Raw genomic sequence first — 68,231 nt, 5'->3', positions numbered from 1 at the left:
GGTGCCAGCCCTGCCTGGCAGGGGGACCAGCACACGCATCACACAAACTCCAACAGTGACTCCCTTCTTCCAGCTGCCCCGAAGATCTACATCCCAAGACAACCAGCCGTGGCTGACACCGAGACCTCCCTGCTGTGCCACGTGGGGGGGTTCTTCCCTGAGGACGTGGATGTGACATGGCTGAAAGACAAGAAGGCCCAGGAGGGCTACACCCGCTCCAGCCCCCAGAGGAACCCGGACGGGACCTTCAACCTCACCCTGACCTACACCTTCACCCCTGCCCTCAGCGATGCCGACAGTGTCTTCTCCTGCCGTGTCCGCCATGCGGCTCTGGGGCAGCCACTGCAGGAGGACGTCTTCCTGGACATCCGAGGTGAGAGCCCACACTGGGACCTGCCCGCTGCCCTGACTCTGGAAGTTTCCTTGCCCCTCCCCGAGGTAGCACAGGGCTGGTCCAGGCCAGCGTGCAGGCAGTGCTGGGTTGCAGACCATCATGGTCTGGGGTTGCATTAGCTAGTGGGACTGCTTCTTCCCTCCTGGAGGAGCTGGAGCACCAGGGAGCAGAGGGACACAGGCCTTAAGTGTCCTCCTGGGCTGCTGTGTCCAGGCCCATATGTTCCCAGTCAATGGGTGGACAGCAGGGACCTCCAGCATCCCAGAGCAAACCCTGACCCATGGCTGTGAGGGCAGCAGCTGGGGCACAAAGGATGCCAGGCCATGCACCAGAGGTAGCTGCAGGGGAGACGAGGCCCTGCCTGTGCCCTGCCCCTGCAGCTGGAGGGAGGAGGTGTTTCCAGGTGAGGGCTGGCCCAGAGGTCTCAGGCAAGACCCTGCTCCCTTCAAAACAATGCTACAAGCTTAGGTCTGACTTCTTCTCTCCTCTCACTACTGAGTGCAGCACCGGATCAGACTGGTACCGTGGTTGGAGCCGTCCTGGGGACCCTGCTCGGAGCAGGAGCTGCAGCTGCTGCAGCCATTTACTTCTGGAGAAACAGAAGAAAAGGTAGAGGGGGAAGATGCTGTTGGGCTGCAGGGTCACAGAGGGAGGGGATGAGCCAGGGAGTGGGAGGACACCCATGATGCAGGGGTGGAGAGGCCTGGCCCCAGGCAGGGTTCAACCCTGTGAATCCCAGCCCTGAGCTCAGACCTCAGAGTGGACATGTCTCCCAGACAACCCCAGGCTGACCCGTGTCCTGCATGTTGGTTGCTTGGCCTCCAGGGTGGGCAGTCTCCTACAATGTCGCAGAGGTGCAGGGGCCGGAGCGGTGCCTGCTGGGCCAGGAGGTGACCCTGCGCTGCTTCATGGAGGGGATGTTCCCCGAGGACGTGGACGTGACATGGGCGAGGATCCACAGTGAGGACAGGACGGTGCCTGAGAGCGCTGGGGACCCAGAGAGCCCCAGGGACCCAGAGAGCCCCGAGCACCAGCCGCTGTTGCCCGCCCTTCCCCCGGGCTGGAGAGTGACCGAGGAGAGAGCTGGGACCCGCCTCACGTCCTCCCTGACCTTCACCCCCACGCTGCAGGACGACGGGGTGCGGGTCCGGTGCGTCTTCCTCCACGAGGCCAAACGGATCAGAGAGGAGCGAGTGTCCCTAGAGATCCGAGTGTGGGGTGAGTGCCCAGCGCCCTACTTTCGGGTGTGGCCAGGGCCTGCTGCTGTGAGGAAGGGATGTATCCAAGGGTAGGCAGTTACTTCAGGATCTGTGCGGGAGGGAGGGTGGGCTGATGCTGGAAGGCAGCCCCACATTCTTCACAGTGCGGGTCTGCACTATGCTGTGCCTGACTTGGCAGTGGTGGCGCTGGGAGAGGGGACCATGGAGGGGCTATGGAGAATTTTTGTGTGCCTGCATCCTCCCACGTAGTCCTGCTCCCAGCACCACCACCATCCGGCCTGAGTGCAGTGGGAGCCAGCCCAGCTGGCATGTGGATCCTGGGGCACATGCCCCCTATGCCCTCCTGGGGTGTGTCCCCCACCCCATGGCTCTGTCCCATGCCCTGGTTGTGCAGGGCCTACCCCTACCCCAGCCCCACTCCCTCTCTCACCACCATTGTGGGGGGGACAGATCAAGGCCCCAGCAGTGAGGGAGGAAGTGGGAAGTGGGGCTAGGGCTGAGGCCTCAATCTGCCCTGCTCCCCACCCACAGCCCTTTCCCCACGCCCTGCCCCTTCCCCTGCAGACTTACATGCATGCCCCCAAAGAATTTTTTTCTCCTTCTGCCTTGATTGCCCCCCCTTCCCACCCCACAGACTTATCTGGGGTGGGGGGTTGGTGCATGGTTGGTCTTGGGTTGCTTTTAAATGCCAAAGGTGCTGTCCTACTTAAAAAGGGTGGAGAGCACTGATCTACAACATTCATTCATTTGATTTCAACAAATATTTTTGTCTCGATTTACATGCATTTGTGCAGTGCACACAGAGGTGATTGCACAATAGCTTCAAATGAAGTCTTACTCTTGAATATTGTGGGGGGTAGGGGGCATGGGGTATAAGTATGTGGGGGGCTGTGTGTGAGGGGAGGGTAGCAGGTGTGCGTGGGGGGGGTGGGTATGGGGTTCTGTGTGTACGGCAGTGCGAGGGGGTGTGGGTGCATGCACATGGTGGGGTGTTTGTGTGGGACTCACGCTGTGAACCCTCATTCACCCTGTCCCTCCACCCAGCCCCAACACACACACACATACCCCCGCAGCAACAGCTGGGCAGGAACTGGGGGCCCAAAGTGTGGTGGCAGGAGCACGGGGTCCAGGCTGACAGGGCTCTGTGGAGGAGGGGTGAGCCATAGAGCCCTGCTGGCCTGTGCACCACTCTTCTGCTGCTCCACTTTGGGTCCCACCAGCGCTGGCCCTAGGGACACCGGTGCGGGCCTCACGCTCCAGCCCAGCTGTCACTGCACTCCCGCTCGCCCTTGCCTGTAGCTGCTATTTCCCTGCTTTCCTGCCTGCTGCTGCGTCTGCTCCAGCACAACGTAATTCCTGGTTGCATGGCTGTGACAGCAGGAACTGGCCTGGCCTGGTCCGGAGGACTGGGACAAGCACCTGCAGACCTCCCCTGCCTCCCTCTCCCCTACACATTATCTGAATTTCCCTCTGGCACAGGGAGCTGGAAACAGCTCCAGGGTCCCAGGCCAGAAGTCTCTGCAAGGCACAGGCTGCCGGGTGGGGACTAGAGGGAGTGGGGAGAAAAGGAGGGGGTGTGCTGGGGGGCAGGGCCCATGGTCCTTGCAGGCTCCTTGGTCCTGCCACTGGCTCTGTCTTACTGCCCTTGGCTCCTGTCATTTTTGACAGGCAGGAAGAGGCAGACAGATACTAATTTTCTATATTATTTAGAGGCCCCACATGCCGGATAGAATGGCCTGGTGTGAATCCAGCCCGTGGCCCATATTTTGCCTTCCCCAATGTAGCTGGAGACAGGACAGCTACTGGGGTGACCAGGCCTCACACAACTCTCACTGCATTACCCCAGCCCCACCCAGCTCCCTGGGGGTCCCAACCATCCATCTCCCCCAAGCAGGATCCCAGCAGTCCCTCGCACTAACCCTCCCAACTGTCTCCCCCAGCCCGGCCGCAGGTGTCTGAGATCCAGGTGTTGCCAGAGTGGGACCCCCGCGACAAGGTGCCGTTTGCTGTCCAGCTCCACAACTTCTACCCCAGGGAGGTGCCCCCGATCCAGTGGGGCTGGGACGGAGCCGGGAGCTGGAGGGAAGACCCCGCACAGATAGACAAGAACACGGACGGCACGTTCACCGCGACGAGCGTCTGGAGAGTGCCCAGCCGGAGCCTGACCCGGCCGGAGCTGCGAGTGCGAGTGTGCGTCCAGCACGGCCCCGGAGAGCCCGCGAGCGAGAGAGAGCTCAGCCTGAGGGCCGCGGGTGAGGAGGGGCCGTGTCCTGGGGTCCCAGCCCCGCTGCAGGGGTGTGGGGTCTGTGTGGTGTGCGAGGGCCCGGGGAGCAGCCCCTGCCAGGCCGTGGCTCCCCTGACGGGGCCTGTCCCTGCCTCTGCCTGTTCCCTTCCCCAGGTCTCCTGCGGCCCCCGGACGTGTCCGACATCTTCCGGCCCGAGTCTGTGACCACGGGGAAGGAAGTCATCCTAAGCTGCCGCATCGCGGGGCATTTCCTGGGGGAGCTGAGCGTGACCTGGCTGCGGAGGGGCAAGGGGGAGGACACTGCTGTGATCCTGCGGGACTCAGCTGAGTGCAGGGTGGAGCCCGGCACGGCCGTCCTGGCACGGGACGGGAAGAGCTTCCAGCAGGAGACCAGACTCATCCTCTTGTCACCAGAGTACCTGGCAGAAAAATTCATCTCCAAGTTTAAGGAAAAAGGGGCAGAGTACATCTGCCGTGTGGGACACCTCGCCCTGGAGACCCCCATCGAGAGGAGCACTGGTAAGCGGTGGGGACAGGACAGGCTCGGCAGCCGTTCTGGGATAAGAGGCCTTGTCATGGGCCCCGCTCTGGTCCTGGTCGTGGGGGGTCCATAGGGGAGCAGACCCGCCTGTCGCCCGGCCCAGCCCAGAGGGGCTGTGACCCCCTGGCCCTGCCTGACCCCTCACTCCAGGCCCTCCAACAGGAAGCACCAGGGGCTGAACTGCCTGGGTATGGGATGGGAGCCCATGGCAGAGGCTGCCAGGAGCTGGGCTCAGACCCCCGGGGCATTGGTGGGCATGTGTCTGGTGCCCGGGGACAGGGGCATCTCGCTGACACGCCGCTCCCACCTGTTGCAGCCTGCCGTCCGCGCCCTCCGCACCTGGGGGAGGTCTCCCACCCGCAGGCCCTGGTCCCGGGGCAGCCGGAGACCCTGCGGTGCCTCATCTCGGGGTTTTACCCCGGGCAGCTGGCGGTGACGTGGCTGCGAAAGGGAGCGGGAGAGAAGGCGCCCAGGCCCCTGGAGAGCTCAGACCCCCACAGGATGCACACCCCCGCCCCCAGCCCCGCGCCGGACGGGAAGTCCTACAGCGTGGAGTCCGAGCTGCGCCTCCCCCCCGCGGGGCCCGAGGACGACGGGGTGGAGTACCTGTGCCGCGTGCAGCACGAGGCCCTGAAGGAGCCCGAGTCCAGGTCCAGCGGGCGGCTGCGGGTCCAGGTAGGAGCGTGTGGGCCGGGCAGCGCGGGGTAAGTCCGCGATGGTGACACCCGGGGGCTGCTGCGCTCTGCACCGGGGTCATGGCCCCGTCTGAACAGACACCCCTTTGGACTGAGCTTCCTGCCTCTGGTTCTCAAGCGCAGGGGGCAATTTCTGGGTGGTTTGGGGTACATCCCCTCCGGTCACTGCAGGAAAATGGGGGAAAGCACCGAGCACTATCAGCCTGAAGGAGAACATGGCCTCCTGTCACGGCCCAGAGTCACAAGCGGCGAGGCTGTGTGAGACAGGATGTACCCGGGGCTGGGCTGGGTGGGTGCGGGGAGCCCATGGGAGAGGCGTCTGCATCGCTGGGCGCAGGCTGGTTGGGGCGGTGGGTGGGTATGTGTTGGGTGTCACAGACAGGACACCTCTCCCTCCTGTAGCTGCCATAGACACCCCCTTGGGCTGAGCTTCCGGTCACTGGTTCTCAGCCTCAGCGGCGATTGCTGGGCCATTGGGAACGTCCACTCAGGCATCCCGGGCAGGCAGGGGAGGCAGCGAGTGCTCTCAGCCCCGGTGGCTGTGGGGAACATGGGCTCCCGTCAAGGCCGAGTTCCTAGCAATGATGCGTGTCAGGGGATGTTCCTGACCCCGGACTGGCTCCCCCTGCTCCGATCCAGCTCCTGTCTGGAGACCGCACATCCCAAGGAGCATCCTTGTGCCTGGCTCCTGCGCTCCCCCGTGCCCCAGCAGGCAGGTGCAGCCTTGGCCCTGCCTGACTCAGGGGAAACCCAGAGGCTCGGTCTCTGCCAGTTGAACAGACCCCTGGGCCCAGGTGACAAGTCACAGGCTCGCTCCACTTCTTTCCTAGGCCAGAGAGCATTCTCCAGAGCCTCGAACAGCTGAGGAGGGAGGAGGCAGCTGAAGACAGAGACAGTGTCACCAGCACCACATCTCGTGTGCTCACCCAGGCGATGGCAGAGATGGTGCTGGTAGCTGGACTGTACTTGCTGGGCTGGGCTGGGGGATCAACCTGGGGCTGGGGTGCAGGACCCAGGGACTGCATCGTGCCTCGGTCATCCTGGGTCTATGTTGGTAGGGGCTGCTCTAGCCGTCTCCCACACACGTGGTCAGGCGCGGTGAGGAACCTAGGGCTGGGGGTGTCTCTACCTCTTGGTCCATATGGAGCCCAGCTCCATGTAGCCCCTGGGCTGCTGCAATAAAGATGACAGTGCTGATGCTCACCTGCTCCAGTCTCCCTCCTGCCCAGGCCTGGCCACCTACACAGGGGCTGCAGCTTGGGGCTCTGCTCCCCCCTGTGCTGGATGCTGCACGTTGTGGGGAAGGGTGGGGGGGGGAGGGCCTCTGGCCTGCACCCTCCTTCCTTGGCAGCCCTCTCCAAGGCCTCCTAGGGCAGGTGGGCATTGCCAGGTGATGGTGCTATGCCTCATAGAAGAGATAAGCTATGGCACAGCCACCATCCAGGAGCCAACGGCTGTGAGGAAAGTGATTGAAACAACCGGGTGTTGGACATGGGAACGGGGAGGCTGCGGGCCCTGCCAGGATGCTTGCAGCCCCCCTGGGGTGAAGGAAGCTGGGCCAGCTGAATCCCAGCCCGCAGTTCCTGCTGCTTCCCCAAACCCTTGGCTCAGGGACCAGTGCGTGGCTGAGAGAATGAAGCTTGAGACAGGAGTTTCCCCTCCACTGATGTTGGGTCCCTCGGCAGCAGCACACGCTGATACAGGGACAGGCATTACTCACCTTGCACGCAGGTCTTGTCCCCTGTCCTGGGGATCAGGCAGTTCAGGGTCTCGCTGGGGCCGTGTTCAGTAGTCCAGCTCTTCAGTTGTGCAGCGAGCCTTTGTTCCCAGACTGGTTTATACCTCTTGTTCCCTGCGCGTTATTTTTACTATTGCTCTGACTCCTTCCTGTGGGCTGTTCGCAAACTACTTCTGTAGTGGATTTCCTACCCTGGGTGGTTCCCTAACCCTCCTGCACACACACCCCATCCCAGAACCAGCCCCTGTGCACCTCTCTTATCACTGACCCTTCCCATCGTGCAGCCTTTCCCTCCATTCCTCTCCCGGGACCACTGACCGTGCCGGCACCTGACACCATGCAGAGCTGCTTGCTCAGCATCGGACAGGCTCAGCAAGTGGGCAGACGAGAATCTGATGGTGTTCAACGCCGATAAATGCAAGGTTCTCCACCTTGGGAAGAAAAACCCGTAGCATCCTTATAGGCTCGGCAGTGCTATGTTGGCTAGCACTATGGAAGAAAGAGACTTGGGGTTCATCATTGACCACAAGATGAACATGAGCCTGCAGTGCGATGCTGCGGCTAGTAAAGCGACCAAAACGCTGGCTTGCATCCATAGATACTTCTCAAGCAAATCCCGGGACGTCATTCTCCCCCTGTACTCGGCCTTAGTGAGGCCGCAGCTGGAGTACTGTGTCCAGTTTTGGGGTCCACAATTCAAAAAGGATGTGGAGAAGCTTGACAGAGTGCAGAGAAGAGCCACGCGCATGATCAGAGGTCAGGGAAGCAGACCCTACGATGACAGGCTGAGAGCCCTGGGGCTCTTTAGCCTGGAAAAGCGCAGGCTCAGGGCTGATCTGATGGCCACCTACAAGTTTATCAGGGGTGACCACCAGTATCTGGGGGAACATCTGTTCACCAGAGCGCCCCAAGGGATGACGAGGTCGAATGGTCATAAACTACTACAAGACCGTTTCAGGCTGGACATAAGGAAGAACTTCTTTACTGTCCGAGCCCCCAAGGTCTGGAACAGCCTGCCACCGGAGGTGATTCAAGCACCTACATTGATCACCTTCAAGAGCAAACTGGATGCTTATCTTGCTGGGATCCTATGACCCCAGCTGACTTCCTGCCCTTTAGGCAGGGGGCTGGACTCGATGATCTTCCGAGGTCCCTTCCAGCCCTAATGTCTATGAAATCTATGAAATTGGAGACAGTGACCTCCTTGCCCGCTCCATCACCCTGCAGCACCTCGCAGGAGTGGGCACTGCATGGGCTGGTTACAGGGTGGAGGGTAATGGGGGCTTCGGGTGAGCAGGATCTAGTGGATGCTGTTTGGATGCAAGTGGCTGCCTGGGCCGGAGGTGAATGAGTGAGGGTCTGAGAGCGTTGGACACAGAGAGGAGGTCCCAGGGCAAACAGGGAGAAGGCCTTCTTCCACTTCAAGGAGGTCTTGCTAGACCTGGGCTGCATGGCTCCTGGGGAGATCCAGGCATTGCAGGTCTCCACAGCTTCAGCTGCCCGCCCAGGTCTTCCAGGTCCCCCAGGTGACACCTACAGCCGTGAGGAGGCTGGTACCGGAGCCTCAGATGTGAAAGGCAGTGTCCCCTGCCCTGTGTATTGTCTGGAGCCCAGCAGGACTGGGGCCTGTGGGCATCTCCTGATGGCCATGTCCCAGGTGCAGCAAAGGCTGCCAGGTGTGCCAGGCTTCCCAATACTGAGCTGCACAGCGCAACACAGACACAGGGATGTGGAGCACATGGGGCCAGAGAGTTTTCTGGTCCTGACAGGGGCTCATGGAGGTGCTGGGCACTGGGGAGGGCAGTGCCCAGCTCAAATACAGCCTGGCCTGACAGGGACATGACATACAGGTGGTTTGCTCCATAGTAATGAAAGTGTGAGCACCAAGGGTGCAGCATTGTCAACACCACAGTGTCAAAAATCATAAAACAAACTCTCAAAAATCAAGAGATTTGGAAAGTAAATCATGAGATGCTATTTTTTGAAGTATGTGTGTGGGGGGGTAATTGGTGAAGGTGTGGGGGGCTGTGGGTTTGTGTGGGGTTTGAAGCTGGGGGAGAGGGGCGCATGCCTTGGCAGGATGTGGGGTACTGTGGGTCAGGAGTGAGGGGCAGCAGCAGGGCTGCGGGGAGTGTGGCTTGGGAGTAAGGAGCAGACACACACACACACCCTGCCCACCGCTCTGTTGCATGACTCCCCCCGGCCCCAGGACCCCATTCAACCCAACCTCTGCCCCACTCCCTCCCTCACCGTGGCTTCCTTGATCCGCCCCCTCCCACCACTTCCCTCTCCCTCTGCCCCTTCCCTTCCACCGACAGACCAGCTTGCTGCTCTTTACATACAGCAGAAGAAAAAAATCCCGAGATTTGACTTCTCTATCAGGAGATCATGAGTCAGAGTTAATTTAATTTGGAAATCAGGAGTTTCATGATTTTTTCATGAGAGTTGGCATTCCTAGGTCTGTGCAGAAGGGCTGGGCGGGGAGCCCAGGGCTGGGGGCTGTCTTTCACCCTCTGTCCTTAGGGCCCAGCCCTGTACAGCCCCCTCGCTACAGGAATAAAGATGACCGTGCTGATGCTCAGCCACTCCAGTCTCCCTCCTGCCCAGGCTGGCCCTGGCCACTCACACCGCAGCTGCAGCTCAGGCCTGTGCTTCCCGCTGCACCAGGCAAGGGGAGCAGGGCTCTGGGCTGCACCCTGCCTGCCAGCCTGCTCTGCTCTCCCCAGGAGAGCAGGGCTGGCCCCAGCCTGGTTCCTGCAGGCTGTGGGGTGCGGCAGGAGCAGCTCCAGCTTCACCCTGGACCTTGGCCCCTGCTCCCAGCCCCTCCCTGTGACACGGGGAAGGGGAAAGTACAAAGGCACGGCCCAGGGAACCACGCTGCCTCGCAGGAGAGGAGATGCTGACTGTGACAAGATAGACAGATGCCTGGGCTCTGTAGCATACCAGGCAGGAGCTCGAAGATCCCTGAGCCTGGCTGGACACCCTGAGCCACATGCAAGGCTTCTTGCCTCTGCTTTCAGCACTGTCTGGGAACGGGGGCTGGAAACCCCTGACTGCAGCCCCCACAGGCGAGGCTCGCTGGGCCCTGTGCAGACACGTGTGTTGTAGTCTGGGGAACTCTGAACCTGCAGTTTGGGCTGCCTCTGCCGGGCACTCACCCAGGCCACTGCCTGCATGGGGCCATTGAACCAGGCCATGGGGGGAGACTTTCCCTGGCCTGGGGAGCAGAACAACTGGGGCCCTGAGTGGGTTCAACTGGCAACCTCCCAGTTCCAGCCCCCCACAGTGGCAGAGACATCACAGACGTCTCAGCCGCCCACCCCCTGACAGCACTGCGGGTGCTGCACGAAGACCTCCCCTGGGTCCAGGCTGTGAGGATCCTGGGCAAGGGGTGGCAGCTTTGCCCCTCAAGCCTGCCCGGACCAGGGGAGGGCAGGAGGGGCAGATAGACACAGCGTGTCCATGCACCAGGCTGAGCAGCAGCGGAAGTGGCAGCAACATTGCCAGGGGCAAGGACAGTGAATGGACTGAGACTGTAAATGCCCAATCACGGCCTGGACTAAGGAGCTGCGATCGGGTTAGGGAAGGGCAGTGGGTGGGTGCGCGTGGTGCAGGGGAGTGGGTGCATTTATTATAACGGGTGCACACTTTCTTAATGTGGTTGAAGGTATGAGATGGAAAGTTTATACTAGATAATTCTAATATAGTAAAGGGCTTCATCTGTCTGTCTGTCTGTCCTAACGCCTTTGCTCAAGTGCGCATGCGCCACCTAGATAGGGTTACCATATGTCTGGGTGTCCCCAGATCTGTCCCTGCTGTTTTTAAGCCCTCTAATCACTGTCCAGGAGGGTTGTTTTTAAACTTCCCAAATGTCTGGGATTTCCCTTTGTTTGGGGATGGGAGCAGAGGGAGGGCAATGGGAGGCAGCGGGGAGCACACACGGACCTGCCTGCAGCTACAGAGGCGCAGACCCGCGCAATGCTTCCTGCTGCCTCCAATTGCCTCCCCCTCTCCCACTCCCGGAGCACAGCAAAATCCCAGACATTATGTCGGGGAGGGGGGCTACGGCTGGGACAAGGCAGTGGGGAGGGGAGGGTTGCCTGTTCTCCAGTGGGGTAAAGAGGCGGTGAGCATGGGGTGAGCCAGTGTCCATGCTCGGAGGGCTGAGAAACTGCTGCCCCAGGAGAGAGGGAAGGAGGGGGAGGGAGGGCTATGGCCAGGCAGCCCTCAGGGCACTGCAGCCCTATCGCAGGGTGGGGAGGCCACAAGCCTCCCCTCTTGTCCCCTCAGCCTGCGCTGGGGCCAGACACACTCCATAGCCACCTGCATGAGTCGGAGCCACCGCACTCCAGTCTGGGCAGGATGGGCACAGCTGGGGCCTCTGGGAAGGCTGGGTGTCAGGGGTCTGAGGGGCACCAGGGTGGGGACAGGGGACTATGTGTTGGGAATGTGGGGGGCACTAGCCAGGGGGCTGTGGGTCAGGAGTGAGGGGCACCATCAGGGCCTGGGGCGGGGGGGTGGGGGGGCACTGCAGTTTGGAGAGTGAGGGGCACTGGCAGGGCTGGAGGGGCTGAGGCTTGGGAGTGTGGGGCACCGGGGTAGGGACAGGGGATTGTGGGTTGGGTGTGCGGGGGGCACTGGCAGTGTCAGGAGGCTGTGGGTTAGGCATGAGGGGCACCATCAAGGACACCAGCACGGCCCGGGGGTCAGGGTACTGCAGTTTGGTGAGTGAGGGGCACTAGCAGGGCTAGGTCAGTGGGTTGGGAGTGAGGGGCAGGGGCAGGGCCGCCCTTCGGGGTTGGCCATGTAAACACTCCTTTGAAATTTATCATTCATGCTGGGCAATTGGCTAGTATTAGATTTTTTTTTTTTTAAATGACACATGAAACTGGGCAAAGGAGTCTCAGGAGACAGCGAGGAGGGCAGCACCAGGCTGAGCAGCAGTGGAAGTGACAGCGACATCGGAGGGACAAGGACAGCGAATGGACTGAGAATGTAAACCCCAATCCAGGTGTGTGAAGAAAAGCTTGTGCTGGATGCTGTCTAGATACAGTGATATATGTACTAGCTAACTGCCCATCAAAAATGAGGGATTTCAGGGAGTGATGACATGCCCCCTCCATCCTCACCCCCCGCCCCCACAGCCTTCGGGGCCGGCCATGCAAAGACGCCCTCCACCTGCCTCTGCCTCCCAGCTGCAGCGGAGCTTCCTCCACCTCCTCTCCCCACTCCTCTCCCCCTACCCTCCCTCCCTGCCAGCTAGTGTCAGGGTGAGGGGGGCGGCGCTGCCCCCGTGACCCCCCCTCCCCTTCCCTTCCCATTTCCACCCCTTCCATCCTTCCCTGCAGCCCAGTACTGTCAACATCCACCACCATGACCCTCCCCTTCACCTCCCCTTGCCCAGCACCTGCCTGGGCCCACGGAGCCTTCCTCCCTTCCCACCACCTCCTCCTCCCTGCCAGCTGTTATTGGGGCCCCCTTCCCACTCCCCTCCCTCCCTCCCTGCTTCCTGGCCCCAACAACAGCTGCCACCATGATCCCCCACTTCACCTCCCTCTGCCCCACTCCCCTCCCTCCCTGCCGCGGCTCCGGCTCCCTGCTGGCTGTTCTGGGAGGCATCAGGGACAGGCGCCGGGGGAGGGGTCAGGAGGCGGTGCCACCACCCTGACCCCCCTTTGCCCTCAGGCATGGAGGTGGGGGGCGGGGGAAGGCCTGCTGCTCTGGCAGCCGCACATGTCTGCTGCTTCCACAAACTTCCCCAGCAGCTGCATAAAGTTGGGCCTAAGTTCATCTTGCTGGGTCCTGTGACCCCAGGTGACTTCCTGCCCCCGGGGTAGGGGCTGGACTCGATGATCTCCCCAGGTCCCCTCCAGCCCTGATGTCTCTGAAATCTAGCCCTTGCCTGCACAGCTAATTGGTGCCCACCCTCTTGGTGGCACATGCACAGATGGCCAAAAGCATTATGGAAAAATGGACACACACACAGACAGACAGGCAAAGCCCTTTATTGTATTAGAATAGGAATATATTTTTCAAACAAACAAACAAGCAAAAAAACCAGGCAAAGCAGTCCCAGGTCACCCCCCAGGGACACGGCTCTGGGCTGGGGTGGTCCTGGGCTCCAGAGTGACTCCCACCCCAGCCTGGCTCCAGCCTGGCCAGGCCTGGCCAAGGGAGATGGGATGAGCTGAAGGGCACATGTCTCTGGGCTGGACACAGGCCCCAGGCCTCCTGGGCAGGGATTATCATATTCTCAGGTCCAAAAAAGAGGACACCTGTCACATGGGAGAGGGGGGGTGGGGGAGTATGACTGGGGGGTAGTAACATGCCAGGGCCCTGTCCCTGCCCATGCTGCTGCCCTTCACTCCCAACCCACTGACCCCAGCCCTGCCAGTGCCCCTCACCAAACTGCAGTACCTTGCCTCGCTGGGGCATGATGGTGCCCCTCACTCCCAACCCACAACCCCCCCAGTCCCTGCTGGTGCCCCCTCACTCCAGACCTGCAGCCCCCTGGCACTGCATTCCCAACCCACAGTCCCCCAGGCTCCAACCCCCTGTGCCCCACACTCAAAGCACAGCCCCCGAGCCCTGCCAGTGCCCTGTGACAAGCTACCCTAACAATCACCCCACACCCAGATCTCCAGGGACTCTCGCTCTTCTCTGATCCATTTGGCTTAGTGGACGAAGATGCACCGGACCCGCACCCCATCATCCTGAACCATGGGGGTGAAGGTCAGGTAGGACACAAGGCAGGTCCCAGCTCTCTCCTCTGTCACTCTCCACCCTCTCGACCATGGCACCAGTCTGATCTGCTGCTGCATTCAGGGAGGCTGGGGCATGGTCTTGGGGAAGCTGCTTCCTGCAATGTGTCTTTGGTGTGGGGGCTATGAGTGGGAAAGCAGGAGGTTGCAGGTTGCAGGAGCACCTGCTATAGACCTGCCACAGAAGGGCGGGATCCCGGTGCTGGGCTCTGTGGCACGGGCAGTGACTTCTCCCTATCTCCTTAGAGCTGCTGTGTGCACAGTACCCAAAGCCCAGGACATCTCGGTTGCAGCCCCTGTTCTGATGCACAGCAACATCCTACCCCTCTGCTCTGCTGTGGGTGAAGCAGAAAGGCTGGTGTTGCACCTGGGACAGTGCAGGGAGGCAGGAACAAGCTGAGCCCAAGACCCATCAGGTAGGATAAGGAAGGAGATGCTGCAGGGCCCCAGGGGAAGCTCTGTACAGAGGATCTGGAGGCTTCAGCCCTTCCCACCTGGCTCCTAAATCCACTTGGGGAAGCAGGTGAATGTCAGCACTCTCATCTTTATTCTGGCAGCCTGGGGGCCACATCAGCCTGGGCCCCCCATGGACAGAGAGTGAGAGACAGCCCCCAGCCCTGGGCTCCCTGTCCAGCCCCACCGCACAGGTCACATGAGGAGGGCAGGGAGGCAGGAGCAGCTTCCAACAGCAAAGGCCTGGGTTTGATGTAACCACGACCCAGTCTCCAGCCAGACCCTGGCCCCTGCATCCCAGCCCAGCCCAGCTGTGGACAGTGTCCCTGGAGTCCCGTGGGTCATGGCAGAGATGCAGTGCTGGTAACTGCTTCTGTCTTTGACTGCCTCCTCAGCTCTTTGAGGCTTTGGTGGTCACTGTATGACCTAGAAAACAAGTGCAATGAGCCTGTGACTTGCCATCCAGGGTGCACAGGTCCATTTCTTGGCACAATCAGAGCCTGTGGGCTGCCCCTTCCACTGGGGCATGGGGGAGTGCAGGTGCCAGACTCAAGCCTCCACCTTAGGATGAGGAGGTCTCCGGCTGTGGGGTCACTGGCTGGAAGATGGCATCAGAACTGGGGGAGACAATCTTTGGCCAGGAGCATCGCCTGACACACACCTTTCCCTGTCACTCTGAGACACGACAGGAGGTCGCGTTCCCCTTCAGGCTAAGAGCACTCAGTGCCTTCCCCTGACTACCTGGGGTGACTAGAATCAGAGCGGGGCCCACGACAAGGCCCCTTATCCTGGAATAGCCACTGGGACTGTGCCATCCCCCACCACTTACCGCTGCTCCTCTCGATGGGGGTCTCCAGGGTGAGGTGTCCCACACGGCAGATGTACTCTGCCCCCTTGTCCTGGGATGTCCAGCGGGTGAGTCTGGTCTCCTGCTGGAAGCTCTTCCCGTCCCGTGCCAGGACGGCCGTGCCGGGCTCCACCCTGCACTCAGCCGAGTCCCGCAGGATCACAGCAGTGGCCTCCCCCTTGCCCCTCCGCAGCCAGGTCACGCTCAGCTCCCCCGGGAAATGCCCCGCGATGCGGCAGCTCAGGGTGACTCCCTTCCCCGTGGGCATGGACTCAGGCTGGGAGATTTCGGACACGTCCGGGGGCCGCAGGAGACCTGGGGAAGGGAACAGGCAGAGGCAGGGACAGGCCCCGTCAGGGGAGCCGCGGCCTGGCAGGGGCTGCTCACCGGCCCCTCACACACCACACAGACCCCACACCCCTGCAGCGGGGCTGGGACCCCAGGACACGGCCCCTCCTCACCCGCGGCCCTCAGGCTGAGCTCTCTCTCGCTCGCGGGCTCTCCGGGGCCGTGCTGGACGCACACTCGCACTCGCAGCTCCGGCTGGGTCAGGCTCCGGCTGGGCACTCTCCAGACGCTCGTCGCGGTGAACGTGCCGTCCGCGTTCTTGTCTATCTGCGCGGGGTCTTCCCTCCAGCTCCCGGCCCCGTCCCAGCCCCACTGGATTGGGGGCACCTCCATGGGGTAGAAGTTGTGGAGCTGGACAGCAAACGGCACCTTGTCGTGGGGGTCCCACTCTGGCAACACCTGGATCTCGGACACCTGCGGCCGGGCTGGGGGAGACAGCAGGGGTGTTAATGTGAGGGACTGCCAGGACCCTGCTTGGGGGTGTGGATAGTTGGGCCGGGGAGCTGCATGGGAGTTGGATGAGGCCTGCACACTTGCAAGAGCTGACCAGTTCCCAGCTCCACCCTGTCCTGACAGAAGCAGGCCATGACCGCACCCGGAGGTGGTATCGTGGTGCTGGGCACTCACCCCACACCTGGATCTCTGGGGACACTCGCTCCTCTCTGATCCGTTTGGCCTTGTGGAGGAAGATGCACCGGATCTGCACCCCATCGTCCTGCAGCGTGGGGGTGAAGGTCAGGGAGGACGTGAGGCGGGTCCCAGCTCTCTCCTCGGTCACTCTCCAGCCCGGGGGGAGGGCGGGGAACAGCGGCTGGTGCTTGGGGCTCTCCTGGTCCCCAGCGCTCTCAGGCACCGTCCTGTCCTTGCTGTGGATCCTCTCCCATGTCACGTCCACGTCCTTGGGGAACGTCCCCTCCATGGAGCAGCGCAGGGTCACCTCCTGGCCCAGCAGGCACTGCTCCGGCCCCTCCACCTTTGAGACATTGTAGGAGACCACCCAGCCTGGGGGCCAAGCACATGAAACACAGGACACGGGTCAGCCTGGGATCATCTGGGAGATGTGACCAGTCTGAGGCCTCCACACCCTGCCCTGCCCCAGTATCTCTGCTGCATTAAGGTCGCACTCCCCCTCTGACCTGCCCCTCCCTCTGTAACCCTGCAGCCCAACAACATCTTCCCACTCTACCTTTTTTTCTGTTCCTACAGCAGTAAATGCCTAGAGCTACTGCAACTCCAATCAGGATCCCCAGGACTCCCAGGGCTGCTCCAACTGTGATGCACATCCGGTACTCTTCTGTGCTCGGAAGAGGGAGGAGAGAACAAGGCAGAGCTCAGCTCACAGCATTGCTCTGAAGTGAGCAGGGTCTTGCCCGAGACCCCCAAGACCACCGAGCCATCCGTCACCTGGAATCCCCTCCACCCTCCAGCTGCAGGGGCAGTGCACATGTAGGGCCCCATCTGCCCTGCAGCCACCTCGGGCACATGGCTGGGCATGCTCTCTGTCCCAGCTGCTGCCCATGCAGTCATGGGCCAGGATTTGCTCTGGGATGCTGAGGACCCAGCCATGCACCAGAACAAAGGGGCCTGCATACAGCAGCCCAGGAGGCCCCTCCTGGCCTGCACCCCTCTGCTCCTGGGTGCTCCAGCTCCTCCCGGAGGGAAGAAGTGTTCCCACCGGCTAAAGCAGCCCCAGACCATGCTGGTCTGCAGCTCAGTGCCACTCGCACACTGGCCTGGAGCAGCTCTGTGCTACCTCGGGGAGGGGGAAGGGATCTACCCCCACGTTGGGAGTCAGGGCAGCAGGCAGGTCCCGACACAGGCTCTCACCTAGGATGATCAGGAGGACGTCCTCCTCCTGCAGCGTCTGCCCCAGAGCCACATGGTGGATGCGGCAGGAGAAGACACTGCTGGTGTCGCTGTGGGCGGGGGAAAAGGTGTAGGTCAGGGTGAGGTTGAAGGTCTCGTCCTGGTTCCTCTGGGGGCTGGAGCGGGTGGAGCCCTTCAGGACCTGCCCGTCTCTCAGCCACGCCACGTCCATGTCCTTGGGGAGGAACCCTCCCACGTGGCACAGGAGGGACATCTCAGCATTGGCCACGGCTGCTTGTTTCTGGATGGAGATCGTCGGGGCACCTGGAAGGAGAGAGTAAGTGTGCTCTGCGGGAATGGGAGTGTGGGTGTGTGAGTCCCGTGGTTAGGTTGGACTGAGACTTGCGTGCTGGCTGTACAAGGCTTTACCATCATGGCACTGCACAACCAGGGTAGGTCAGACAAAGGGGTGGAGAGCACTCAAGGCCAGAGAGCTTTCTGTTCCCTACAGGAGTCCCTGGAGAGGTGTTGGGGGCTGAGGGGGGCAGTGCCCAGCTGAGATGCAGCCTGGCCTCACAGCACGACAGCCAGCCACTCCCACTGACACTAATGCAGCTGTGATGTCCAGTGCAGGAGAAGGGGCTTGAACTTCCCTGGTTCCCTGGCTGCAGAGACCCAGCGAAGTTCAGGTTTAAAGGCAGCGAGAGCAGTGACAGCAGGGCTGGTGGGGGAGGCTGGATTGTAGCTGGTAGTGCCGGGGGGTGCTTTGTGGGCTCTGCATAGGCAGGCTGCTCTGTCAATGATGCTGCTCAATAGCGCCAAAGAAGCACATCTCCATGCCCTTCTCACCCTGGGGCAGAGGGCAGCTTGGGCCTGGGCATGGGGTGCAGGGGCTGCCCCTCATGGGTTCTCCATGACTTTATGATTCATTGTAAGGGGTAGGTGTTGTCCCCAGGTGAAGACTAGAGTTTGCGACTGTTTTGTTGAAAGTGGGCTGACTGGTCACGAGGAGAATGAGACAGGCTCTGAGGGAGCTGCAGAGTCCTGCTCTGGGTCGGCTACCCGTGGGTCGGCTACCCGCGGGTGTCTGCAGGTGACCTGCAAAGTGGGTCGGGTTCAGGTCAGAAAAACATATTTTCAAGTTAGGCTCAGGTCAGATGCTGGGGATCCCTGCAGCTGGACATGCCCCGGGGATGCAGGGGCCAGGGTGCAGCAACCCAGGTGGCCCCCCCAGGCCTGTGTCCCCCTGCTTTGTGGTGCTCCAGCTCCTCCAGGAGGGAAGAAGTGTTCCCACAGACTAATGCATCCCCAGACCATGATGCTCTGCAGTCAGTGATGCCTGCATGCTCTGTACTACCTCGGGGGAGGGCGCAAGGGAACTGCCTCTGTGTCCAGGGTGAGGGCAGCAGGCAGGTCCCTGTGCAGGCTCTCACCTAGGATGTGCAGGGAGATGTCCTTCTGCAATGGATGACCCAGAGCCGCATGGTGGACACGGCATGAGAAGTTGCTGCCGGCATCGCTGCGGGTGGGGGTGAAGGTGTAGGTCAGGGTGAGGTTGAAGGTCCCGTCCGGGTTCCTCTGGGGGCTGGAGCGGGTGGAGCCCTTCAGGACCTGCCCGTCTCTCAGCCACGCCACGTCCACGTGCTTGGGGAAGAACCCCCCGACGTGGCACAGGAGGGAGGTCTCGACATGGGCTATGGCTGATTCTTTTGGGATGGAGATCTTCGGGTCAGCTGGAAAGTAGAGAGTCACTGAGCACGTTTGGATTTAGGATTTCAGACTTGGGACTTGTGCCATCCCCCACCCTGGGTCTGTGTGCCACTGAGGCCACATGGGGCCTGGGCCCTGTCTCAGCCCAGATGCTCAACTGACAGACCCCACAGGCAAGTGTCACCATGGCTGTGTGGATCTCAGGGCCTGGGAGAAGTCAGCACTGCTCAAGTGTCTGGCAGCAGGAGATTCTGCCTCCCCAAGCTGGCAGTGAATGCCAGGGCATCTGCCCTCTGTATTAGGCTTCCCACTGCTCCTGGGGTGAGACCGTTGGCCCTGCCTGTGGCTGGGCTTGGACATGGCTACAGCAAACAGCCCATCAGGCTCTGCAGAGCATTGCTTATTCACCACCTCAGTTGCATGTGGCGCAGGTCTGCGTTCTTGTGTGCCTCACCCACCCATGGCCAGCCCCAGCACAGCCCCCGCCACGCTGTGGGCCCCTTTCCGGTCCTCACCGAGCAGGTGCAGAGTGGTATTCCCCTCGTGATGCTGTGCCCTGTACCCCACAACACACCGGTACAAGCCCCCGTCAGGCACGGTCACCATGGCAAGCGACAGGGAGGCATTTCCACTCTCCAGCTCCTTCTCCAATGGCAGGCTGGCTCTGGGTTGGTCCTGACCCCTGCTTCGGTTGTACCAAGCCACCATCCGCCCCAAGAAATACCAGGTCACCTGCAGGGAGTCCAGGGCCACGGGCTCCCCGACATCGAACTGGCACTGCAGCAGGGTCCCCAAGCCCACGCGAGCCGTGGAGGAGGGCGCTGTGGTCACCTGTAGCTGGGAACCTGCCCCGGGGAGAGGAAGCAGCCATGAGACCCCGCAGGGCTGGGCCGGCGCAGGGGAGAGGCTGCCCAGGACGGCACAGCCCTCTGCGGGGACCTGGTGCAGGGAGATGGGGGCTGGGGGACAGGGGCCTGCTGCACTCGGGGTGACGGGACTTCACCCCCACACACTGAACTGCCCCCTCTCCCTCAGCCGCACGGTCCTCCCACGGGGTTTGGCCAGGCTGCCCCCACAGCTGCACATTGGCCCCAGACCTACACTGCCCCCACACCCGCCCCAGGGGAGCAGTGAGACGGGGACTTACCGTGTGGGGCAGGGAAGAGTGGAGAAAGGAGCAGGGCCACGGGAAGGAGCTGGGTGCCCAGGCACTGCACCCAGGGCTGCATCTTTCCTTCTGGCTTCACAGATTCCTTGAATCCTGCAGCTAAAATGGATTCCCAGGAACTTCTCTCTGGCTTTCGCTTTTACTTGGGAAGGGGCCAGGCCCCACCCTGGAGTCAACAGGAAAAGGCTCCATCCTGTTCCATAAGCTGAAATGGGTCTGGGACCTGGGCCAGGCCTAGCTCATGCCCTTCTCCACAGCCCTCTGAGGAGCACCCGTGGACGGCCCTGTCCTGGTAACAGGAGCCCGGGGCAGTCTTGGGGCTGGGGACTCTGGGCATCCAGGCCTGGGGTCTGCTCCCAGAACCCCTGTCCTGTCCATTCTCACATCCCGGCTCCACCGGGCGAAGCTCACGCGGGAGAGGAGCCAGTGTGCGGGGCGGGCACCGGCTCCATCCTGCTCCCCGGGTGCGCGGCCGGGGCGGAGAACCGGGGTGCACGTGTGCCCGGCCCGGGGAGCCCCCCACCTCCCGCAGTGGAGCCAGGCGGACCCCGCGCTCCTGCCGCCGCCGCTTCCCTCCCGCCCGCGCTGCAGCAATCCTGCCTGCGCTCGGGGCCGGGGCCGGGGCCGGGGGCGCGGGTGGGAGCCGGGAACGCTGTCCCGTGGAAGTGAGCGGGGCTCGGGGCTGCACGCTGGGAAGTGCTCGCAGCTGCGGCCGGATGAAATGCCCCGGCGCCCGGATCCAGCCTGCCTCTACTTTGCCCGCCCGAGCTAAAGAGCTGCCCGGTGCCCTTGGTGTGGGACGAGCCGGGGGGCCTGGCGCTATGCCAGCCCCGGGGGCTCCTCGTTTCGCAGGATGTCCGTGTGCTCAGGCCTGCGGGAGCGGAGGCCGCGCCGCGAGAGGCAGGAGCCCGGACTCCAGCACCCGAGCGGGCCTGCCGGAGCTGCCCGCGGTCCCTGCCCTCGGGAGAGCTCTGCTACCGGGAGCTGGAGCCCGGGCTGCGGCCAGGGGGCCTTGCCCGGCGTGGGGAGGGGAGCCGCTGGGTGTGCAGGGGGGGGCTGGCCAGCAGGATGTGGCCCAATGGCGCTGGGGGCACCGGGAGAGGAGGGGTCAGGAGTGCAGGGCACCAGCAGGGCCGGGGAGGGGGCAGCGCGCCCGGGCACCGGGGTGCGGGTCGGGACGAGGAGCCGGTGCCAGGGCAGGGAAGGCACGGGGGCGGCGGGCACCAGCTCCCAGCCCCGCGGGCGGACGGCGGACGAGGCGGCGGTCGGAGCCGGGGCCGCGACTCATTCCTCTTTTCTGCCCCGAAGCGGGGCTGCTTTGAGCCCCGGGCCCCGGAGGGTGTCAAGCACACCCCGTTCCCATGGCTACTGTGGGCCGTGACGTCAGCTGACCTGCCCGGCGGCGATCTCCCTTGCGACGGGGGGGAGGGAGGGTTAAGCGGCCCCCTTGGTGCCCCTCACTCCGACCCGCAGCCCCGGCCCTCTCAATACCCCGTGCCCCCTACCCGCACCCGCCCCGCGCTGATCTCTCCCGAACCCGGCCCCACCCGCCCCGCACCAGGGCAGCCGCATCCCTCGTGGGCGCCGCCCGCCCTGCCCCGGCTCTGGCCCCCGCACCCGGGCTCCGGGGTCCTCGACCCCCCGGGGAGGAAGCGGGGGGATCGCTGGGCTCCGCGCTACCCACTTGGACGAACAGTCATGGCAGCTGGAGCTGGCGGGGAGCGGCCTTTCCCGCAGCCCCCCTCAAGCCCCCCGCTTTGCACCCACGCAGGGACCCCCGCGGGGGGGGGGGGGCAGCTGGCTCTGGGCTGTCAGTAGCCTTGTGTTTCCAGCCCTGCCCAGAGCTGCGCCAAGGCCCTGCCCCAGGCGGCTTGTTGGCCCGGGGGTGACGCTCACCTAGGGGGGACCCCATCCCAGCCCAGCGCCCCCAGTCCTGTGGGACCTCCCAGGACGAGGCCGGTCCCCTCCAACGGGAAAGGGATTTCAGTCCCGATCTATTTGAATTTTTAAAAGGCCGTGAGCCCAGCCCACTAAAACTCGGGGGCCGCCACTGGTTGGGCGGCCAGAGCCGCTAAAAATTCAACTGGGCATGGGGGACAAATCATAAGAAAACAGGGTGTGCACGTGTCGAAGGGCCAAACAAGTGCTCCCTGGGGAGACACCGAGCAGAGCACGCCGACAGGCCGCAGGGGTCTGGACCCCGCACCGCTCCGACCTGGACCAGCACCAGAACCGGGCTGCGCCGGGCCGGCGAGACGCTGCCGGGGTCCGCGGGGACTGCGGAGGCTCCGGCCTGGCCCGGCCCTCGGTGTCCCCGGGGCCAGCGGCTTCCGTCACCCGCAGCACTGGCTCCCGGGTCCGGTCCTGGTGTGGCAGTGATTTCAAGTCCCGGCTCGGGTCCCTCTAGCGAGCGCGGGGGAAGCTGCTGCCTACGATGTCATTTCGCAGTGGAGGGTTCGAGCCCCGCCAGGGCCGACTTGTTCTGCCGCTCCCCGGGCAGCGCGGGACCGCCGCGCCCCGCAGCCCCCGCCCCGGGGGAGTCTCCCCCGCGGGGCCAGCACAACCCGCCGGGGACGTAGATGCGGGGCACAGGCTGGGTCCCTGCGCTCGGGGCTGGAGCTAGTTCCCGGCACCGACAGCCGCGGGCACGAGGCGAAGCTCGGGGCTTGGCGGGCACCTCTCGCCGCTCCCGCCGTCGCCCGGTCCTGGCTGTTCACCCCCTCCGCTATCATCAGGTCCGTGGTTTCCAGCCCTGCCCGAAGCTCCGCTAAGCCACCGGGAGCAACTTGCGGGGCCTGTCCCGCCTCCCGATCCCCCGGGACCTGAGCCAGGCCGGTGCTGGGGAGCGAGGGCAGCAGTGCGGGGGGTGTGGAGATGCCCGGGGGTGATGTGGGCGGAGGGCAGCGTGCTGCATGGCTGGGCACCCATCCTGTGCCTCGGGCACCTCCTTAGACATGGGACATCGGCAGAACCAGCACATGAGGAGCTCAGCACCTTCTCCCCAGACTGGAGGTGCTGGGAGCTGTGCGGAGCCGAGTGTGCTCGCAGAGCGGGTCTAAGATGCCTGACAGAGCCGGGACGGCTGCTTTCCACGTGTGCGGGGGAGTCCCGAGAGGCAGAGAAAGGGGCTGCGGAGGCTGGGACGGAGCCAGGCCGTGAGCGCTGTGCTCCGGGCGCAGCCGTGCGGGGGCCGACTGTGTGCAGAGCACCATTTGCAGTCAAGTGGGACAGACATCATCGGCAGTGACAGCCCTGCGTTTCCTAGGCTGGGCTTATGGTGAAAAGGTGTTTGCAGCCCTCAAGAGAGACTTCCAGTGTCTGCTGTGTGCGGCACTGGTTCATAGCCCAGGAACCTGCTCTGTACAGAGGATCTGGAGACTTCAGCCCTGCCCAGCTGGCTCCTAAATCCACTTGGGGAAGCAGGTGAAAGTCAGAACTCTCATCTTTATTCTGGCAGCCTGGGGGCCACATCAGCCTAGGCCCCCCATGGATAGAGAGCCAGAGGCAGCCCCCAGCCCTGGGCTTGCTGCCCAGCCCCACTGCACAGGTCACATGTGAAGGTCAGGGAGGCAGGAGCAGCTTCCAACAGCAAAGGCCTGGGTTTGATGTAACCACGACCCAGTCTCCAGCCAGACCCTGGCCCCTGCATCCCAGCCCAGCCCAGCTGTGGACAGTGTCCCTGGAGTCCCGTGGGTCATGGCAGAGATGCAGTGCTGGTAACTGCTTCTGTCTTTGACTGCCTCCTCAGCTCTTTGAGGCTTTGGTGGTCACTGTATGACCTAGAAAACAAGTGCAATGAGCCTGTGACTTGCCATCCCAGGTGCACAGGTCCATTTCTTGGCACAATCAGAGCCTGTGGGCTTCCCCTTCCACTGGGGCATGGGGGAGTGCAGATGCCAGACTCAAGCTTCCTCCTTCCTTGGAAGAGGGAGGAGAGAACAAGGCAGAATTCAGCTCACAGCATTGCTCTGAAGTGAGCAGGGTCTTGCCCAAGACCGACAAGACCACCCAGCCATCCCTCACCTGGAATCCCCTCCACCCTAAAGCTGCAGGGGCAGTGCACAGGTAGGTCCTCATCTGCCCTGCAGCTACCTCTGGCACATGGCTGGGCATCCTCTCTGTCCCAGCTGCTGCCCGCGCAGTCGTGGGCCAGGATTTGCTCTGGGATACTGAGGATCCCTGCACCCAGCCATGCACCACAACACAGGGGCCTGGACACACAGTAGCCTAGAACCCCACTCCAGGCCTGCACCCCTCTGCTCCTGGGTGCACCAGCTCCTCCCGGAGGGAAGAAATGTTCCCACAGGCTAAAGCAGCCCCAGACCATGCTGATCTGCAGCTCAGTGCAGCCTGCACACTGGCCTGGAGAAGCTCTGCGCTACCTTGGGGTGGGGGGAAAGGATCTACCCTCATGTCGGGAGTCAGGGTAGCAGGCAGTCCTGGTGCAGGCCCTCACCTAGGATGACCAGGAGGACATCCTCCTGCAGCATCTGCCCCAGAGCCACATGGTGGGTACGAAAGAAGACACTGCTGGCGTCACTGTGGGAGGGGGTGAAGGTGTAGTTCAGGGTGAGGTTGAAGGTCCTGTCCGTGTTGCTCTGGGGGCTGGAGCGGCTGGAGCCCTCCTGGACCAGCCTGTCTCTCAGTCACTCCACATCCACATCCTTGGGGAAGAACCCCCTAACATGGCACAGGAGGGAGGTCTTAGTATGGGCTACGCCTGATTCTTTTGGGATGGAGATCTTCGGGTCAGCTGGAAAGTAGGGAGTCACTGAGCACATTTGGACTTAGGATTTAAGACTTGGGACATGTGCCATCCCCCACCCTGGATTTGGCTACCACTGAGGCCCTGAGGCCATGTGGGGTCTGGGCTCTGTCTTAGCCCAGATGCTCAACTGACAGACCCCACAGGCAAGTGTCACCATGGCCGTGCGGGTCTCAGGGCCTGGGAGAAGTCAGCACTGCCTGTGTCTGGCAGCAGGAGATTCTGCCTCCCCAAGCTAGCAGCGAATGCCAGGGCATCTGCCCACTGTATAAGGCTTCCCACTGCTCCCAGGGCAAGACAGTTGGCCCTGCCTGTGGCTGGGCTTGGACATGGCTACAGCAAACAGTCCATCCAGCTCTGCAGAGCATTGCTTATTCACCACCTCAGTTGCATGTGGCGCAGGTCTGTGTTCTTGTGTGCCTCATCCACCCATGGTCAGCCCCAGCACAGCCCCCGCCATGCTGTGGGCCCATCTCTGCTCCTCACCGAGCAGGTGCAGGGTGGTTTCTCCCTCATGCTTCTGCATCCCGTACCCCACAACACACCAGTACAAGCCCCCATCGGGCACGGTCAGTGTGGCAAGCGACAGGGAGGCACCTTCTCTCTGCAGCTCTTTCTCCAGCAGCAGGCTGGCTCTGGGCTGAGCCTGGCTCTTGCCATGTTTGTACCAGGACAGCTTGTGGTCCCAGAAATATCACATCACCCGCAGGGAGTCCAAGGCCACCGGCCCCCCGACATCGAACCGGCACTGCAGCAGGGCCCCCAAGCTCACAGGGGCCGTGGAGGAGGGCGCCGTGGTCACCTGCAGCTGGGAACCTGCCCAGGGGAGAGGAAGCAGCCGTGAGATCCCGTAGGGCTGGGCTGGCATAGAGGAGAGGCTGCCCAGGACGGCACAGCCCACTGCAGGGACCTGGTGCAGGGAGATGGGGGCTGGGGGGCAGGGGCCTGCTGGGCTCGGGGTGACGGGACTTCACCCCCACACGTTGAACTGCCCCATCTCCCTCACCCACACACTCCTCCCACGGGGTTTGGCCAGGCTGCCCTAGGGCTGAACACCTGCCCCAGCCCCCGGTTGCCCCCACACCCGCACCAGGGGAGCAGTGGGACTGGGACAGATGGTGTGGGGCAGGAAAGAGTGGAGAAAGGAGGAAGGCCGCGAGAAGGAGTAGGCTACCCAGGCACTGCACCCAGGGCTGCATCTTTCCTTCTGTTTCACAGATTCCTTGTACCCTGCAGCTAAATTGGATTCCCAGGAACTTCTCTCTGGCTTTCGCTTTTACTTGGGAAGGGGCCAGGCCCCACCCTGGAGTCAACAGGAAAAGGCTCCATCCTGTTCCATAAGCTGAAATGGGTCTGGGACCTGGGCAAGGCCTAGCTCATGCCCTTCTCCACAGCCCCGTGGCTCTGAGGAGCACCCGTGGACTGCCCTGTCCTGGTAACAGGAGCCCGGGGCAGTCTTGGGGCTGGGGACTCTGGGCATCCTTGTCTGGGGTCTGCTCCCAGAGCACCTGTCCTGCCCATGCTCACATCCCGGCTCCACCAGGCGAAGCTCATGTGCAGATCCAGGGTGTCCCGGGTGGTGGGAGAGGAGCCAGTGTGTGGGGCCAGGCACCAGCTCCATCCTGCTCCCCGGGTGCGCAGCTGGGGCGGAGAAACATGTCGGGGTCCCGGTACTGCTTCTCGGGGCTCTGCCTACACCACCCCGCTGCTCTATGCTGCAGCTGGGACTTCCCTGTGCACAGAAGAAACCCAGGGTGAGAGGAAGCAGCAGGACGGGCTGGACTTGCTTGGCACAGTCTGAGTGCAGACAGGAGCCGGGAGGAGCCCGTGGGCCGACCCAGAGAATCATAGAATCACAGAATCATAGAAGTCGGGTCAGAAGGGACCTTGTAGATCTTCAGGTCTGACCCCCTGCCTGGGCAGGAAGAAAACTGGGCTCAAGTGACCCCAGCCGGGTAGGCATCAAGCCGCTTCTTAAAGCCCCCCAGGATAGGAGCCAGCACCACTTCCCTTGGAAGTCGGTTCCAGATCCTAGCCGCCCTGACTGTAAGGTAGTTCCTACGGATGTCTAATCTGAACCTACTCTCCAACAACTTGTGGCCGTTATTCCTTGTTATCCTGGGGGGCGCTAAGGGAAACAAGGTCTCCCCCAAACCCTTCTGGTCCCCCCTAGTGAGTTTATAGACGGTCACCAGGTCCCCCTCAGCCTTCTCTTGTGGAGGCTGAACAGGGTCAGGTCCCTTAGCCTCTCGTTGTAGGGTCTGCCCTGCTGTCCCTGGATCATGTGGGTGGCCCTCCTCTGGACCCTCTCCATGTTGTTCACATCCCTCTTGAAGTGGGGTGCCCAGACCTGGACACAGTACTCCAGCTGTGGCCTGACCAGTGTCGCGTAGAGGGGGAGGATCACCTCCTTGGCCCTACTTGATATGCACCTGTGGATGCACGATAGGGTCCAGTTAGCCCTGCCGACCATGACCTCGCATTGTTGGCCCATGTTCATCTTGGAGTCAGTGATGACTCCAAGATCCCTTTCTGCCTCCGTGCTCTCAAGAAGGGAGTTTCCCATCTTATAAGTGTATTGCTGGTTACTACTGCCCAAGTGCATCACCCTGCATTTGTCTGTATTGAAACTCATCCTGTTTTTGTTAGCCCATCCCTGCAACCGATCCAAGTCTTGCTGAAGTCTTTCCCTCCCTGCTAGCGTGCCCACCTCACCCCAAATTTTGGTATCATCAGCAAATTTGAACAGGTTGCTTTTCACCTCGTCGTCCAAATCACTGATAAAGAAATTGAACAGCGCGGGTCCAAGGACCGAGCCCTGGGGGACTCCGCTGCCCACTTCCCCCCGGGTCGAATATGACCCGTCCACCACCACCTTCTGCGTACGACCCTTCAGCCAATTCGCAATCCATCTGACCATGTAGGCATCGATGCCACAGTCACTTTAGTTTTCAAATGAGGATGGGGTGGGAGACAGTGTTGAAGGCCTTGCTGAAGTCCAGAAAGACTACATCCATGGCGACACCTGCATCCAATGCTTTTGTGACCTGATTGTAAAAGGCAACCAGGTTGGTCTGACATGACCTCCCCCTCATGAAACCGTGCTGGTTGCCGTTGAGCATCATCCCCGATGCTCCAGGCTGCACTCCAGCAAAACCAGGCAGAAAGAGCAGGGGGTGTAGTGGAGGTTTCCTTCCTTCAGATACCAGAAGTTTCTTGAACATGAAACTATCAGTGCTCTGAAAAAGCTCCAGAGTGCTTGATCGTCTTGGCCTTGCCAGGGCGTCCTGGCTGCTGTGGAGGTTTAAACAGCGAAGGAAATGTAGAGTTGCACCGAGGGGGCAGATCACGATTCCTGCCCCTCACACACACCCCGTCCCTGAATGACAGACTCACTGCAAGGGCTGGAGGGCAAGAGGATTTCTCTTGCTGTGTTTTGTGAAGACTGAGTAGGATTCTTGTTCTGTCATTTAAAGTAAGTGGTAAGTATTTAATATGCTTTCAAAACTGGGCTCTGCCCAGGACATCTTCTGTCTATGCCAGTGATCAGCCAGGAAATGGAAACGCTCTTGAGTAAAATGTTTTTCCAACACAAACATCTAGGCACCAGAATACTTTTGTCCTTTATACGTACACACACATATTATACGCTATGTATTATATATGGATGTCACAGATAGTTTATGGGGCACTCACCTTAAGGGTGTCCTAGTCGGGATGTGTCTGAATGTGTGAAGAGGACCGTCCCAGCAGGCACCCCTGACCGGGAGCTCCCACCCTTTTGTCCCAGTTGGCCGAGGTACTTATAGTTCATGTGGTCCCCAGCCGGGAGTCAAGACTGAAACCTCAGTGAGGAGCCTGGGAAGATGCAGCCTGGGGATGGGCTGGGGGCTGCTGTCCTCCCAAGGGCAGTGGAGGCAGTGCGGAGGGACGAGGGTCGGCGAGCTGGCAGCGTGGTCCCACCTGTGGGGGCCTATTGAAGCCTTCACAAGTGGCTGGAGGTCTGTGCAGTGCTGGAGGATCGAGCAGGAGAGAGCAATCCCTGGAATGAGCCCTCAGAGCTCGTGAGCCAGCTTCACAAACCCCTTCAGGTGAGCACATAGCTCACAGAGCCCAGAGAGCAGGATGCCGACTGCTGCTGCGTTTGGAAACATGGGGTCAGTAAAAGAGTGGGATAAACCCTGCATGAGTGCCGGGGAAAGGACTGTGGTGCAACAGTATCAGCTTGGGGGAAAGAGATGCAGCAAGGGAGAGTTCCCAAGGCACCTGAGGGGGCTGAGACTCGGGGAGGCAAGGCCTGAGGGGAAGCCTCCACGTGCAACTGCCAAAAGGGTGAGTGAGACAAAAGGAGCTGCCTGGCCTGCCTGGGGGTGAGTGCTTTGAAAGAAGGGGAAGAAAACGGAGGGGGCCAGGTGTGAGATAACCACCCAGGAGAAACTGCCCCTGCCACCAGTTCTGGGTGGGGAGAGTTTCTGCAGGTGGCTCCTGCCCAGCACATGCAGCTCTGGCTCCAGCTCCCAGCCACCCTCACACATTCACAGCAGTTTAGTGCTGGAAGGGACCTCGTCAGCTCATCGGGTCCATCCACCCCCTGCTCTGGGCAGGAAAGACTGCTTCTCTCAAATAACCTCAGCAGGTTGTGTGTCTAGTCTCTTTTTAAAGATCTCCAAGGTAGGTGCCCCACCCAGTCTGCCTGCCCAGCATAATGAGCAGCCCCTGTGGGCAGGCGAGGTGTGCAGAAGGTGGCCAGGAGCTGGAGCCAGAGCTGACTGCTCAGCAGAAGCCTTTGGGCTGAGGCTTCCACCCACCGGCAGTGGTGTGGCAGGGTGCAGCGTGGCCGAAGCCTGAGCCCAGCTGGAGGTGTGGGGAGCGGGGGAACATCCCACCAGCTTCAGTCACAGCGGGAACTGCCCTGCCAGGTGCTGCCGATAGCTGTGGCTGGGGCTCACAGGAGCGTGGCGGGCTGCCTTCGTGGGAGTGGGGGAGGCTCAGCCCCATGTGGAGCACGGCCGTGCTGCTGAGGGTCCAACCGGTGCCTGCAGGTCCTGCTTCTTCAGGCTCCTCTGGGGTAACAGCTGGCTCAGCTCTTACCAGCTCCTTCTTTGTGGTCCCTCGCTGGTCTCTCCTGAGTCAGCCGTGCTGCCCCTTTTATCCCCCTCCAGGTGACCCAAGGGGCCAATCAGGGGACATGGAGGGTGAGTCTCTGGGGCCTGATTGGTGAGGAAAGGGAATCCCAAGTCCTCCAATCATGTTTTGCCCTTTCGAAACCCCTGGGCTAGGTCACTGCCAGCCAGCCCCTCACAGCTGTAGGACTCTTCATCCGGCACATGGCTGGGGGCGGAGGTGTGGATCCTGTGAGGGTCTGAGATCCCCAGGGGCCTTCACTTCTTCTTCCTTGCTCTCTTTCCCAGCCAGGTCATTGCCAGCTGCCTGGGGTAGGATCCTGATAGAAGGTGCTGCATGGACTCCGGCTGCCCAGGCACCAGGGCCTGCAGGCAGGAGACATCCCCCATGCCCAGAGGCCGCGGATGACAGGCTGCAACAGGTGGGAGTGGCAGGTCAGTGAGCAGCCACTATCCCTGGGCACCAGGCACATGCCCACCCATTGCGCCAGCTGGCATGAGCCCTTCTCCTTCCAGTCTCTGCGGTGGGCTCCCATCACACACCCAGGCTAGCACCAGGGGTGTCCTGTTGTACAAAGCCTCCAGGAGGCCCTGATACAAGGGGGCAGGCAGGGCCAGGGGATCACAGCCCCTCTGGGCTAAGCTGAAGTGACAGGCGGGTCAACTCCCCTATAGACCCACCACAACCAGAACCAGAACAGGGACCACGACAAGGCTCCTTATCCAGGAACCACCAGGCTTTTCCTGTCCCCACCCCACACTTACCGCTGCTCCTCTCGATGGGGGTCTCCAGGGTGAGGTGTCCCACACGGCAGATGTACTCTGCCCCCTTGTCCCGGGATGTCCAGCGGGTGAGTCTGGTCTCCTGCTGGAAGCTCTTCCCGTCCCGTGCCAGGACGGCCGTGCCGGGCTCCACCCTGCACTCAGTCGAGTCCCGCAGGATCACAGCAGTGTCCTCCCCCTTGCCCCTCCGCAGCCAGGTCACGCTCAGCTCCCCCGGGAAATGCCCCGCGATGCGGCAGCTCAGGATGACTCCCTTCCCCTTGGCCATGGACTCAGACTGGGAGATTTCGGACACGTCCGGGGGCCGCAGGAGACCTGGGGAAGGGAAGAGGCAGAGGCAGGGACAGGCCCCGTCAGGGGAGCCGCGGCCTGGCAGGGGCTGCTCCCCGGCCCCTCACACACCACACAGACCCCACACCCCTGCAGCGGGGCTGGGACCCCAGGACACGGCCCCTCCTCACCCGCGGCCCTCAGGCTGAGCTCTCTCTCGCTCGCGGGCTCTCCGGGGCCGTGCTGGACGCACACTCGCACTCGCAGCTCCGGCCGGGTCAGGCTCCGGCTGGGCACTCTCCAGACGCTCGTCGCGGTGAACGTGCCGTCCGCGTTCTTGTCTATCTGCGTGGGGTCTTCCCCCCAGCTCCCGGCCCCATCCCAGCCCCACTGGATCGGGGGCACCTCCCTGGGGTAGAAGTTGTGGAGCTGGACAGCAAACGGCACCTTGTCGCGGGGGTCCCACTCTGGCAACACCTGGATCTCAGACACTTGTGGCCAGGCTGTGGGAGACAGCAGGGGGGTTAGTGCAAGGGACTGACGTGATCCTGCTTGGGGGAGATGGATGGTTGCCCCCCCGGTGCTGTGGGGCTGGGGCAGTGCAGGGAGTGCTGGGTGAGGCTTGTCGTCAGCGCACGCTTGGCAATTTCAGAATCCTGGCGGGTGTTGAGCTGTCCCCTGACCCATCTTTCTGTGACAGCATCAGGCCCTGGTCACACCTGTAGGTGGAAGCAGCAGGGTTGGGCACTCACCCCACACCCGGATCTCCGGGGACACTCGCTCCTCTCTGATCCGTTCGGCCTCGTGGAGGAAGACGCACCGGACCCGCGCCCCGTCGTCCTGCAGCGTGGGGGTGAAGGTCAGGGAGGACGTGAGGCAGGTCCCAGCTCTCTCCTCGGTCACTCTCCAGCCCGGGGGGAGGGCGGGTAACAGCAGCTGGTGCTCGGGGCTCTCTTGGTCCATGTCACTCTCAAATGCCATTCTGTCCTTGCTGTGGATCCACTCCCACAATGTGACTGCATCCTCTGGAAATGTCCCCGCCATGGAGCAGCGCAGGGTCACCTCCTGGCCCAGCAGGCACCGCTCTGGCCCCTGCACCTCTGCGACATTGTAGGATACGGCCCAGCCCGGGGGCCCAGGCTGACACGCAGGATGAATCAGCCAGGAATCATCTGGAAGACACCTCCGGTCTAAGCTGAGAGCTGGGAGCTCTGGAGGTGAATCCTTCCCTGGGATGGGGCAGGTCTATGGCAGGAAAGGCCCCTCCCCCCATCCCCAGGGTACCTCGCTGCCCACCTCCCACCCTCTCTCGCCCATCCCCTCCTGTTGTGGTTATGCAGCCCAAAAGCAATTTCCAGTGCTACCTTCGCTCCTCTTCTTCCAGAAGTTAAATGTTCTGAAAGCTCCTACTCGCCTTGCAGCCACCGAGGAAGCTCTAATCAGAGTGGTGGCAAGAGTCATTGCTGCGCCTGGTAGGAGGAGGAGAGAACAAGGCAGAGTTCAGCTGGCAGCACCTCTCTAAGGGCAAAGCAAGGTTTTACTTGAGACCCCCAAGTCAGCCCCACCCAGGATCCTGGGAAGCTGCAGGGGCAGGGCACAGGCACTATCCTCATCGCCCCTGCTGCCTTTTTTTTTTTTTAATATTTCTGGATAGTTAGATACATCCCTAAACTTACCGGTCTTCAAGACAAAACTAGTTTCACAAACATGCAGCCGTTACAAAACTCGCTCTCACACACCTCCGCACCCTCGCACACATTACAATAGTCACACCTGTGCTCCTGCACACTACTCTGCGTTCCTTTCACCGTTAGATTTGCACTTTCCCTTTGTTCCTGCCCCTGGACACTAGTCTTTAGCCTTTAGCTCATGTCACAGTCGCTGGTGTTCTCACTGTTGCTGTCGTCCCCATCGCTGTCGCTCTCCTCATCGGCGCTGTCACTTGACTTGGTCAATGCGCTTTCTTCCTCTTGGTTTCTACTGCCTAGCCAAAGGGAGCGGGCATTGAAATCACGTGCCAGGGTTTTTTTGCCAAACAGTGCTGGCCACCTCTTCTCTGTCCTCTCTTTCTGTTTCCTGGTAGTGGCACTGCAGCTCGCTCGTCCCATTCCCGCACAGTGCTCGACTGAGAGCTTTGCCTGCCTGTACATCGGGGGTCCCTGGTCTTCCACAGGGCACTTCTCACGCAGGGGATGAAATGGTCAAAAGGGGGTTCTTGTGGTCCCCTGGTCTTGGTCAGGTGCCCGTACAGCGCCACTTCTCTAGTCATCAGCCTGACCCCTGTCCCTCCCAGCCGAGCCGGTTTACCTTCTTCCACCCCCCCGGCATATGAACAGAACCACAGGAGAGGTTCGGTGGTCTCTGTTTGGCCTTGGATATGCTCCCACATGGCCTGACACCCGTCGTGGGGAGCAGGTCCCAGGTTGACAGTCTGTTTCTCACTATGACCAGTTCCTGCATCTCGTTGTGGACGGTCATCTCCCCTGCTTCTACCACTGGTGCATGGCCTGGGCGCCTTTATGTCAGGTTGTGGTCATGATCCCAACTCCCCGGCCTGCCCAGCAGAAGTGCTCACCCCAGTCTGCCCTGTCCTCAACATAACACACAGGTAGACTTAGGTCTACATCATGTCCACATCCTTGAGGGAGAACCCCCCCCACCCTGCCCATGGCACAGGGGGCAGGTCTCTGTGTAGGCATGAGGATTGTATGTTGTATTGGTTGCTGGGATGTTTTATGCTGCAAGGGTTTCTCTGGATGGGTTTTGTTCTGACACAGTAAGTGTTAATGGGTGGGTTGCAGAGGGGCTGGGGGTGGCCTGCCTCCTTGCTCTCTACCCTCTCCCGGGCTCAGCTTCTCTACCTTTTCTTCTCTTCCTGCAGAAGTAACTGGATGCAGCAGCTGGGGCTCCTCCTTTGATTACAATCACCAGGATGGCTCCACCTCCAACCACGATCAGCATCCCCTCTATGGGTCCAACCCCGGAACCAGTCGGACCCACTGGTGCAGTTGCTAACAGGAGGAGAAAACAAGGCAGAGATCAGCTTGTAGCATCACTCTGAAACAAACAGGGTCTTGCCAGACACCCCAGATCCAACCCCCACCCACAATCCCCAATTCCCTCCAGCTGCAGGGGCAGGGCATGGGAAAGGCCTCATCTCCCTGGTGGCTACCTCTGGCACACAGCCTGGCATCCTTTGTGCCCCAGCTGCTGCCCTCGCAATCATGGGCCAGGGTTTGCTCTGGGATGCTGGGAATCCCTGCAGCCGCCCATGGGCTGGGAATGCAGGGGCCTGGATGCAGCAGCCCAGGAAACCCCTCCAGGCCTGCGTCCCTCTGTTCCTTGGTGCTGCAGCTCCTCTGGGAGGGAAGGAGCGTTCCCGCTGCCTAATGCAGCCCCTGACACACTGGTGTGCAGCTCAGCGGTGCCTGAATACTGGCCTGGAGCAGCTCTGTGCTACCTCAGGGAGGGGGCAAGGGAACTACCTCCATGTTGGGAGTGAGGACAGCAGGCAGGTCCCAGTGCAGGCTCTCACCCTGTGTGTACGCGGGGACTTGTTCCTCCAGCGGCTGCTCCAGAACCTCATGGTGGACGTGGTAGGAAAAGTTGCTGCTAGCCATGGAGGAGGGCGCCGTGGTCACCTGCAGCTGGGAACCTGCCCAGGGGGGAGGAAGCAGCTGTGAGACCCCGTGGGGCTGGACTGGCGCAGGGGAGAGGCTGCCCAGGACAGCACAGCCCTATAAGGAGACCTGGTGCAGGGAGATGGGGGGCTGAGGGGCAGGGGTCTGCTGTGCTCGGGGCGACAGGACTTCACCCCCACACGCTGAACTGCCCCCTCTCCCGCTCCCGCACACTCCTCCCGCAGGGTTTGGCCAGGCTGGCCCAGGGCTGCACACCCGCCCCAGCCCCCGGCTGCCCCCACACCCACACCAGGGGAGCAGCGGGACTGGGACTTACCGTGTGGGGCAGCAAAGAGGGGAGAAAGGAGCAGGGCCACGGGAAGGAGCAGGGTGCCCAGGCACTGCCCCAGGGCTGCATCTTTCCCTCCTTTCTTCCAGAGTCCTTGTCCCTGTGAAGCTAAAATGGATCCCAGCAGCTCCTCTCTGGCTTTCACTTTCCCTTGGGAAGGAGCCAGGCCCCAGGCTCCAATCAAGCGGACGGGGCTCCCTGGGAACTGGACCAGACCCAGCTCCTGCCCTTCTCCACAGCCCCGTGGCTCTGAGGAGCGGAGGGGAGAGTCCGTCCAGGGCCTCCCGTGCCCTGGTAGCAGGAGCCTGGGGCAGGCTCAGGGCTGGGGGGCTCTGGGGATCCCGGCCCCTCCTGTTTCTTCTCTGCTCCCAGGGTCTCACTGCTCCCCAACAGCCCAGACCCACAGCCCCGGGCAGGAGAAAGGCTGCACAATCTGTGCTACCAGGGGCCGTGTGAAGTTTGGGAAGTGGTTCCCCGGCTCCTCCAGGTCTTAGTGTTCCTGGACCCCTGGCCACCATGGAGGGGGTGTCCTCTGCTTCTGCTGGTCTCCACACCCCTCTTTGCACTTGTACAGCCCATCTCTGACATGTCCTCCCTGAGCGGCGACAGCGAGGCGTCTCTGCTGTCCAGCTCTGTCTCCAGCAGGCTCCCCCCAGGCTGGACCTGGTCCTTTCCCCAGTCTGATGTGCTATCGTGTCCTCCCAGTAATATGAAGTCACCTTGCAGGGCTACTGCCCCCCAGCATTGACCAGCACTGCAGCAGGGTCCTGAGTCATGGCCTGGGAGGAGGTGCCATGATCCTCTGCAGCTGGGAACAGGCCCAGGGGGAGGAAGCAGCTGTGGGACCCCACAGGGCTGGGCCGGGAAGAGGGGAAGGGCTAGAACCTGGTTTCACCCAGAGAGTTGCTGGGTTTCATCCATGGGATGGGTGCCTGCTATACTGAAAGTGCCTTGGTTTGGGGGTAGCTAATAGCACCCCGAAACTGTCCCCACTTATGGGCCAAGAAAGGCTCCCCCAGAGCCGAGCCGTTCTCTGCAAGCATGGGAGCACTGGGATTTCTCTGCTCCAGGCGCGTTCACAAGGTGGCACCCGGCTGTCCCTGCCCCGGGGCTGAACACGGCCACCACAGCCCAGCCCTGCCACCCCTCGCCCCAGCAGAGCAGGGGTCGGCACTTACCTGCTGTCCCCAGGAAGAGCAGAGGCAGGAGCAGGTTGATCAGAGTCACCATTTCCTCTCCTGCTTGGCAGCGTGGATCCCTGCACCATCCCTTTGTGCTTTCACCTTCCTTGTGTCACATTGAGAGGCTGGGAGAAGGGGCCAAGGTCCAAGGTGAAGCTGGAGCTGCTCCTGCCCCACCCCACAGGGCAGCAGGAGCTGGAGCAGCCCTGCCCATGGCCCTGGGCAGAGCAGGGGAGGGTCAGCCCTGAGCTCTGCATGGTGTGTGGGGCCCCCTCTGCTCTCTACGGCTGGAGGGAAACAGCAGAGGGGCTGTGTGTCACTTGGGGTCTGGTCCCTCAGCACCAGCTCTGTGTCCCAGGACCCCCAGCTGTAGTGGGTGTGGAGGCCCTCCCTGCCAGGCTAGCATGACCACCCATCCCTAATTGGCTGGGACAGTCCTGGAACAGCAAACTAAACTCCTGGTCCCAGGCTGCATGACTGGGAGAGCATTTGTCCCAGATCAGCAGTATTGTGCAGGGAACTGCAGGAAACAGCAGGTTTCCCCTTGCAGGCGGGCAGTGTTCCTGCCCTCCTGGGGTGCCAGGAGTGGGACGCAGGTGTGTCATGTTCATCTGCCCACCCGCTTATGTTTATATAGCTGGGAATACTGCCAGGCAGTGTGGAGAGCAGCTGGACATGGGGTGCAGATCCAGGCCCCCACAGCGAGGGAATGGGGCAGGGGCTGCTGCCCAGCCAGGGTGGTGCATGGAGCAGGACAGAGCTATGTGTGGCACGTCCTGGGGGTCCTGGTCACGGAGGAAGTAGCTCCTTGATGTTTTGCACACTACAGGGGGAGGAAAAGAGGGGAAGTGCCCGTCCAGATCCCTGTGTGATGGAGGTGGATGGTGGCTGCCTGCTGTGGGCTCAGGACTCCCCACCTTGCTGCCTTCCCCCAGGAGCCCTGCGCCACAAGGGTGATGCACCTCCTACATGCCCAGCAGCTGTGGGGGTGGCAGAGGCATGGTTGCTTACAGCAAAACCTGTGCTCCCCACCAGGGCTTCCCCTCCCCTCCAAAAGGGGTGGTTGGATTTAGTCTGCAGACCCTCCTTTCTCCCAGAGAGCTGAGGGCCTGGTGCAAGGGGTCACAGGCCCCCTGTGCTGGACTGAGTGACAAGCAGGTCTTCCCAGCTCCTCACACATGACACAGACCCAACACCCCTGCAGCGGGGCTGGGACCCCAGGACACGGCTGCTCCTCACCCGCGGCCCTCAGGCTGAGCTCTCTCTCGCTCGGGGGCTCTCCGGGGCCGTGCTGGACATGCACTCGCACTCGCAGCTCCAGCCGGGTCAGGCTCTGGCTGGGCACTCTCCAGACCCTCGTGGCGGTGAACGTGCCGTCCGCTTTCTTATCTATCTGCATGGGGTCTTCCCTCCAGCTCCCGGCCCTGTCCCAGCCCCACTGGATCGGGGGCACCTCCCTGGGGTAGAAGTTGTGGAGCTGGACAGCAAACGGCACCTTGTCGCGGGGGTCCCACTCTGGTAACACCTGGATCTCAGACACCTGCGGCCGGGCTGGGGAGGCAGTGGGGGTGTTAGCAATCCCCAGCTCCATCCTACTCCAACAGCAGCAGGCCCTGGCCACACCTGGAGGTGGTATTGGGGCGCTGGGCACTCACCCCACACTTGGATCTCCAGGAACACTCGCTCCTCTCTGATCCGTTTGCCCTCGTGGAGGAAGACGCACCGGACCCGTGCCCCGTGGTCCTGCACCATGGGGGTGAAGGTCAGGGAGGACGCGAGGCTGGTCCCAGCTCTCTCCTCGGTCACTCTTTAGCCCAGGGGGAGGGCGGGGAACAGCGGCTGGTGCTCGGGGCTCTCTTGGTTCTTGTCACTCTTAGCCACCATCCTGCCTTGCTCTGGATCCTTTCCCATGTCACAGCCATGTCCTTGGGGAACGTCTCCTCCGTGGAGCAGCGCAGGGTCACCTCCTGGCCCACCAGGCACTGCTCTGGCTTCTCCAGCTCTGAGACAGAGTAGGGGACTGCCCAGTCTGGGTCAGAGTAGTGAACACACAGGACATGGGTCACTGTGGGATCATTTGAGAGACATGTCCAATTTGAACCCACGGCTGGGATATGTAGGAGTGAAGCCTCCCAGAGTAACAAGGAATAACGGCCATAAGTTGTTTGAAAGTAGGTTCACTCTGGCCATTAGAAGACACTATTTCACAGTAAGGGTGTCTAGGATCTGGAACCGACTTCCAAGGGAAGTGGTGCTGGCTTCCTACCCTGGGGGTCTTTAAGAAGCAGCTCAATGCCTACCTGGCTGGGGTCACTTGAGCCCAGTTTCCCTGCTGCCAAGGCAGGGGGTCAGACTTAAAGATCTACAAGGTCCCTCCCGAACCGACTTCTATGATTCTGTGATTAATTCCTTTGCTACAGAAACTGCATCTGCCCTTCTGGTAGGGTAGGCTTCTATCCATCCACTGACAACTACCTGGCTGGGGTCATATGAGCCCAGTTTTCTTCTCTGCCCAGGGCAGGAGGTCAGACTTGAAGATCCTCATTAAAAAACTAGGCAACTGTGGCATCGATGCCTACACAGTCAGGTGGATTGCAAATTGGCTGAAGGGTCGTACTCAGAGGGTGGTGGTGGACGGGTCATATTCGACCGGGGGGGGGGGGGGAAGTGGGCAGCAGAGTCCCCCAGGGCTCGGTTCTTGGGCCCGCACTGTTCAATTTCTTTATCAGAAATTTGGACGACGGGGTGAAAAGCAACCTGTTCAAATTTGCTGATGATACCAAAATTTGGGGTGAGGTGGGCTCGTTAGTAGGGAGGGAGACACTGCAGCAAGACCTGGATAGGTTGCAAGGGTGTGCTAAGAAAAACAGGATGCATTTCAATATGGACAAGTGCAGGGTGATGCACGTGGGCAGTAGTAACCGGCAGCACACTTATAAGATGGGAAACTCCCTTCTTGAGAGCATGGAGGCAGAAAGGGATCTTGGAGTCATCACTGACTCCAAGATGAACACGGGCCGACAATGCGAGGTCACGGTCGGCAGGGCTAACCGGAACCCATCGTGCATCCACAGATGCATCTCAAGTAGGGCCAAGGAGGTGATCCTCCCGCTCTACGTGACACTGGTCAGGCCACAGCTGGAGTACTGTGTCCAGTTCTGGGCGCCCCACTTCAAGAGGGATGTGGACAACATAGAGAGGGTCCAGAGGAGGCCACCCGCATGATCCGGGGACAGCAGGGCAGACCCTACAATAAGAGGCTATGGGACCTGAACCTGTTCAGCCTTCACAAGAGAAGGCTGAGGGAGGACCTGGTGACCGTCTATAAACTCACTAGGGGGGACCTTGTTTCCCCTAGCGCCCCCGGGGATAACAAGGAATAACGGCCACAAGTTGTTGGAGAGTAGGTTCAGATTAGACATCCATAGGAACTACTTCACAGTCAGGGCGGCTAGGACCTGGAACCGACTTCCAAGGGAGGTGGTGCTGGCTCCTACCCTGGGGGGCTTTAAGAAGAGGCTGGATGCCTACCTGGCTGGGGTCATTTGAGCCCAGTTTTCCTCCTGCCCAGGGAAGGGGTCAGACCTGAAGATCTACAAGGTCCCTTCTGACTCTACTTCTATTATTCTGTGATATACTTAGGTCCCTTCTGACCCTAAATCTATAAGTCTATGAATTTATGAAGCCTGCCTTATTGAGGGGCAGTCCCGGTGTAGGACAGGCTTCTCCACCCTTGCGTATCAGTTGCTTTCCACCCTTCCTGGCCCGTCCCCAACTTTGTGACCCTACAGCCCAATGGCATCTTTCCACTCTACCTTTACTTGTGTTTCTTGTGGCAAGCTCCCCAAGTTGCCCAGCACGCTGGGCTCAGAGAAGGGCACTTCTGATTGCTGGAACATTTCCACTAAAAAGGTGACAGTTGGGAGAGGCTTGCCCCATTCCTGCCTGGAGGAGGACGCAAAAAAGTCCCAGACCTGAGTGAAGCCTGCACTGTGCAGGTCCAACAGACTCTGGGAGGCGTAGTCTCCAGAGTTAATAAAAGGACCGCATGCTCAACATGCAGGGAGATGCATCAGGGGAATGGAGAAAAAGGAAGAAGGGGCTGAGAAGAGGTGAGGAATAGCTGCCCAGAGGGCAAAGCAGCTCCCAGAGAAGCCCCCAAGACACCCCTTATCAGGACTGATGTCACAGCCCATCAGTGCATGGAGCAGCACAAGGGGCACAGACCTAGCGACTGCTCGAGGAAGTCTGGGTCTGCATTCCCTGGCAGACAGCCAGAGCGCAGTGCAGAGATCACTGCATGGAGATCAGACCATGGGAGTTCCTTGAGGCGGCTCAGGTCTGCAACCCCTGGCAGACATGTGGGGCAAGGTGTAGAGATTGATGTATGAAGGATCCAGACTGGATCAGGGCTCTGGAAGCCACTTTGGGTGGCTCCAGCCCCATTTCCTGGCACGCGGCCAGGTAGCTGATGCAGGCAGCATCAGGCCAGAGAGTCCAAGAGCTGATTGAGTTCCAGCATGGCACGGGGTGGGATGGGCCTTCAACCTATCCAGACAGAAGGATGAGCCCTGTGGTGCATGAGTCAGTGCACAGGGCCACAGTGGGCCACTGCAGAGGGAGAGAGAGCCCAGGCAGCAGAAGGCCAACCCGGTAGGAGCCAGACACAACCCTACGATGACAGAAGTCATGAGCTGCTGGGGAGAGAGGTCTCCCACAGGGGAGGGAACTCTTGGGAGGAGATCCAACAGGTCCCTGCAAGGTAAGGCACATAACCCTACTCAAGAGAGGCAGGAGGACCTGAGGCCTTGTGCCTCTCCCTGAAGACTAGCAGCAAGGTCTCCCACCATAGAACTCAGGAAAAAAGCCAGATATACCTGGAAGGGGAAGCACTGCAACCACGTAGGCGGGCTACCCAGGGCAGGGGGGACACCTTGACCCTGAAGGTGAGCCCCTCCCCCTCCCCCCTTTTTGCTTGAGGCGGCGCAATGGGGGAGGTGGAGAGGAGAAAGGCGCTGAGTTTAAAGGAAGAGGCAGCACGCAGGAGAGCGATGATTATGGAGCACTTTGGAGCAGTGAGTGAATCATCTAAGGCCTTGAATACCAGCATGAAGACAGCGATTGGTGAGATGGCAGAGGGCGTGGCGGAGGAGGAGGTCGGGGAGTGGGCTACGATTGGCCGAAGAGGCAAAGTGGTGCCTTCAGAGAAGGGGAAGAGTGGTGGTACTGCCCTACCAGAAGTTTCTGGAGAGGGGGTGGCCCCGAGGCAGGAAGAGAGGTGGAGCTATGCAGGGAACAGGGATTCCACCGGGATGTTTCCAGAACCTTCCTGTCCTTTGTGGGGAAAAGGAGACCCATGGAGAACAGTGAAACTGTGTGTTAAAGCCACCCTGACTCGAGGGATTCATAGATTCATAGATGCTAGGGTCGGAAGGGACCTCAATAGATCATCGAGTCCGACCCCCTGCATAAGCAGGAAAGAGTGCTGGGTCTAGATGACCCCAGCTAGATACTCGTCTAACCTCCTCTTGAAGACCCCCAGGGTAGGGGAGAGCACCACCTCCCTTGGGAGCTCGTTCCAGACCTTGGCCACTCGAACTGTGAAGAAGTTCTTCCTAATGTCCAGTCTAAATCTGCTCTCTGCTAGCTTGTGGCCATTATTTCTTGTAACCCCCAGGGGCGCCTTGGTGAATAAAACCTCACCAATTCCCTTCTGTGCCCCCGTGATGAACTTAAAGGCAGCCACAAGGTCGCCTCTCAACCTTCTCTTGCGGAGGCTGAAAAGGTCCAGTTTCTCTAGTCTTTCCTCGTAAGAGGGAGTGAAGGGGCAGACCACTATGCTGAGAGCAGACTTCATGAACAAGATTCTGTTTGAGGAGTTGCAAGTGAACCTGAAAGATTTAAGTTGCGTGGTGGCTTTTGATAATTTCCGCCACTGGAACATTACTTTCTGGAGGAGAGAGGCGTACTCTGCCTTCTGGGCTCAGTACGCTGAAGTGGCAGACAAGGAGGAATTGCAGAGGCTGTGTTTTGAAACTGGTCAAAAGTACCGGGAGAGGGCTTTATATATCAAGATGTATTCAGATGAGCTAGAGCATGAAGATATGGGAAGGTGGCTGGAGGGGTGGGTCGAAAAGATCCTGGATATCCAGCATGTCCTGGACCAGTGGCAAATCTGGACTGGGGCCTGGAAAGCCAAAGTGGTCCTAGAAGATCTGAGACACCCCGGTGGGCTGAGGCACCTGCCCTCCCTAGTGTCCATAGAGGCCAACTGCGGATACGTGATGGAAGAGGAGCTGAGCAAGGGAGAGGGTGAGGAGACACAAATATCTGATCCAGCAGACATGGACCTGGAACTGGTTGGGGATCAGGGGAAAGAGGCTTCTTCGGTGAAAAGAAAGAAGGAACGGAGTGCAAAGCCAAAGAAAAAGCGGCTAGAGGTGGAAGGGGGAAAGGTCCAGGAGACAGAAGGGGGAGTGCTGGAAGCAGCAGTGGGAATAAGCGGGAAGATGCCTGTGAAGGAACAAAAGGTTGAGGAAGGGGAAGGGAAGGAAAGTGATAGTTACCTGAGCTCCTCTGCGATTGACCTTTTGGTCATGACCACAGGGATGCAGAAAGGTGGGGGAGACACCTCAGATTTAAGTAGCGACACAGACGACATCTGATGCAGGGTTTACTCTTCTGGAAAACAGCCCTGATGGCATTGACCGTGGCATCTTTAAATGTACGAAGTTTATGCGGGAAGCAGAGATGGGAAACAATGTCCAAAACCTTAAGGGACCTGCACACACAAGTGTTGTGCTTGCAAGAGTGCGGGATCCCATGGGGGAGGAATTATAAATATTTGGAGGAGCGATGGGGGGTTGGACCGTCGTGGTGGGGGGGTTCAAATGACAACAAATCAGCGGGAGTGGGAATGCTGGCAAGGGAAGGTGGTTGGAAAATCAAAGGCCAGCAGGTCTTGGAAGAGGAGAGACTACAGAAAGCAGTGGTGGAGGTAGAGGGCGTGGATGTGACTGTGTACAATGTCTACGCCCCAGCCGAGGATGCGGAGCGGATGGCCTTTTTGCATAAATTGGGGATGTGTGTGGGGGGTGGAGGACCGTGGATTGTGCTGGGGGATTTTAATTGCATTGTTGAAGAGGGTGGGCGAATTGGAATAGGGCAGGGAGTCGGGATGGGTAGTACGGGGAAGTGGCTGCGGGAGTGGATTAAAGACGAGGGGCTCCAGGACATTTGGGAAGGGTCAGGGGTGTTTACTAGAGTGGATCCGGGAGGACGGGGGCAATCGAGGATCGATTTTGTGCTGGTGTCGGAGGGGTTGGAGATCCGCAGGAAACGACTGATCGACGTGAGTTTCTCAGATCATCGCGTGCTGTGGGTAGAGGTGGGCATGGGGCAGGGGCTCAAACAGGGGAAAGGAGTCTGGAAACTAAATGTCTCGTTATTGGATGACCCCCAGGAATGCACTGCCTTCGAAAGTGCGTATCTCCAGTGGCAAGCCTTGCAACCCTTTTTCCCAACCCGGTGGGACTGGTGGGTAGAAATTAAGGGGCGCGTGCGAGAGTGGTTCGATGACGCGGGGAGGAGAAAGGCACGACGGAAAAAGAAGGAGTTGGCACGCTTGCAAGGAGAAGTTCAGAGATTGTGGGAAGAGTTGAAGAAGGGGGAAGCAGTGAAGAGAGAATGGGAACGGGCGAGAGAGGGGGTGAAAAAGTGGTTCCGCACCAGGATGAAAGAACGGATGTTCCTGGCCAAGGCGCAGTGGGTGGACGAGGGGGAGGAATGGGGAAGGTTTTTCACTTTACTAGTGAAAAGCAAAAAGCGGGTGATGGAGGCGCTTTGCACGGTCGACGGAGGAAGGGTGGAGGATGTGGAAGGGGTCTTGCAGGAGGTGACTAGATATTACGAGGACTTGTTTCATAGGAAAGTGGTGCGGCAGGAACAAGTGGAGGGACTGGTGGGGAGTTTGGAAAGAAAGGTGGGGGAGGAAGGGAGGGAGAGTCTGAGAAAGGAATTGACGGAAAGGGAAATGCTGGGCGTCCTGAGATCAATGCCACTAAAGAAGACACCAGGAGGAGACGGGATCCCGGTGGAGTTCTACGGGAAGTTTTGGGACTTAGTGAAGGGGGATCTCTTGGCCCTTTTTAAGGAATTCATGGCGCGGGGTCAGGTAGGGGAGGGCTTTGCCCAGGGTGTCGTGGTCCTGATTTACAAGAAAGGGGAACGGGAGCACATTAAGAACTGGAGGCCAATCACCTAGTTGAATGCCGGTTATAAATTATTCACCAAGATCCTAGCGGCGAGGTTGGGGGCGGTGTTACCGCAGGTGCTGGGTGAGGAACAGATGTGCGCAGTGGGGGGGCAGCGAACGACACAAGCGCTCTGGGTGCTTCGGGACACGCTGTCGTATGTCACGGAACGGAAGTGGAACACGCTAGTGGCGAGTCTGGACCTGCAAAAGGCATACAACAGCATTGGGCATGAGTTTCTGTTTCGGGTCCTGGAAGGGATGGGGATGCCGGGAGAATTCGTGGGGTGGGTGCGGGCACTTTATGGAAAGGCTACGAGCAGGGTGCTGGCGAGGGGTTTCCTGGGGGAAGCCTTTGCAGTGGACTCGGGGGTGAGACAGGGATGCCCGCTGTCGCCGGGGCTCTTTGTCTGCGCCATTGAGCCTCTGGCACAACGGATCAGGGGGGATAGGGTGATTAGCGGGGTGAGAGTGCCGAGGGGAGGGGAATTGAAAATCCTCCTATACATGGATGATGCGACATGTGTAGTGAGGGACGAGGTGTCCCTGGGAAGAGCCTTGAAGCACGTAGACGAGTTTGGGGAGGCATCCGGAGCGAGGCTGAACGTGGACAAGAGCGTAGTGCTTGCGGTAGGGAATTGGGGGGACTTGAGAAACCTTGGGCTACGGGTGGAAAGGGAGGAACTGAAGATGCTGGGCGTCTGGATGGATACCCAGGGGAAAGGGAAACGGGCGTGGGAAGTGTTGGAGGGGAGAGTGAAGCAGACGGTGGGGTTGTGGAGCACACGGGGGCTATCATCGAGGGGGAAGGTGCAAGCGATCAAACAGTGCTTGCTGCCGCTAATCCTGTACACGGCAATGGTGTACCCCCCATCCTGGCGACAGGCCCGGCGGGTCCAGCGGGCCTTGTGCCTTTTCTTTTGGGGGGGGAAGACCGAGAAGGTGGCTAGGACAGAGATATATAAGGAAGAGGGATTGGGGGGATGGGGCTTCCCCAACATAGAGACCTTCGCTTACGTGCACGTTTTGAAGCTGGTGGTGAGGGAAGCGAGGGGAGCAGCGGGCACCGTGACCGATTTCTGCAGGTTCTGGGGGGGAAGCTCCTGAGAAGGCTGGGCCTGTTCGGGAGTGCGTGGCAGGGAGCGTGGGCTTGGCAGATGTCGCTGCCCTACGCCCGACTTGGAGCCTTTGTTGCACAAGAAGGATTGGAGGGGTTAGGGATCAAGGGGCTGGGAGATGCCAAAAAGGTCTTCAATTTCCTGAGAGGGAAGCAGAGGATGTCGGATGTTGGGGAATTGAGACCGGAGCAAGTCAGCAGGGTGTGGAAAGGACTGGTGGGGAAGGACTGGAAAGGGGAGCATGAGGAGCTGGCGTGGAGGGCGGTGCAAAATGCTCTGCCAGTGCGACAGGTGCTCTATCACTGGGGACTCTCCCGGTCCCCCAAGTGCCCAAGGGAGCTCTGCGATGAGCCCGAGTCGGTGACACATGTACTGTGGGACTGCTTGTACGCACAACGGGTGTGGGGGAAGGTGACCACCTACTTGAAGGATACGGGAAGGGGAATGGGGGTGACTTCCAGAAATGTTCTCTATGGTTTATCAGAGGGGACGGATGGGACATGGGGGGTGCGGGTCTTAATCACCTGCACCAAAGTAGCACTATGGAAAGTACGCTCCTTGTTGGCTCTAAAGGGGTCGTGCTTTTCCACAACAGAGTGTCTGCAGCTAGCAATGCACGAGCTGCACTTCTATAGAGATAGAGAAGGAAATACGAAAGAAGGAGGGGAGGAAAAATTGTGGGAAGAGCTGGACTTCAGGGGGTTGTTTCAGCCCCGCACAGGTGTAGGCTAAACTAAGAGTCAGGCTTTGTGGGTGGAAAAGGCTGGCTAGGGTTGTACATGGGGTAGAGACAACAAAGGGACCTGTATGTTCTCGCTTTTCTTTTTCCGGGAAAGTACAGGATGTCTAACACGATACGTGTAATATGTGTTCCCTACTCAGAGATGTTTGTATATATTGTGTAAAAAATGAGATGACGTGCAGTATGATAATAATTCCCATGTCTTTTTAGTATGTTATTTGGAATGTTGTATTATCCTTTTGTGAGGCCTCTCTTGGAGGTCGTTTTGAGCCTTTTGTTACGGTCTGGTTTTCTAATAAAATGTTTTTAAGGGAAAAAAAAAATACCTACCCTCATTGGCATCCCAAAGGGTATAAGAGTGTCTTGCATTTTGTTTGCACCTTATATTTTATTATATTGGGTTTGTTTGAGCTTCCTATTTTACGAGCAAGAGTATACATATGCATCTCTTATCTAATGTTTCTTGGTTAATGGTTTGTCACAAGCTCTAACTAGTTACCTGTTGTTTATTCTTTGATGCAGTTGTGCTTACCTGCCCTTTCCTGTTCCAGGATCCACCTGCTTATCTGTGGCAGGTGCGGACTGTTGGCATTTGCTTTCACTTCTTGTTTTAGGGCTCACTGTTGACCTGCATGGGGTTCGAAGCCACCGGTGGTGGTACTGTTCCCAGTTTGTTGATAATTGAAGATAACATTGTATGTAAAGATGAATTGTAAATATATATTCTCAGTTGAAGGTTTCACCTGTATCTGTGTGTGTGTGTGTGTGTGTGTGTGTGTGTGTGTGTGTACATTTATATGTAACCCGAGTGGTACTCCAAGCTGTACCCCTTCTCCAATTGAAGGGTGCATGAGCGCTGTGGGAGGTGTAGGGGCCCTCCTTTCCTCTAGAGCAGAGCCAGATCACCAACGAGGACTTAAACATACACCTTTTAATGAGCGAAACTGTGGTGGGAACATAACATATATAAACCAGGGGTATAGGAGACACTACAATACCCCGAGGGTGCCTGCGGGTCCCGCTCCTCCAGACTCTTCTGGAGCAACTGCTCCCACCCTGCTGGCCCAGCTCTTGCCAGCTCTTTGAAACTCCTTCCTCATAGTCCCTCACAGGTCTCCTTGAGTCATCTGCACTGCCCCTTTTATCCCCCTCCAGGTGACCGGAGGGGCCGATCAGGGGACATGGAGAGTGAGTCTCTGTGGCCTGATCCATGAGGAAAGGGAATCCCAAGCCTCCCAATCATTTTTTACTCTTTCAAAACCCCTGAGTCAAATCACTACCAGCTAGCCCATCACATATGCACCCACTAGGCTACATGCCCCTGGTTTGCAGTCACTTCCTCTTGGGGGGGGTGGACAGCACCTGGTCCTGGAGGGTCCCATAGGGAGGAGGGAAGATGGGTGAGAACCGGGCCATGCCCTACACACCAGCAGGGGAGGGGGCTCAGCCCATGGGTGCTTAGCAGAGCTCTAAATAGGACTGGAAACCACAGAGCTAATGACAGCCTGGGGGTGGGGGGAAGTGTCCCAGCCCTGACAGCAGCTGCTCTTGGGAGAATATCTGGGAAAGATCTGGGCACAGCTGGCTCCTTGGTCTAGGGGTATGATTTTTGCTTAGGGGGTGAGAGGTCCTAAGTTCACATAAATCCCAGAGGACCCTATTTTTGCCTCCTCCCTTCCACATTGCTCAGTCCTGCCCTCAGCCTCGTGCCCAGCCCTGCTCTTAGAAAAGCCCCCACCTGCCCTCTGGACCAGATCCCTGCTGCATGCAGTACATGAAGAAGGGATAAGGACAGGGAAGGCCAGGGGCTCAGATGAAACACTGTTCCTGCCCCCACCCACCCCAGGAGTGATCCCTGCAGCCCCTTCTGCCCTGGCACCACCCCCCACAGGGCAGACAGAGGAGCCCAGAGTTCCTGGGACCTCTCGCTGCTCATGGCCCTGCTCACCTGGCATGAGGATGAAGTTGGTGGCTTATTCTCAGTTCCCTATTCCCAGTTAATTTTTTTCAGATAAGCAAGCAACTTTGGCCTCATGGTTAGAACTGTTGCTTCCCAGGGCCTCACATCTGAGACATTGCGGAGAAGGTCCCTAAGCTCCTCCAGCCCACAGACCACTACCCCATGCTCCTTATTCATGTGAGCACCAATGACATGGCTCAGAGCACTCCCAGCTGGGTCATGAGGCACTACAGGGATTTTGGAGCAGGGCTAAAGGGTCTGGGGGTGCAGGTGGTGTTCTTTTCTATCCTCCCAATCTTGGGCTACAGGCTGAGGAGGGAGAGGAGGATCCAGGTAGTTAACCAAAGACTGCAGTGCTGGTGTCACTGGGAAGGCTTTGGCTTCCATTACCACAGCCCGCTTTTTGGGGAGAGAGGCAGTGAGCTGCTGGGAAGAGATGGTCTCCACCTCTCTCTGCTGGGGAGGAGGCTCTTCTCAGCCAGATTGGCTGACCTGCTCCACCAGGCTTTAAACTAAGCCCACTGTGGGATGGGGGGACTACCACCACTTCTGGCCCACTGAGCAACCCTTGCAAAGCCAGCAGGCCAAGGCACTTAAGGGAGCCCACTCCTGCCCCAGCCCTGGTACAATCTGTGGGTAAGGCAAGAGCCCCCAAGGGGACACTTGCCTGCCTGTACACAAATGCCAGGAGCTTGGGGAATAATCAGGAGGAACTCATCCTCCTGCTTAACTCAAATAATTACAACATGATAGGGATAGCGGATACCTGGTGGGACTCCACCCATGACTGGACCACGGGTATAGACAGCTATACCCTGTACAGCAGAGATCAAGTAGATAAAAGGGGCGGGGGTGTAGCTCTCTATGTTAAGGAAAGCTATACATCCCTGCAAGCTGATGTTGGTGACCCTCTGGGTTAAAATCCATGGGGAACATGGAACAGGGGACACAATGGTGGGAGTCTACTACAGATCTCCCACCCAAAGTCAAGAGCTTGATCAGGAATTCACCTGGGAACTGGCTGAGGCTGCATGCTCCAGGACCATGGTTGTCATGGGTGACTTCAATTACCCAGACATCTCATGGGAGGATCACTCAGCAAAATCCAAGTGGTTGCAGAGCTTCCTATAGTACGTGGATGACCTCTACCTGACTCAAGAAGTCTATGGGCTGACGAGAGGTAAAGCGCTGCTTGACCTGGTACTGGCTACTGGGGATGACCTAATCGGTGACCTAATGATCGAAGGGAAGTTGGGTGACAGCAACCATGAGCTGATCACCTCCACCATCTGCCGTAAAGCTGGCAAGTCAGTCAGCAACACTGAAGTCCTTGACTTCAGGAAAGCCGACTTTGTTAAGCTCAGGATGCTTGTCAGTGAGGCCCTAAGGGACCATGACCCCAGGGGGAGGGGAGTTCAGGAAGAGTGGCTGCTCCTCAAGGGAGCGATCCTCAATGCACAGGCTAATGCACAAGCTCACGGGAGCCAGGAGCAGGAAGGAGAAGAGGGAACTGGGCACATGTGTGTCCCACAAACACGTGTGCCCCCTTGCCTGACCTGAGGCAGAGGCGGACGCAGCAGCAGTGAAGCCAGCAGTGGGGGCATCAACAGCTGATCCGCTAAAGGTAAGTGGGGCAGAGGGAGCTGGCACAGCTGAGCCAGATCCAGAGGGGAAGCCCCCCAAATCCGTTTTAGCCACGCCGGTAGGGAGCCACACTCCCGAGCCACACTGTGCCAACAGAGTGCACAAACAGGTGTGCTCTGTAAGAGCATGCTGGTGCTTGCACCGGTGTTCATGCCAGTGGACAGGCACTAAGGGCCAGGAGGGAGACTCCTGCAAGGGTAGGGCGAAGGCACCACACAAAATATAAATTAACAGCAAGTTATATAATGGTGTCGATGCAGAGTGCTGGTAGGGCACCTGCCTGGGGGGCACTGCCTACCCGGGGCTTGCCTGAGGACTCCACCCAGACAAAGCCCATGGCAGGGCTGGCACCCCACTGCGCTCAGCCTGTGGGGGATGCCCAGCAGGGCTGGGGGGGCAGGGATTGGGGGCCCCTACACCTGTCCTGCAGGCACCCATCTTAGGGCTCTCGAGGCGCAGGAGAGGGAGCTCCAGGAGCAGGTTAGCAGGCTGAGGGGAATCAGGGAGGCAGAGGATGAAATTGATGGCTATTTTCTCACCCTGCAGGGCCATGCATCCAAGAAAGAAGCACCCCAGAAGGTGTCCTCCACTGCAGAGTGGCAGATGGTCACCTCCAGAACCAGGGCTGCTTGCAGCAAAGCAGTACTTGTTCCTCCAGTCTGGCTGGAGAACAGGTACAAGGCCCTGGCAACACTACAGGAGAAAGGAGGAGAGGAGGAAACCTCAGGAGAAGAGGCAACTCCACACTCCCCACATGCTGAATAGGCTGAAGGAACTAAGCAGACCTGGAGGAGGAAACGTCGAGTGATCATCATAGGTGACTCCATCCTGAGAGGTACAGAGGGTCCCATCTGTCGCCAGGACCCCTCGACTTGTGAGGTCTACTGCCTGCTCAGAGCAAAGATTCAGGACATGATGGGATTGATCCAGGCCATGATCCAGCCCACTGATTACTACCCCATGGTCCTAATCGAGGTGGGCACTAATGATGCGGCCAGGAGAAGCCCTGATTACCTGATGATGGGCTACAACACTCTGTTGGGGCATGCTGAGGGAGATAGGGGAACAGGTGGTATTATCCTCTGTCCTACCAGTGAGCAGACATGGAAGATGACACAAGACCTGAATCAGAGAGGTCAACTTGCACCTTCAGGAATGGTGTCTCGAGGTGGGCTTTGGCTTCCTAGACAACTACCCGCACATCAGGACCAGAGACATGCTCGGGTGGGATGGGCTTCACCTTTCCCCCAAAGGTAAGTATGCGTTCTCTTCTAGGTTGGCGGATCTTCTCCGGTGGGCTTTAAACTAGGCTCATCGGAGGAAGGGGAAGATGAGGGTGGAGGAAGCCTTGGACCACTAAACCAAGAGTCACTCACAAGAACAGCCCAGCCTAGACTGATGATAAGCAGAACAAATACCCAGGTAACCAACAGGGGCCCAGGCCATACTGGGTTTAGGCAGCCAGTGCACGCATCTTCAGGAGGCCTCAAATGCCTCTACACAAAAGCTCATAGTATGGGGTACTAGCAGGAGGAACTTACCCTCCTGCTAGCTGACACCAACCCAGATATAGTGGGGCTCACAGAAACATGGTGGGACACAACACATGACTGGGTGGTGAATATCAAGGGCTATAGGCTGCACAGGAGGGATAGGACAGGGAGGAAAGGTGGGGGTGTGGTGCTCTACGTCAAGGAGAAATGCACATCTTCAACAAATAGCACAAGGTCAGAGGAAGGGCACACTGAAGTGCTCCGAGTTAGAATACAAGAAAGTCAAGGAGAAAGGGACTTGACGGTGGGAGTCTACTACAGACCACCCAACCAAGGGGAAGAGCTAGACCGGGAATTCTTAAGTCAGCTCATGGAGGTAGTTAGGCCAAAGGACGTGGTCTTCATGGGTGACCTGAACTTTTCAGATATCTGCTGGGAAGAGCAGTCAGCTGGGTCTGACTGCTCACATAGGTTCCAAACTGAGATACAGGACCTCCATCTAACCCAGGAGGTGCACAACCCCACCAGGGGAGATGCCTTGCTGGATCTCGTCCTGTTCACAGGCAATGACCTGGTGAAGGGTCCACGGGTGCTCAACCACCCGGGCAACAGCAATCATCACCTGCTGGAATTCACCATCCAGCACAAGGTGGCAAAGGCCTACAGCAAGTCAGCAGCCCTGGACTTCAGGAGGGCAGAATTCAATGAGGTAAGGAGACTAGTCAGGGAGGCACTGAGGTCCCGGAGGGGAGAGGAGTCAGGTGTCCAAGAAGAGCAGTCATTCCTTAAGGAGATGATCCTCCTAGCCCAAAGAGAGGTAATCCCAACGTGGATCAAAGGGGGCAAGAGGGTGCAAAAGCCCCCATGGCTCACCAAAAGCATACAGGAACATCTCCTAGCTAAAACGGAGGTGTACACCCATTGGAAGGGAGGGGCCATCACCAGGGAGGACTAGACCTCAGTTGTTCGGGGCTGCAGGGGGGCGGTCAGGAAGGCCAAAGTGGAGATGGGACTGGGACTAGCAACCCAGATCAAGGGCAACAAGAAGTCCTTTTTTAAATACATAGGGGGTAAAAAGAAGGTTCCGGGTAATGTGGGACCTCTGCAAGACATGCTAGGAAATCTGGTTGTCTCATCAGATGACAAAGCTAACCTATTTAACAATTTCTTTGCCTCCATTTTCCTGAGCAGGGACTGGGTCACCCCCCCCTCACTGGGACCCTCGTACACCCCAGCGGAGGTGCACCCAGGCCTAGGGTCAGTGAGGACCTAGTCAGAGAACTTCTGGAAGGACTGGATGTATATAAATCAGCTGCTTCAGACAATTTCCACCCCAGAGTGCTGAGAGGATTAGCAGAGTTCATTGGGGGACCCTGGCACAACTTTATGAGCACTCGTGGTGCTCTGGTGTGGTGTCAGAGGACTGGAAAAGGACCAATGTGGTTCCCATTTTCAAAAAAGGGAGGAAGGAGGACCCAGAAAACTACAGACCCATTAGTCTTACTTCAATCCTGGGTAAGCTTTTTGAGAGAATTATCCTGGTGCATGTCTGCAAGGGGCCAGCAGGGGAAGTTATCCTCAGGGGCAACCAATACGGGTTCTTTAGAGGCAGGTCCTGTAAGAGCAACCTAGTGGCCTTCTATGACCAGGTCACAAAATCCTTAGATGCAGGGGTAGCAGTGGCTGTAGTATTTCTGGACTTTAGGAAGGCCTCTGACACTATCTCTTACCCCTTTTTCATTAACAAAAAATAGGGGACTGTGGTGTCGACACCTACACAGTCCATTGGGTCACTAACTGGCTGGAAGGCCACACCTAGAGAGTGGTGGTGGACAGGCCCTATTCAACCTGGAGGGATGTGGGCAGTGGGGTCCCCCAGGGCTTGGTCCTCAGGCCTGCGCTGATCAACATCTTCATCAGTGACTTGGACAAGGGGGTAAAAAGCACCCTGTTCAAATTTGCAGACAACACTAAGATGTGGGGGAGAAGTGGGCACACTAGAAGGGAGGAACAGGCTGCAATTGGACCTAGCCAGGCTACAGGGGTGGGCAGATGAGAACAGGATGGGTTTCAACACTAACAAGTACAAGGAACTACACCTGGGGAGGAAGAACCAGCAGCATACCTACAGGCTGGGGAACTCCCTTCTCATTAGTGCAGAGGCAGAAAAGGATCTTGGAGTCATTATTGATGCCAAAATGAACATGGGCTGACAGTGTGGGGATGCGGTCAGGAAGGCCAACCGTACCTTGTCATGCATCCAGAGATGCATCTCAAGCAGGTCCAAGAAGGTGATCCTCCCCTTCTATGCGACACTGGTCAGGCCACAGTTGGAGTACTGCGTCCAGATCTGGGTGCCACACTTCAGGAGGGATGTGGACAACATGGAGATGGTCCAGAGGAGGCCACCCACATGATCAGGAGGCAGCGAGGCAGGCTCTACGAGGAGAGGCTACAGGACCTGAACCTGTTCAGCCTCCACAAGAGAAGGCTGAGGGGGGATCTAGGGGACTGTTACAAACTAGTCAGGGGGGACCAGCAGGCATTGGGGGAGTCCCTGTTCCCCCAAGCACTACCAGGAGTGACTAGGAATAATGGTCACAAGCTGGCAGAGGGTAGATTTAGACTAGACATCAGGAGGCACTACTTCACTGTCAGAGCGGCTAGGATCTGGAACCAATTTCCAAAAGAAGTGGTGCTGGTCCCTACCCTGGGGGTCTTTAACAGGAGGCTAGATGAACACCTTGCCGGGGTCATATGACCACAGTACCCTTTCCTGCCATGGCAGGGGATCAGACTTGATGATCTGCTCAGGTCCTTTCCAACCCGACCAACTATGAAACTATAATTGTATTCCGTCTCAGAGGAAAGGCAGCAAGAGGGGACAGCAGCTCCCCTTGCTCTGCTCTTGACCTCCTGAGGCCAAAAAGAAAGGCCTTCAAAGGTTGGAGTGTGGGATTCATCTCCAAGGAGAAATACTCTGCACTGGTCTGGTCCTGCAGGGAGGAAACCAGGAAAGCCAAGGCTGCGACTGAACTCCAACTAGCTTTGAGTATCAAGGACAATTAAAAATCCTTTTTCAGATATGTGGGGAGCCGGAGGAAAAGCAAGGGAAACATTAGACCCCTGCTGAACCATATGGGACAACTGACAACTGACACCCTTGAAAAAGCCAATTTATTAAATGGGTACCTTGCGTTGGTCTTTCATGAGTCCCATGGGATGCCCATGCCCACTATGGGACAGGAAGGTCTGGGTGAGGGAGATTCCCTTCCCTCCATCAATGCTGACCTCATGAAGGAACACCTTGAGAGGCTGGATACCTTCAAGTCAACTGGCCCTGACAATGTACATCCCAGGATACTGAAGGAGCTGGCAAGCATCATAGCCCAGTCTCTGGTATGGATCTTTGAGAGCTCCTGGCACTCTGGTGTAGTGCCCGAAGGCTGGAAGAAGGCCAATGTGGTGCCTATCTTCAAGAAAGGGAGGAAAGTGGATCCGGCTAACTATAGGCCCATCAGCCTGACCTCTATCCCAAGGAAGGTCTTAGAAAAGTTTATTAAAGAGGCCATCCTTAATGGACTAGCTGACACCAAAATCCTGAGGGATAGCCAGCATGGATTTGTTGTGGGTAGGTCTTGCTTGACCAATCTCATTTCCTTTTATGACCAGGTGACCTATCACCTGGATAAGGGAGAGGAGATTGATGTCATATATCTCGACTTCAGAAAAGCCGCAGTGTCACGTCAAACTGCCTGGTCTCTGACTGGAGGAGCTGGAAGCCAAGCTGGGAACCCCTCAGGTTGCTGCTCAGATCCTTGCTGAAGGGGGAAGCCTCTCTTGCTGGCCACAGCCTCTTGTAGGGGATCCTGGAGCCCAGCAGGAAGCCTCTCCTGCCGGCCACACGCCGTGCTGCTGAGCGTCCAACTGGTGCCTGCGGGTCCCGCTCCTCCAGACTCTTCTGGAGCAACTGCTCCCACCCCGCTGGCCCAGATCTTGCCAGCTCTTTGACACTCCTTCCTTGTGGTCCCTCACTGGTCTCCTCCCTGAGTCAGCCGTGTTGCCCCTTTTATCCCCCTCCAGGTGACCCAAGGGGCCAATCAGGGGACATGAGGGGTGAGTCTCTGGGGCCTGATTGGTGAGGAAAGGGAATCCCAAGTCCTCCAATCAACTTTTGCTCTTTCAAAACCCCTGGGCTAGGTCACTGCCAGCTAGCCTGTCACACTGGGATCCTATGACCCCAGCTGACCTCCTGTCCTTTGGGCGGGGGGCTGGACTCGATCTTCCGAGGTCCCTTCCAGCCCTAATGTCTATGAAATCTATAACATCTATGAAACATGGGGGCAGGAGCAGGGGGTTACCTGGGTGCACAGTTGGACCTGAGGGGTGAACGTGGCATTTGTGGGAGTGTGCCCAGCCAGTGAGTGGGTGGCGTGCAGGGCTGTGCTGCTGCAGCTGGGAGAGCCCTGGGCCCTGATGTCGCCAGGCCGCAAAGACCTGTGCCGCTCAGGCCACTTCGGGTGCTTGTCCACGTAGTTGGTATTTACCAGCTAAAAATGCTCCTCGTTTAATTTTTCCTCATATCTGCCCTTGCCCTGGTGCAGGACTCAGTATAATTTGGGGACCAGACAGGCATGAGAGACAAACCTGGGCTTTGAACACAAGAGCTCTCATCCCTTAAGTAAAGATTATACACCTAAGCCAAAGAGCCCGCCCTTCATATGTCATTCCCAGATGTTGTCCCAAGAGCAGGTGCTGGCAGGGCTGGGACTCTCCCCACACCCCCAGGATGTCATTAGCCCTCTGGTTTCCAGCCCTGCCTAGATCTCCACTAAGCACCCATGGGCCAAGCTCCTTCCCCTGTCAGTGGGTAGGGCGGGGCCTGGGTCTCACCCAGCTTCTCACCTCCCAGTGTGACCCTCTAGCACCCAGCATTGTCCCTCCAAAAAGGAAGCAGTTGAAAACCAGGGGGATGTAGCCCAGCAGCACACATGGCACAGCCTTGGCATAGGCATCTGCAAGCAGCCTGCCCTGATCCAAGGGTTGGCCAGGACCAGGGAGTGCTGCTGGGGCTGGGAGACAAGAAGCATCTGGCTCTGGGCTTGACCAGGACCTCTCACACCTGGAGAGAGAATCACCCCTGGAGCAGGTAGCCAGGCAGGAAAACAGCCACCCCCTCGCTGCTCCAACCCCGGCAGCCCCAACCCAGCCCAGCCCACAGCTGCTCCATGCTCTGGTCCTCCAGGCTCCCCATCCTGGCCTCCCCCTCTCCAGCGTCTCTCTCCAGCTGGACTCTCCTGCCCATGTGGGCCCTTGCCCAGTCTGTCCCAGAGCCCCTGTCCATGGCCCCAACTCTGCACATGCTGCTTGCAACCCCTGTGCCAGGCCCCAGCTGGGGCATGTTTGATGCAGAGATTCCTTCTGGTTTGCAGCCTGTTCTTTTGTTTGGAGGGACATTGCCTGTAGGGGCAGGGGATGGGGGGCCCTACATGCATTGGGGGCAGCCTCTGTATGTAGCACATGCAAGATCAAGGAGGGGAGAGGCAGCACCATGGCAGATGGAGCCAGGGGCAGAAAGCAGAGCAGCAGATCTGGTAAGGGAAAGGATGGCCAGCATGGCTGCATGAAGTTTGGTCCCCACTGGCCTGGAAAGTACCACAAGGATGGGGGGGGGCGTGGAGGGATTCATTGAGGATGTAAACATGGGGCCACTGGCACCTAAAGAAAGAACCACAGCCTGAGAGGACAGCTGGGAGGACAGCTGGCAGCCAGAAGGAGAAAACACCTGCTGGGACAAGTGGGGAAGGGAGGAGGGGGCTCTGCTCCAATATCTCCCCTGGCTCCAGGACAGGGTGACAGGAGGACCAGGACAGAGGGACACAAGATGCAGCTGGGGCTGGAGAGTAAGGCTCCTCGGCCTGTGTCTGACACTCTTGGGCTCCAGGGGATGATCCTTGCTGTGGGTGCCAGAGGTTCCCCGGTTCCAATCCTGGATGAGGTCATGTCACCCTACCCAGAGGCAGCACTTTCAGCCTCCACAACAGTTCTTGCTGAAAGGCTGAAGTTGGAGGTGGACAGGACTGGCTCAGCCCAGACAGGACCAGCATTTCCTTCTGGCCCTTGACCTCAGGTTGGCCAGGACCAGAAAGTGCTGTCCAGGCCTTGGGAGGAGAAGCATCCAGCTCAGGGCTCAGCGTGGACCTCTCACGCTTGGAGCTAGAATCTGTGTGCCCCTTCTGCACGCACCGGCCCTTCTCTGTCTCCCTGGGACAGCTCCGAGGGACAGAGCCCCCACCCTCACCCAGGGCCCACAGCTGCACCAGGCCTGCCCAGAAGAGGTCTTTATCTAGATAGATAGATGTGGATGCTGGACTCTTACAGGGTCTGGGCCCTGTGGGGGGGCTGCAGGTGGGCAGTGGAAAGCCCAAGCCCTGGCACCTCTGATACCTGCGTCTTCCCCACAGCTTAGCAAGGACTGGAGGCTCCTGCTGTTGAGGAGAGGCACGGTGGGAATCCAGGTGTCCAGGTGCTGGGCTCTGTGGCACAGGCAGTGTCTTCTCCACATCTTCCAAGCTCCTTAGTGTGTGCGGTGCCCACCCTGGGGGGCTGCAGCTCCCTGCCCCTCCACTCAGCTGTGAGGGAGGTGGAAAGGCTGATGCTGCCCCTGGGGCAGTAAGCAGGGCCTGGCTGAGACTCCCTTAGTGGGGTCCAGGGAGCAGATGCTGCAGGGCCTCGGGGGCAGCTCCATGCAGAGGCCCTGGGGACTTTGGCTCTGCCTAGCTGGCTCCTAAATCCAGTTGGGGAAGCAGGTGATTGCCACTGCTGTCATCTTTATTCTGGAAACCCAGAAGCCATGTAGAGCTTGGCTTCTTATGGACAGAGAGCAAGAGACCCCCCCCAGTCCTGGGCTCCCTGCCCAGCCCCACTGCAAAGACAGGATGGCAGGAGCAGTGCTGTCATTCAGTGCTGGTGACATTGCCTTTCTCTTCGGCTGCCTGCTCCCTCCTCATCTCTTGGAGGCTCTGAAGGACTTTGATGAACCTAGAAGACATGGGGAACAAGCCTGTGAGTTGCCATCTGGGCACACGGGTCCAGTTGCCCAACAGGATCTGAGCCACTGGGCTTCCCCCTGAGCTGGTGTAACGGGGTCCACTCCAGGGGTGACAGTAATGCCCTGGAGCCCCTTCAGCCCCATCCGTCTCCCTTTGGGCAGTCCCCCTCATCCACCACGCCATGACGTCTTCAGTTCTTCGATAAAGGGAGGCTGCCCCAGGGCTTCTCCAGCCTGACCTTGCTCTCATGAGCACGGGGGTCCATGGTCATTGCCTTACAGGCCAGGTATGGGGCTCCAAACTCCCCTTTACCTCACACCCATGCCTTGCAGATGATACTATTTCCTGTTGTCCCCTGACACACGCGTCACCGCTACTGAGACTGGGCCATGACAGAGGTCCACATTCCCCTTTGAGCTGAGATCACATGGGGATTTTCCTTGCCTGCCGGGGTGACCAGAGGGATCACTCACAAACCACCGGGACATCACCTCTGCCCCTGAGAACCAAGAGCAGAAAGCTCAGTCCAAGGGGGGCGTCTGCTCAGAACAGACCAAGCTGCTGGTTCAAAGCACAGTAGCTCCTGGGCATCCCCACCCCAGCATCATCTCATGCTGCCCGGCATGAACGTTCCTACCTTTCAGCCAGCTAGACCTGGACTTAGGCTTCTTCAGGGCCTTGTTCTCGGCCCAGTCATCCTCAGGCCCCGCATGAGGGATGAGTAGCTCGGACTCCATGCTGTAGGACTTCCCATCTGGTGCCCGACTGGAGGTGGGGGTGTGGATCCTGTGGGGGTCTGAGGTCCCCAGGGGCCTGGTCTCCTTCATTGCTCTCTTTCCCAGCCAGGTCATAGCCAGCTGCTTGGCGTATGATCCTGATAGAAGGTGCTGCACGGTCACTGGCTTCCCAGGGACCAGGGCCTGCAGCAGGGAGACCTCCCCCAGGTCTGAAGGGCACGGATGGAAGACTGCAACAGGTGGCAGTGGCATGTCAGTGAGCAGTCCCTTTCCCTGGGCACCAGACACCTGCCCACACACTGTCCCAGCTGGCCTGAGCCCAGCTCCTGGCAGCCAATGCCATGGAGTCCTGTCAGGCACCCACGCAGCCCCAGGCACATCCTGTCCCACACAGCTTCCGGGAGGGCCTGGAGCAAGGGGTCAGGCAGGGCCAGGGAGCCACAGTTCCTCTGGACTGAGCTGGGCAACAGGTGGGTCTGCTCCTCTATAGACCCACCATGACCAGGACCAGAGTGGGGCCCAGGACAAGGCCCCTTTTCCTAGAACAGCCGCCCAGCCTGTCCCATCCCCCACCACTTACCAGTGCTCCTCTCGATGGGGGTCTCCAGGGTGAGGTGTCCCACACGGCAGATGTACTCTGCCCCCTTGTCACTGGATGTCCAGCGGGTGAGTCTGGTCTCCTGCTGGAAGCTCTTCCCGTCCCGTGCCAGGACGGCCGTGCCGGGCTCCACCCTGCACTCAGCCGAGTCCCGCAGGATCACAGCAGTGTCCTCCCCCTTGCCCCTCCGCAGCCAGGTCACGCTCAGCTCCCCCGGGAAATGCCCCGCAATGCGGCAGCTCAGGGTGACTCCCTTCCCCATGGCCATGGACTCGGTCCGGGAGATTTCAGACACATCCGGGGGTCGCAGGAGACCTGGGGAAGGGAACAGGCAGAGGCAGGGACAGGCCCTGTCAGGGGAGCCGCGGCCTGGCAGGGGCTGCTCCCCGGCCCCTCACACACCACACAGACCCCACACCCCTGCAGCAGGGCTGGGACCCCAGGACACGGCCCCTCCTCACCCGCGGCCCTCAGGCTGAGCTCTCTCTCGCTCGGGGGCTCTCCGGGGCCGTGCTGGACGCACACTCGCACTCGCAGCTCCGGCTGGGTCAGGCTCCGGCTGGGCACTCTCCAGACGCTCGTCGCGGTGAACGTGCCGTCCGCGTTCTTGTCTATCTGTGTGGGGTCTTCCCTCCAGCTCCCGGCCCCGTCCCAGCCCCACTGGATCGGGGGCACCTCCCTGGGGTAGAAGTTGTGGAGCTGGACAGCAAACGGCACCTTGTCGCGGGGGTCCCACTCTGGCAACACCTGGATCTCAGACACCTGTGGTCGGGCTGGGAAGGCAGTGGGGGTGTTAGTGCGAGGGAGTGATGCGATCCTGCTTGGGAGTGATGGATGGTAGGCCCCCCAAGCAGATTGGTGGAGGGGCGGGGAGGTGCTGTGAGGGCTGGGTGAGCCTGCCATCACCACAGTTGGCAGCTTCAAACCTTGGCAGGTGCTGGCCTATCCCAAGGCCCATCTTGTTGTGTTAGCAGCAGGCCCTAGGCACACCTGGAGTTGGTAGCAAGGGCGCTGGGCACTCACCCCACACCCTGATCTCTGAGGACACTCGCTCCTCTCTGATCCGTTCGGCCTCGTGGAGGAAGACGCACCGGACCCGCACCCCGTCGTCCTGCAGCATGGGGGTGAAGGTCAGGGAGGACGTGAGGCAGGTCCCAACTCTCTCCTCTGTCACTCTCCAGGCCTGGGAGAGGACAGGTAACAGCGGCTGGTGCTCCGGGCTCTCTTGGTCCATGTCACTCTCAAATGACATCCTGTCCTCACTGTGGATCCTCTCCCACATTGCAGCCACATCCTTGGGGAACTTCCCCTCCATGGAGCAGTGCAGAGACACCTCCCAGCCCTTCTGGCACCTGTCCGGTCCCTGGACCTCTGAGACAGAGTAGGGGACTGCCCAGCCTTGGGGACAGAGCACCGGAGATACAGGAGTTGGCCCAGGATCATCTGGAAGACATCAGTCTGAGCTGGGTACTGGGAAGTGAGGAGGTGAATCCTGCCCTTGGGTGGGGCAGGCCTGTTGCAGGAAAGGTCTCTCCACGCCTGGGTCCATCGCTGCCCATCCTCCACCCTCTCTGGGCTATCCCCTCCTGTTTTGGCCCTGCAGACAAATGGCATTTTCCCGCTCTACCTTTCCTCCTCTTCTTCCAGAAATAGGCTGTGACAGTCATGGCTCCTACTCCCATCACAATCACCAAGAGAACTCGGATCCAAATGCTGGTGTAAGTCATTGCTGCAGCTGGTAGCATGAAGAAAGAACAAGGCAGAGCTCAAGCTGGCAGCACTGCTCCAAGGAGAAAGCAGGGTCTTACTTGAGATCCCCAAACCAGTCTGAACCCAGGGCAGCTGCAGGGCCAGGGCACAGACACAGCCCTTATCTCCCCTGTTTGTTTGGTTTTTTCTTCAGAAAATTATATTTATAAACAGATAGATAGATAGATAGATAGATAGATAGATAGATAGATAGATAGATAGATAGATAGATAGATAGTCAGAACACTAAACTATACCAGTCTTGAAGACCCAAAACATACAGTTCAGAAACATACACCCATTAGAATACTTGCTTCCACACACCTGTGCACCCTCACTCCCATTACAATAGTCACACCTGTGCTCCCGCACACTAGTCTGCATTCCTTTCACCATTACATTTGCACTTTCCCTTTGTTTTTCCCACTGGACACCAGTCTTTAAGCTTTTAACTCATGTCACAATTACTGGTGTCACTGTTGCTGTCATCCCCATCACTGTCGCTCTCCTCATCATCGCTGTCACTCAACTCGGCCGATTTGCTTTCTTTCTCTTTGTCTCAGCTCTCTTCCCGAAGGGGGTGGTCTTTGAATCTTATGGCAGTGGTCTGTCTGCCAGAGGATGTTGCCACCTCTTCTCTATCCTCTCTTGCTGTTTCCTGCTAGTAGGACTGCAGCTCACTCAGTCCCAGTTTCACACAGTCCTCAACTGAGAGTTTGTGTGCCTGTACATCAGGGGTTCCTGGTCTTCCACAGAGCACTTCTGATGCAGGGGATGACATGACTGAAAGGGGGTTGTCAGGGTCCCCTGGTCTTTGGTCAGGTGTCTGTACAGCGCCACTTCTCTTGTCACCAGCCTGACCCCTGTTACCACCCAGCAGAGGCAGTTTATCTTCTTCCACCCCCTGCTCCAACTCCCCTGGTGTATGGACAGACCCATAGAAGGGGGTTGATGGGCTCTGCTCTGTCTCTGGAGCAGTTGGGCTATCCTCTCTGCCCCTCCCTGTATCTCAGTCCTTGCATGGGGAGTACTTCATGGCCTATTTGCCAGTTCAGGTTTCATTGTTACAGGGTTTCATAGTTATTAGGGTTGGAAGGGACCTATTAGATCATCGAGTCCAACTCCCTGCCCTGGGCAGGAAGAGCCCTCGGATCAGATGACCCCAGCCAGGTGTCTGTCCAATCCCCTCTTGAATATTTCCAAGGAAGGGGACAACACCACCTCCCTTGGAAGCCTATTCCATATTTTGGCAACCCTCACTGTAAAGAACTTTTTCCTGATGTCCAGTCTGAATTTGCTCTCTTTTAACTTGTGTCCATTGTTTCTAGTTACCCCAATGGTTGCCTTGGTAAACTTTGTATCCCCCACTTCCTGCTGACCCTCCTTGATGAGCTTGTAGGTGGCCACAAGATCACGTCTCAGCCTCCTCTTGTGGAGGCTAAAGAGGTTCAGGTCTCCCAAACAGTCCACATACATTTTTTTCTGTACACCTTTAACCAGATGAGTGGCCCTCCTCTGAAGCCTCTCCAGGTCATCCACGTCCCTCCTGAAGTGGGGCACCCACAACTGGCCACAGTACTCCAGCTGTGGCCTGACCAATGCTGCAGAGAGGGGAAGTATCACCTCCCTAGACCTGTTTGTGATGCACCTACTTATGCAAGAAAGAGTGCGGTCAACTTTACTTATCAACTCATCACATTGGTGACTCATTCATTTTGGAGTTGATTATGAGTCCGAGATCCCTTTCTGCAGCTGTGCTGCTTAGATTGGTCCCTCCCGGGCTAGATGAGTGTTGAGGATTCCTCCTCCCCAGGTGCAACACATGACACTCATCCTTGTTAAACTGCATCCTATTCTGTTCAGCCCATTTCCCCAGCCTGTCCAAATCCACTTGGATTTGCTCCCTGCCCTCTAGTGCGTGTACCTCCTTCAGAGTTTTGTGTCATCAGCAAACTTGGACAGGGCACTTACTACTCCCTCATCCAAGTCATTGATGAAAATATTGAACAGTACCAGTCCCAGGACCAAGCCCTGGGGCACTCCACTGCCCACATTTCTCCAGGTAGAAACCAACCCATCCACCACTGCTCTCTGGGTGTGTCCCATAAGCCAATTTTCCACCCACCAGACTGTGTAATAACCTACACTGCGGTTTTTAGTTTATTTATAAGAATTGGGTGTGACTCTGTGTCAACCGTGTTTTTAAAGGCTAGGTAAACAACATCTACCTCTGTTCCCCCATCCAAGCATTTTGTGATCTGGTCATAAGATGAAACTAGGTTGGTCAGGTAGGATCTGCCTGCTGTGAACCCATGCTGATTGCCCCTCAGCTTTATTTTATCCACTGGTCCCCCGCAAATGTGATCTTTAACTATTTTCTCAAAGGTCTTGCCAAGAATAGAGGTGAGGCTAACTGACTGGCCTATAGTTACCTGGTTCCTCCTTCCTCCCCTTCTTGAAAATAGGGACTGCACTGGCCCTTTTTCAGTCCTCTGGGACTTGTCCTGAGTGTCACGAGTGCTCGAACAGTTGTGCCAGTAGGTCTGCTATGTGGAAACCCAGTTGAGACCCAGCAGGTCTCTGTGATCTTTGCATAGGCCTAGTGAAAGGGCTGTTGCTGAGAGGCAGGTCCATGGCCAACAGTGTGACCAGCTCCTGCATCTTGCTGTGGTCAGTCTTCTCCCCTGCTTCTACCTCTGGTGTGTGACCTGGCCTCCTTTATGTTAGGCTGTGCTCATGAACCCTGCCTAGCACAGGTGTCCATCCCAGTTTTCCTGGTCCTCAACAGAGCAGAAGCAGATTTAGGTGGCCAGAACCATATCTCAGGCACACCAAGTCTACATCCTTGGGAGAGACCCTATGGCACAGGGGACAGGTCTCTGTGTCTGTGTCAGGACTCTAAGATTGTACTGGTTGTGGGGATGTTTTATGTTGCAAGGGTTTCTGTGGATGGGTTTTGTTCTGGGAGGGAAAGGGTTAATGGGTGGGTTGCCCCGGGGGGGGGGGAGTGGGGGCTCCTGTCACTCTGCCCTCCGAGTGGGCTGGGAGGACCCCTTTTCCTGAGAGCTCCTGCCCTGGCTGGAAGCTGGGGAGGAAGGAGACACGAGCAGGGGAGCTGGACGGAGCAGGTGCCTGTGTGAGTGCCTGGCATGCAGCCTGCTGGTGTGCACGGAGCCAGCTGCCTGGATACCCCAGAGTGGACGCAGAGGGAGCCTGCCCCTTGTCTCTGGAGCCTGGGGCAGAGAAGACCTGCAGAGACAGTGGGGATCCCTGCCTGCCCCGGGCCCAGCTCTGGGCTGTGACGCCAGCCCTGGCCAGGGGTGAGAGGGAGAAGTGACAGGAGAGGTGTGTTTGAGACCTTTAGGCTGTATTCTGTTTTCCCCAGTCTCTGGTCACATTTTCCCTAAGTATTAAGGTTGGAGGCTTTTAACCTAAATTTAGCCATCTTGTAATGGAGGATCTTGCCTCATGGGGACTTTGTACATTTGTAGCTTTGGCAAACTGGGTCCCGTCACATCCTGAGGGGCTGGACAGAGGGGAGAAGCTGGGCTTTGGTGCCAGTGGGGGAGATGCAGGGTGGGTGAGTGGGGCAGGTGCCAGCTGCACTCTGGCCCCCTTGGGTTGTGCTGGTTACTTGAGTGCCCTCAAAAATCCCTCCCATGGACCCCCACAGCTCATCCAGGGACAGGCTGTTCTCTGCAATCGTGGGACCATCTGGTGTTTTCTGTTCCAGATGTATTCATGTTGCAGCACCCGGTTGCCCCTGCACCAGGTGTGAACAAGGCTAGCCCCAGCCCAGCACAGCAGGGGAGCAGCACATACCTGCTATCCCGGTGAAGAGGAGAAACAGGAACAGGCCCCCAAGGCGCAAGGCCCAGGTGTCCATCCATCCTGCCACAGTCGACATCTCTTCTCCTGTGAGGCAGGTGGATCCCTGTGCCATCCTTTTGTGCTTTCCCCTTTCCTGTGTTGCAGGGAGAGGCTGGGAGAAGGGGCCAAGGTCCAGGGTGAAGCCGGAGCTGCTCCTGCCCCACCCCACAGGGATGCCGGAGCTGAGGCCAGCCCTGCCTATGGCCCTGGGGAGAGCAGGGGAGGGTCAGCCCTGAGCTCTGCATGGTGTCTAGGGTTCCCTCTGGTCTTGATGGCCAGGGGGAGAGCACAGAGGGGCCGTGTGCTGCTTGGGGTCCAGTCCCTCAACGCTGTCCAGGACTCCACACTGTGGGGTCCCCAGCTGCAAGCAGTGCGGAGGCCTCCCCCAGGCCAGAGGTTGTCAAGGCTGCCCTGAGCAGGGGCATGGTGGTATGAGAAGGATCAAACTACCTTTTTCAAGGGGGAAGGGAAAGCTCTTTCTGGGGCCTTCCTAGAAGCAGTGTTTTTGGTCTCCCTCTCCTGAGAGGACCCGTGCAGGCCAAGAGCTCAGCACCGCCTACACGCTGGCCTGGAGTAGCTTTGTGCGATCTTGAGGCTTGGGACAAGGGAACTGCCTCCATGCCTGGAGCAAGTGCAGCAGACAGATCCCGGTATGGGGTTACACCTTGGATATAAACTAAGCCCATTGGGGGACAGGGGTACTACCGCCACTGCTGGCCCACTGAGCAATCCTTGCAAAGCCAGCGGATCACAGTACTCAAGGGAGCCCGCCCCTGCCCCAGCCCTGGTAAAATCTGTGGGCAAGGAAGGAGCCCCCCAGGGGGCACTTGCCTGCCTGTACACTAATGCCAGGAGCTTGGGGAATAAGCAGGAGGAGCTCATCCTCCTGCTCAGTGCAAACAGTTACGATGTCATAGGGATAACGGAGACCTGGTGGGACTCCACCCATGACTGGACCATGGGTAATCGATGGCTATACCCTGTACAGGAGGGATTGTGTAGATAAAAGGGGCGGGGGTATAGCTCTCTATGTTAAGGAAAGCTACGTGTCCCTGCAAGCCGATATTGGCGACCAGGGTGGACGACGGGAGACCCTCTGGGTTACAATCCGTGGGGAACACGGCACAGGGGACACAATGGTGGGAGTCTATTACAGACCTCCCATCCAAAGTCCTGAGCTTGACCAGGAGTTTGCCCGGGAACTGGCTGAGGCGGCATGCTCCAGGACCATGGTTGTCATGGGTGACTTCAATTACCCAGACATCTCGTGGGAGGATCGCTCAGCAAAATCTGAGCTGTCGCAAAGCTTCCTCTCGTGCGTGGATGACCTCTACCTGACTCAAGAAGTCTATGGGCCAATGAGAGGCAAAGCGCTGCTCGACCTGGTACTGGCTACTGGGGATGACCTAGTCGGCGACCTAGTGATCGATGGGAAGCTGGGTGACAGCAACCATGAGCTGATCACCTTCACCATCCGCCAAAAAGCTGGCAAGTCAGTCAGCAACACGCAAGTCCTTGAATTCAGGAAAGCCGACTTTGACAAGCTCAGGAGGCTTGTCAGTGAGGCCCTAAGGGACCGTGACCACAGGGAGAGGGGAGTTCAAGAAGAGTGGTTGCTCCTCAAGGGAGCGATCCTCAATGCACAAACTAAGTCTGTTCCATCTCGGAGGAAAGGCAGCAAGAGGGGACAGCAGCCCCCCTGGCTCTCCAGGGACCTAGCAGACCTCCTGAGGCTAAAAAGAAAGGCCTACAAAGGATGGAGGATGGGAGTCACCTCCAAGGAGTATTATTCTGCACTGGTCCGGTCCTGCAGGGACCAGACCAGGAAAGCCAAGGCTGCAACTGAACTCCAGCTAGCTTTGAGCATCAAGGACAATAAAAAGTCCTTTTTCAGATATGTGGGGAGCCGGAGGAAAAGCAGGGGCAACGTTGGACCCCTGCTGAACCAGATGGGGCAACTGACAACTGACGCCCAGGAAAAAGCCAACCTATTAAATAGGTACTTTGCATCAGTCTTTCATAAGCCCCATGGGACGCCCATGCTCGCTACGGGGCAGGGAAGTCCGTGTGAGGGTGATCCCCTGCCCTCCATTAGTGCTGACATTGTGAAGGAACATCTTGAGAAGCTGGATACCTTCAAGTCAGCCGGCCCTGACAATCTTCACCCCAGGGTACTCAAGGAGCTGGCGAGCATCATAGCCCAGCCTCTAGCACAGATCTTTGAAAACTCTTGGCGCTCTGGTGTAGTGCCCGAAGACTGGAAGAAGGCCAACGTGGTGCCTATCTTCAAGAAAGGGAGGAAAGTGGATCCGGCTAACTATAGGCCCATCAGCCTGACTTCTATCCCGGGGAAGATCTTAGAAAAGTTTATTAAGGAGGCCATCCTTAATGGACTGGCCGACGCCAACATCTTAAGGGATAGCCAGCACGGGTTTGTTGCGGGTAGGTCTTGCTTGACCAATCTCATTTCCTTCTACGACCAGGTGACCTATCACCTGGACAAGGGAGAAGAGGTTGATGTCATATATCTTGACTTCAAAAAAGCCTTCGATCTGGTTTCCCATGATCACCTCTTGGAGAAACTGGCCAATTGTTGCCTTGGGTCCTCCACGATCCATTGGCTGGAAAATTGGCTCCGTGGTCAGACCCAGAGGGTAGTAATTGATGGGAGTCACACACATGGGTCATGGACCCTCACTCACCCTGTGACCAGTGGGGTCCCCCAAGGCTCTGTCCTTGGACCCATACTGTTAAACATCTTCATCAATGATGTGGACACTGGAGTCAGAAGCGGGCTGGCCAAGTTCGCCGATGACACCAAACTTTGGGGCAAAGCATCCACACCAGAAGACAGGTGGCTGATCCAGGCTGACCTGGACAGGCTCAGCAAGTGGGCGGGCGAGAATCTGATGGTGTTCAACGCCGATAAATGCAAGGTTCTCCAACTTGGGAGGAAAAACCCGCAGCATCCTTACAGGCTCGGCAGTGCTATGTTGGCTA

General features: G+C 58.8%; 3 protein-coding genes across 4 annotated transcripts in view; 1 reads left to right on the top strand and 2 right to left on the bottom strand.

Annotated features, from left to right (window-relative positions):
• Positions 1-6,298, top strand: part of LOC132249929 (uncharacterized) — a 7,470-nt gene extending 1,172 nt beyond the window's left edge. Inside the window, exons 3-9 of the mRNA XM_059725667.1 lie at positions 74-373; positions 899-1,003; positions 1,220-1,612; positions 3,555-3,866; positions 4,013-4,378; positions 4,717-5,075; positions 5,926-6,298. Of these exons, the coding sequence (XP_059581650.1) occupies positions 74-373; positions 899-1,003; positions 1,220-1,612; positions 3,555-3,866; positions 4,013-4,378; positions 4,717-5,075; positions 5,926-5,979 (1,889 nt within the window). The 3' untranslated portion in view covers positions 5,980-6,298. The remainder of the gene's footprint in view (positions 1-73; positions 374-898; positions 1,004-1,219; positions 1,613-3,554; positions 3,867-4,012; positions 4,379-4,716; positions 5,076-5,925) is intronic.
• Positions 6,299-12,822: 6,524 nt separating this feature from the next.
• LOC106739539 (tyrosine-protein phosphatase non-receptor type substrate 1) lies at positions 12,823-21,326 on the bottom strand. Of its 2 annotated transcripts, none has more exons than XM_059725665.1 (9): positions 19,906-21,326; positions 19,274-19,603; positions 18,482-18,781; positions 17,070-17,372; positions 16,429-16,536; positions 15,870-16,244; positions 15,356-15,667; positions 14,877-15,209; positions 12,823-13,108 (listed from the first exon to the last, which is right to left on the bottom strand). In XM_059725665.1, exons 1-9 carry the CDS (start codon positions 19,985-19,987, stop codon positions 12,846-12,848), a joined length of 2,406 nt encoding a protein of 801 aa, XP_059581648.1. In that variant the 5' UTR covers positions 19,988-21,326; the 3' UTR covers positions 12,823-12,845. The 2 variants fall into 2 exon arrangements, with proteins under 2 accessions (XP_059581648.1, XP_059581649.1); XM_059725666.1 differs by lacking the exon at positions 12,823-13,108 and adding an exon at positions 14,119-14,473 and having other exon boundaries at positions 19,906-21,321.
• A 6,745-nt stretch (positions 21,327-28,071) lies between these two features.
• On the bottom strand, positions 28,072-37,769 carry LOC132249883 (uncharacterized). Its single transcript, XM_059725538.1, has 10 exons — positions 37,673-37,769; positions 37,257-37,568; positions 34,825-34,986; positions 34,403-34,522; positions 33,729-33,878; positions 32,232-32,336; positions 31,620-32,039; positions 31,059-31,370; positions 30,580-30,912; positions 28,072-30,227 (listed from the first exon to the last, which is right to left on the bottom strand). The coding sequence occupies exons 1-10, from the start codon at positions 37,767-37,769 to the stop codon at positions 30,073-30,075; spliced, it is 2,166 nt and encodes a 721-aa protein (XP_059581521.1). The 3' UTR covers positions 28,072-30,072.
• Between the last annotated feature and the right edge of the window lie 30,462 nt (positions 37,770-68,231).

Source organism: Alligator mississippiensis, chromosome 4 (genome assembly GCF_030867095.1).
Source record: "Alligator mississippiensis isolate rAllMis1 chromosome 4, rAllMis1, whole genome shotgun sequence".
NCBI lineage: Eukaryota > Metazoa > Chordata > Crocodylia > Alligatoridae > Alligator > Alligator mississippiensis.
The sequence above is the reverse complement of the archived record's forward strand: the minus strand, read 5'-3'. Positions and strand labels throughout refer to the sequence as shown.

Bases quoted from the DNA above. Each gene is read 5' to 3' on its own strand.
- LOC106739539 (XM_059725665.1), bottom strand. From the start codon at position 19,987: ATGCAGCCCTGGGTGCAGTGCCTGGGCACCCAGCTCCTTCCCGTGGCC. The intron at 19,604-19,905 runs GTAAGTCCCCGT...TCCCCGGGGCAG, and splicing joins ACTCTTCCCTGCCCCACACG to GTTCCCAGCTACAGGTGACC. The intron at 17,373-18,481 runs GTGAGAGCCTGC...CTCTCCTTCCAG, and splicing joins CATCTCCCTGCACATCCTAG to GTGCCCCGACGATCTCCATC.
- LOC132249883 (XM_059725538.1), bottom strand. From the start codon at position 37,769: ATGGTGCAGGACCACGGGGCACGGGTCCGGTGCGTCTTCCTCCACGAG. The intron at 34,523-34,824 runs GTAAGTCCCAGT...CCCCCTGGGCAG, and splicing joins CCTCTTTGCTGCCCCACACG to GTTCCCAGCTGCAGGTGACC. The intron at 33,879-34,402 runs GTGAGAGCCTGC...TCCTCCTGTTAG, and splicing joins AGTCCCCGCGTACACACAGG to CAACTGCACCAGTGGGTCCG.